Below are 56,017 nucleotides of genomic sequence, written 5' to 3'. Positions count from 1 at the left end.
TTAAAGTTGGATGTTGAAATGGTAGAACTTGAATATGGAATGGAGTTCGAATATTTGTTCGAGTCCCGGATGAGATCCCGGACATCACGAGGAGTTCCGGAATGGTCCGGAGAATAAGATTCATATATAGGAAGTCATATTCCAAGTTTGGAAATGATCCGGTGCATTTATGGCAGGTTCTAGAAGGTTCTAGAAAAGTCCGGAAGAAACGCACTATGGAAGGTGGAGTCCCGGAAGGACTCCACAAGCTTGGCCAGCCAAACCCTAAAGGAGGAGTCCCCGGTGGGCTCCACCTAGAGGTGGCCGGCCACCCCACCTAAGGAAAAGGTGGGAGTCCCACCTTGGGTAGGACTCCTCCTTGAGTAGGTTTCCCACCTTTGGGAAGTTTTGGTGTTGGGGTCTTATTCGAAGACTTGGACTACAACTCTTGGGGATTCCACCTATATAATGAGGGGCATAGGAGAGGGGGCTGACCACCACAAGCCCATAGCTTGGCCGCACCCATAGGTGGCCGGCCACCTCCTCTCCCAACCCTAGCCGCCCCCTCTCTCCTCCTCTTCTCCCGCACGCTTAGCGAAGCTCCGCCGGAGATCTCCATCGCCACCGCCACCACGCCGCCGTGCTGCCGGATTCAAGGAGGAGCTACTACTTCCGCTGCCCGGCCGGAACGGGGAGAAGGACGTCGTCTTCATCAACAACCGAACGTGTGACCGAGTACGGAGGTGCTGCCTGTTCGTGGCGCCGGAACCGATCGTGATCAAGATCTTCTACGCGCTTTTGCAAGCGGCAAGTGAACGTCTGCCGCAGCAACAAGAGCCTCATCTTGTAGGCTTTGGAATCTCTTCAAGGGTGAGACTCGATACCCCCTCGTTGCTACCGTCTTCTAGATTGCATCTTGGCTTGGATTGCGTGTTCGCGGTAGGAAATTTTTTGTTTTCTATGCAACGTTATCCTACGGTGGTATCGAGCCGTGTCTATGCATAGATGGTTGCACGAGTAGAACACAATGGTTTTGTGGGCGTTGATGCTCTTGTTATCTTTAGTTTGAGTACTTTGCATCTTTGTGGCATAGTGGGATGAAGCGGCCCGGACTAACTTTACATGACCGCGTTCATGAGACTTGTTCCTCGTTCGACATGCAACTTGTATTGCATAAGAGGCTTTGCGGGTGTCTGTCTCTCCTACTATAGTAAAGATTCAATTTACTCTTCTATTGACAACATTAGTATCAACGTTGTGGTTCATGTTCGTAGGTAGATTAGATCTATATCGAAAACCCTAAACCACGTAAAATATGCAAACCAAATTAGAGAGCGTCTAACTTGTTTTTGCAGGGTTTGGTGATGTGATATGGCCATAATGTGATGATGAATATGTATGAGATGATCATTATTGTATTGTGGCAACCGGCAGGAGCCTTATGGTTGTCTTTAAATTTCATGTTGAGTAGTATTTCAAAGTGGTTGTAATAGTTGCTACATGAGGTGAACAACCATGAAGATGGCGCCATGAACCTTGACGCTACGCCGACGATGATGGAGATCATGCCCGTTGATGATGGAGATCATGTCCGTGCTTTGGAGATGAAGATCGAAGGCGCAAAGACTAAAGGGCCATATCATATCACATATGAATTGCATGTGATGTTAATCCTTTATGCATCTTATTTTGCTTAGATCGCGACGGTAGCATTATAAGATGATCCCTCACATTAATATCAAGATAATAAAGTGTTCTTCCCTCGTATGCACCGTTGCATTGTTCGACGTTTTGAAGCATCTCGTGATGATCGGGTGTGATAAACTCGACATACAACGGATGTAAGCCATGTTGCACACGCGGAATACTTGGGTTTGCTTGACGAGCCTAGCATGTACAGACATGGCCTCGGGACAACGGAAACCGAAAGGTTGAACACGAGTCATATGGATGATATGATCAACATGTTGATGTTCACCATTGAAGCTACATCATCTCACGTGATGATCGGTTTTGGTGTAGTGGATTTGGATCGTGTACCACTTAACAACTATGAGGGATGTTGTATTAAGTGGGAGTTCATTAGTAATTAGATTAAAACATGAACTAATTATCATAAACATAGTCCGAGTAGTATTTTGAATTAATTTTGTAGTATTGGCATCCGTTTTCTACCATGCGCTAGTCTTGTAATTGAGATAGAAATACTGTTAAAATCTGACAAGAAACTTTACGGATTGGTACCGTATTGTTAAAGAATCAAGAATTGATTAAGTCCTATTGCAAACTTTTAGTAAACCTCACATTGTTGATTCAAAGAGCTATGGTTTCAATTAGTACCTAAAGTTATCTTGTCTCCGTAAAACTTGAAGTTCAAATTTGTTTGAAAAGTAAGGAGCTGAAAATTTAGTTTTCAGAAATAATCAAGGTATGAGATATATGTGATATCTAAGACCTTATTGCAAGATGATATAATATAATTTGGTGAGACTACATAAACTCATAAGTTTTATGGGAATGTATGAAGGTTGAAGACGCCAGACGTCACAATCCTCCAACTATTGGGGCACTAATGATATACGCATATCCATGAAGTTATCATCCTTAGTATGCACCGTTGCTAAGACTCGTCGTTTCGAAGCATCACGTGATGATCGGGTGTTATAGATTCTACGTGTGCTTACAACGGGTGCAAACCAGATTTGCACATGCAAATACTAAGGTTAAACTTTATGAGCCTAGCATGTACAGACATGGTCTCAAAAAGTTGTCATGAATTGATGGATAAAATTATGAGTGAAATTGTTCATCATAGTTACTAATAAGTGAAATCTAGAACACTTGTCATATGATGATCAACTTCAAAGTAAGAACCTCAAGGTTATTGGTATTTGACCAACAAACCTAGAAGTTATTGATGTTGAAGTGTTTTTCTGAATAATGAGGAAAGCTAAAAGAGAAACTGCAAAAGATATTCTGGCAGAAAGAAAGAAAAGACTAGAAAGTCTAGCTCAGGTGTATATAAATGATATACATGTTATGGATGTATTCCTAGTTTAGTCACGCAATGAAATTCTTGGGTATTAGTACTATATTGGTTGGTATGAAGTGTCATACAAAACAACACAATACAAGAATACAATGGCCTAAGTGACTGACAAGGAATATGATAGGAATACACGTCTGGAACAAAATAAAGTGTTATTATGTTCGTCGTTGGCATTCTATCTAAGCCCTTAGAATTTATAATAAAGAACTTAATAATTGTTATTTTGCTCTGGTCAAATGAAAACAATGAGTTGTTCAAATTATGACATTACTCCATGAACGATGGATAAGTTATTATAAATCTTAATGGTGAAACACACATACATAACACTGACGCTAAAATGCCATAAGGCAAATGATTTGAATTCCACTTATTTGTGGAACCGCCATTTAGGTCATGTTAGAAAGGAATGCATGAAGGAACTCCATGCAAATGGATTTTTGGAGTCATTTGAGTTTTGAATCATTTGGTGCTTGCAAATCTTTTCTAAAAAGAATGACTAAAATACCGTTCATAGGCCAAGAGTTGAACGGGCAACTAACTTAGTGGAAACATACATGCTGATGTATGTGGTTCACTGGGCATAGTTGTGTGCGGGAGATTCTTCTACTTCATAAAAACTTCCAACAATGAATTGAGTATATATATGGATATATTCAATAAGGAAGAAGTTTGAAACATTTGAATGGATTCAAATAAATTTCAGTATGAAGTGGAAATCATCGTAATAGAAATCAAATATCTATGATTGGATCATGGTGGAAATATTTGAATTACGAGTTTTAGCGAACATCTAAGAGAGTTATGAAATTGTTCTACAACTTACGTTTCTTGGAGTATCATAGTGATGATGAAGTATCCAAGAGATATATCCAAACTTTGTTGGATCAATGATGAGATAAAATATTGATGCCATTATATTTTTGTGGATTATGCTTTAGTGACTACCGCTTTTACACTCGAATAGAGCATCATCATGATCCGTTGAAATGACACCATACAAGTTATGGCATGGGTATAAACCCTAATAGTCAACCAAAATCGGATGAATGTCTTTGTTGGTTATCCCGGAGATTTAATTGGGAATTCTTCCCACGAGACAAAGACAAAAGTGTTTGTCAATGTTTCTTATTTCCGAGAAATTGTTTCGAGTGAAGTATTTGAGTGGGAGGACAATATAATTTGATAAGGTTTATGAACCCGAGCATAATGATCGAGTAGCGCAACATCGGAATTGGTTTCGGAAGCGGCCACGACGTATCATGGCTCTCATGACTACAAAGTGTTTTAGCCATGGAGATCGAAGTACATATTGAACCTTGTAGGTATGGTTTACTTTGTGATCAAATAAATGATTTGTGGACAAAGGATTGATTTTGAACAATGATAAACCAACTACAAAACAAAGAAGTTATGATGGGCCCCGACTCCATTAAAATGGCCATGCGCCATGAAATCCAAGATAGATGAATACTTTATGAAAGTAAATGGATCTATGAAATTGATAGACTTGGATGAAATATCCTTGAAGAAAGCTTGACTTATCGAAAAATTGTTTACGACAAAGTTCAAAGAGTTGAATACGATAAGATAAGATCTTCCGTAGCAATGCTTATAGTCTATGTGGATTATTCTAGTAATCACTACATATTTCTTTTATGAGATATGCTATGATGGCAAAATACATTACTTATCAGAATTATGTATTAAAGGTGTATACAAGATACAACCAAGAGTTTTGCTGGTCCGTGGAATACTAGATAGGTATACGAACTTCAATTGGATGAAGTAAGTATTGCGGAGTTGGAATCTTCACCAGATGAAATAGTCAAAGAGTTTTTGATTTCATCGGAGACGATGAAGAGGCTTGCATTTGCAAGAAATTAAGTGGGAGCGCTAAGACACATTTATAATACTTTATGTAGGTGACATATAGTTGGTTATAAATGATGTAATTATATACTTGATTAAAAAGGTTTCATTGAGAATTAACTTCAATGAAAGGATGTGGACTGAAACAAATTTAGTGTCAAGATCTATGAAGATAGATTGAAACACATAAATAAGTTTAAGTCAAAGTACATATGATGGATATTGAAGTAGTTCAATATAGAAATATTAAGAAAATATTCTTGTCATGTGAAGGTTTAACAAGACTTGAGTGTATCTGACACTCAATGAGTAAAAACACATGAGTGATTATAGATCACGAATAATATGTACACAATCAGATATCATGTGCTATAAAGTGTTATGAGCATATACCAGAATGATTCATATGATGATCATTGGACGACAAGTAAGAATATCCTTGAGTACTTTAGAAGAACTAAGGATATATATATATATTTTTGTATGAAGAAATGACAAACAAATCGCTGTAAGGTGTTACACCGATATTGGTTTTGTCACATATAAAATATAATTTCAATCTCAAATTAGACTAAGTGTTGTTTAAAAGGTAGCACAATGAGCTAGAAGTTGTCTATGCTAGATTTAGAAGAGTTCTAAATATTATGACGGATTCTACAAAAGAAGGCAGAGTATGTCATTATTTTGACAATGACAAAGGATGTTAAGTCAAGAGGTTCTTTGAGAACTTGGTGCAGTTCCGACAGAGTCAGAACTTTGAAGCTATATTGTGTGTGACAATATTAGTGACATATTTCGAGACAATGGAATTAAGGTTCCACCAGAAGATCAAACATATTTAATGCCGACTCATTTGGAAATGAGTGATGCGTTGAGACGCAGATGAATTACAAAATACATACGTTTCTGAGCGTGTCAGATCCGTTGACTAAAAACCTCTCCCGTGAGCAATACATGATAAAGCACCATAAGGCCAAGGTGTTATATCTTTACAAATGTAAACTAGATTATTGACTCTAGTGCAAGTGGGAGACTGAAGGAGATATGCCCTAGAGGCAATAATAAAGTGGTTATTATTTATATCTTTATGTTTATGATAAATGTTTATATATCATGCTATAATTGTATTAACCGAAACATTAGTACATGTGTGATATGTAGACAAACAAAGAGTCCCTAGTATGCCTCTTAACTAGCTTGTTGATTAATGGATGATTAGTTTCATAATCATGAACATTGGATGTTATTAATAACAAGGTTATATCATTGTATGAATGATGTAATGGACACACCCAATTAAGCGTAGCATAAGATCTCGTCATTAAGTTATTTGCTATAAAGCTTTCGATACATAGTTACCTAGTCCTTATGACCATGAGATCATGTAAATCACTTATACCGGAAAGGTACTTTGATTACATCAAACGCCACAGCGTAAATGGGTGGTTATAAAGGTGGGATTAAGTATCCGGAAAGTATGAGTTGAGGCATATGGATCAACGAGTGGGATTTGTCCATCCCAATGACGGATAGATATACTCGGGCCCTCTCGGTGGAATGTCGTCTAATGTCTTGCAAGCATATGAATGAGTTCATAAGAGACCACATACCACGGTACGAGTAAAGAGTACTTGTCGGAGACGAGGTTGAACAAGGTATAGAGTGATACCGAAGATCAAACCTCGGACAAGTAAAATATCGCGTGATAAAGGGAATTGGTATCGTATGTGAATGGTTCATTCGATCACTAAAGTCATCGTTGAATATGTGGGAGCCATTATGGATCTCCAGATCCCGCTATTGGTTATTGGTCGGAGTGAGTACTCAACCATGTCCACATAGTTCACGAACCGTAGGGTGACACACTTAAAGTTGGATGTTGAAATGGTAGAACTTGAATATGGAATGGAGTTCGAATATTTGTTCGGAGTCCCGGATGAGATCCCGGACATCACGAGGAGTTCCGGAATGGTCCGGAGAATAAGATTCATATATAGGAAGTCATATTCCAAGTTTGGAAATGATCCGGTGCATTTATGGCAGGTTCTAGAAGGTTCTAGAAAAGTCCGGAAGAAACGCACTATGGAAGGTGGAGTCCCGGAAGGACTCCACAAGCTTGGCCAGCCAAACCCTAAAGGAGGAGTCCCCGGTGGGCTCCACCTAGAGGTGGCCGGCCACCCCACCTAAGGAAAAGGTGGGAGTCCCACCTTGGGTAGGACTCCCTCCTTGAGTAGGTTTCCCACCTTTGGGAAGTTTTGGTGTTGGGGTCTTATTCGAAGACTTGGACTACAACTCTTGGGGATTCCACCTATATAATGAGGGGCATAGGAGAGGGGCTGACCACCACAAGCCCATAGCTTGGCCGCACCCATAGGTGGCCGGCCACCTCCTCTCCCAACCCTAGCCGCCCCTCTCTCCTCCTCTTCTCCCGCACGCTTAGCGAAGCTCCGCCGGAGATCTCCATCGCCACCGCCACCACGCCGTCGTGCTGCCGGATTCAAGGAGGAGCTACTACTTCCGCTGCCCGCTGGAACGGGGAGAAGGACGTCGTCTTCATCAACAACCGAATGTGTGACCGAGTACGGAGGTGCTGCCTGTTCGTGGCGCCGGAACCGATCGTGATCAAGATCTTCTACGCGCTTTTGCAAGCGGCAAGTGAACGTCTACCGCAGCAACAAGAGCCTCATCTTGTAGGCTTTGGAATCTCTTCAAGGGTGAGACTCGATACCCCTCGTTGCTACCGTCTTCTAGATTGCATCTTGGCTTGGATTGCGTGTTCGCGGTAGGAAAATTTTTGTTTTCTATGCAACGTTATCCTACAAGCAGAATTCTTTGAAATTAAACCATACTGAATCTTGTTATGCGAGAGCAATTTTCTGGTGTTAGTTCTGATGATGCTGTTGCCCATCTTAATAATTTTGTTGAATTGTGTGAAATGCAAAAGTATAAAGATGTAGATGGTGACATTATAAAATTAAAATTGTTTCCTTTCTCATTAAGAGGAAGAGCTAAATATTGGTTGCTATCTCTGCCTAAGAATAGTATTGATTCATGGACTAAATGCAAGGATGCTTTTATTGGTAGATATTATCCCCCTGCTAAAATTATATCTTTGAGGAGTAGAATAATGAATTTTAAACAATTACATAATGAGCATGTTGCACAAGCTTGGGAAAGAATGAAATCTTTGGTTAAAAATTGCCCAACCCATGGACTGACTACTTGGATGATCATCCAAACCTTTTATGCAGGACCGAACTTTTCTTCGCGGAACCTATTGGATTCAGCTGCTGGAGGTACCTTTATGTCCATCACTCTTGGTGAAGCAACAAAGCTTCTTGATAATATGATGATTAATTACTCCGAATGGCACACGGAAAGAGCTCCACAAGGTAAGAAGGTAAATTCCGTCGAAGAAACCTCTTCCTTGAGTGATAAGATTGATGCTATTATGTCTATGCTTGTGAATGATAGGACTAATGTTGATCCTAATAACGTTCCGTTAGCTTCATTGGTTGCCCAAGAAGAACATGTTGATGTGAACTTCATTAAAAATAATAATTTCAACAACAATGCTTATCGGAACAATTCTAGTAACAACTATAGGCCATATCCTTATAATAATGGTAATAGTTATGGTAATTCTTATGGGAATTCTTACAAAAATAATAGGAACACACCCCCTGGACTTGAAGCTATGCTTAAATAATTTATTAGTACACAAACTGCTTTTAACAAATCTGTTGAGGAAAAGCTCAATAAAATTGATATTCTCGCTTCTAAGGTTGATAGTCTTGCCTCTCGATGTTGATCTTTTGAAATCGAAAGTTATGCCTAATAAGGATATTGAAAATAAAATTGTTACTACAGAAAATGCCATCCAAGTTAGAATTAATGAGAATATAAGATTGATGGCCGAATTGCATGCTAGGTGGGAAAGAGAAGAAAATGAAAAACTAGCTAAAGAGAATAATGTAGCTAAAGTTTGGACTATTACCACCACTAGTAATGTTAATGATTCACATGTTGCTGCACCTCCTACTATCAATGGTAAAATAATTGGTGTTGGCAATGTTTCCACTTCTAATGCAAAGCCCGCAAAACTGCCGAAAACTGCTAAAACTGCTGAAACTGCCTGTGATAAAACTGCTGAAATTTTTTCCAACATTGGGGATGATGATCCCATTGCTTTAGATTATAATGGTTTGGATTTTTATGATTGCCACATCTCTGAAGTTATAAAGTTCTTACAAAAACTTGCTAAGAGTCCTAATGCTAGTGCTATAAACTTGGCTTTCACAAAACATATTACAAATGCTCTCATAAAAGCTAGAGAAGAGAAACTAGAACGTGAAGCTTCTATTCCTAGGAAGCTAGAGGATGGTTGGGAGCCCATCATTAAGATGAAGGTCAATGACTTTGATTGTAATACTTTATGTGATCTTGGTGCAAGTATTTCCGTTATGCCTAAGAAAATTTATAATATGCTTGACTTGCCACCATTGAAAAATTGTTATTTGGATGTTAATCTTGTTGATAATGCTATAAAGAAACCTTTGGGGAGAGTTGATAATGTTCGCATTACCGTTAGCAATGTCCCCGTTGATTTTGTTGTCTTGGATATTGAATGCAATGCATCTTGTCCCATTATATTGGGAAGACCTTTTCTTCGAACTGTTGGAGCTATCATTGATATGAAGGAAGGTAATATTAAATATCAATTTCCTCTCAAGAAAGGTATGGAACACTTCCCTAGAAAGAGAATGAAGTTACCTTTTGAATCTATTATTAGAACAAGTTATGATGTTGATACTTCGTCTCTTGACAATACTTGATACACACTTTCTGCGCCTAGCTAAAAGGCGTTAAAGAAAAGCGCTTATGGGAGACAACCCATGTTTTTACCACGAGTAATTTTATTTTATATTTGAGTCTTGGAAGTTGTTTACTACTGTAGCAACCTCTCCTTATCTTAGTTTTGTGCATTGTTGTGCCAAGTAAAGTCGTTGATAGTAAGGTTCATACTAGATTTGGATTACTGCGTGTAGAACAGCATTTCTTTGTTGTCACAAATTTCGACCTGCCTCTCTGTAGGTAGCTCGGAAAAATATGCCAATTTACTTGCGTGATCCTCGGATATGTACGCAACTTTCATTAAATTTGAGCATTTTCATTTGAGCAAGTCCGGTGCCTCGATAAAACCCATCTTTACGGATCGTTCTGTTTTGACAGATTCTGCCTTTTATTTCGCATTGCCTCTTTTGCTATGATGGATGAATTTCTTTGTTCCATTAATGTCCAAGTAGCTTTATGCAATGTCCGAAGTGTTAAGAATGCTTGTGTCACCTCTGAACATGTGAATTTTTATTATGCACTAACCCTCTAATGAGTTGTTTCGAGTTTGGTGTGGAGGAAGTTTTCAAGGATCAAGAGAGGGAGATGATACAATATGATCAAGGAGAGTGAAACCTCTAAGCTTGGGGATGCCCCGGTGGTTCACCCCTGCATATTTTAAGAAGACTCAAGCGTCTAAGCTTGGGGATGCCCAAGGCATCCCCTTCTTCATCGACAACATTATCAGGTTCCTCCCCTGAAACTATATTTTTATTCCATCACATCTTATGTGCTTTGCTTGGAGCGTCGGTTTGTTTTTTTTTTGTTTTTGTTTGAATAAAATGGATCCTAGCATTCATTGTGTGGGAGAGAGACACGCTCCACTGTTGCATATGGACAAATATGTCCTTAGGCTTTACTCATAGTATTCATGGCGAAGGTTGAATCTTCTTCGTTAAATTGTTATATGGTTGGAATCGGGAAATGCTACATGTAGTAATTCTAAAATGTCTTGAATAATTTGATACTTGGTAATTGTTGTGCTCATGTTTAAGCTCTTGCATCATATACTTTGCACCCATTAATGAAGAAATACCTAGAGCTTGCTAAAATTTGGTTTGCATATTTGGTCTCTCTAAAGTCTAGATAATTTCTAGTATTGAGTCTCGAACAACAAGGAAGACGGTGTAGAGTCTTATAATGTTTACAATATGTCTTTTATGTGAGTTTTGCTGCACCGGTTCATCCTTGTGTTTGTTTCAAATAACCTTGCTAGCCTAAACCTTGTATCGAGAGGGAATACTTCCCATGCATCCAAAATCCTTGAGCCAACCACTATGTTATTTGTGTCCACCATACCTACCTACTACATGGTATTTCTCCGCCATTCCAAAGTAAATTGCTTGAGTGCTACCTTTAAAATTTCCATTCTTTACCTTTGCAAGATATAGCTCATGGGACAAATAGCTTAAAAACTATTGTGGTATTGAATATGTACTTATGCACTTTATCTCTTATTAAGTTGCTTGTTGTGCGATAACCATGTTCCTGGGGACGCCATCAACTACTCTTTGTTGAATATCATGTGAGTTGCTATGCATGTCCGTCTTGTCTGAAGGGATATTTACCACTCATTTAATGGTTAGAGCATGCATATTGTTAGAGAAGAACATTGGGCCGCTAACTAAAGCCATGAATCATGGTGGAAGTTTCAGTTTTGGACATATATCCTCAATCTCATATGAGAACATTAATTGTTGCTACATGCTTATGCATTAAAGAGGAGTCCATTATCTCGTTGTCTATGTTGTCCCGGTATGGATGTCTAAGTTGAGAATAATCAAAAGCGAGAAATCCAAAATGCGAGCTTTCTCCTTAGACCTTTGTACAGGCGGCATAGAGGTACCCCTTTGTGACACTTGGTTAAAACATGTGTATTGCGATAATCCCGGTATTCCGAGCTAATTAGGACAAGGTGCGGGCACTATTAGTATACTATGCATGAGGCTTGCGACTTGTAAGATATAATTTACATGATACATATGCTTTATTACTACCGTTGACAAAATTGTTTCTTGTTTTCAAAACCAAAGCTCTAGCACAAATATAGCAATCAATGCTTCCCTCTCGCGAAGGGTCTTTCTTTTACTTTTATGTTGAGTCAGTTCACCTATTTCTCTCCACCTCAAGAAGCAAACACTTGTGTGAATCGTGCATTGATTCCTACATACTTGCATATTGCACTTGTTATATTACTCTATGTTGACAATTATCCATGAGATATACATGTTATAAGTTGAAAGCAACCGCTGAAACTTAATCTTCCTTTGTGTTGCTTCAATACCTTTACTTCGATTATTGCTTTATGAGTTAACTCTTATGCAAGACTTATTGATGCTTGTCTTGAAGTGCTATTCATGAAAAGTCTTTGCTTTATGATTCATTTGTTTACTCATGTCATTATCATTGTTTTGATCGCTGCATTCATTACATATGCTTACAATAGTATGATCAAGGTTATGATGGCATGTCACTCCGAAATTATCTTTGTTATCGTTTACCTGCTCGGGACGAGCAAGAACTAAGCTTGGGGATGCTGATACGTCTCCGACGTATCGATAATTTCTTATGTTCCATGCCACATTATTGATGATATCTACATGTTTTATACACATTATATGTCGTATTTATGCATTTTCCGGCACTAACCTATTAACGAGATGCCGAAGAGCCGATTCTTCGTTTTCTCGCTGTTTTTGGTTTCAGAAATCCTAGTAAGGAAATATTCTCGGAATTGGACGAAATCAACGCCCGTGGTCCTATTTTTGCACGAAGCTTCCGGAAGACCGAGGGATAGACGAAGTGGGGCCACGAGGTGGCGACACACCAGGGCGGCGCGGCCCAAGCCCTGGCCGCGCCGGCCTGTTGTGTGGGCCCCTCGTGAAGCCCCTTTACCTGCCCTTCCGCCTACATATAGCCTTCATCGCGAAACCCCCAGTACCGAGAACCACGATACGGAAAACCTTACTGAGACGCCGCCGCCGCCAATCCCATCTCGGGGGATTCTGGAGATCGCCTCCGGCACCCTGCCGGAGAGGGGAATCATCTCCCGGAGGACTCTTCACCGCCATGGTCGCCTCCGGAGTGATGAGTGAGTAGTTCACCCCTGGACTATGGGTCCATAGCAGTAGCTAGATGGTCGTCTTCTCCTCATGTGCTTCATTGTCGGATCTTGTGAGCTGCCTAACATGATCAAGATCATCTATCCGTAATTCTATATGTTGTGTTTGTCGGGATCCGATGGATAGAGAATACTATGTTATGTTGATTATCAATCTATTACCTATGTGTTGTTTATGATCTTGCATGCTCTCCGTTATTAGTAGAGGCTCGGCCAAGTTTTTACTCTTAATTCCAAGAGGGAGTATTTATGCTCGATAGTGGGTTCATGCCTCCATTAAATGCGGGACGGTGACGAAGAAAGTTCTAAGGTTGTGGATGTGTTGTTGCCACTAGAGATAAAACATTGATGCTATGTCCAAGGATGTAGTTATTGATTACATTACGCACCATACTTAATGCAATTGTCTGTTGTTTGCAACTTAATACTGGAAGGGGTTCGAATGATAACTCGATGGTGGACTTTTTAGGCATAGATGCATCGTTGGATAGCGGTCTATGTACTTTGTCGTAATGCCCAATTAAATCTCACAATACTCATCATATCATGTATGTGCATGGTCATGCCCTCTCTATTTGTCAATTGCCCGACTGTAATTTGTTCACCCAACATGCTATTTATCTTATGGGAGAGACACCTCTAGTGAGCTGTGGACCCCGGTCCTATTCTTTACATCTGAAATACAAATCTGCTGCTATTGTTCTTTACTTGTTCTTTGCAAACAATCATCATCCACACTATACATCTAATCCTTTGTTACAGCAAGCCGGTGAGATTGACAACCTCACCTGTTACGTTGGGGCAAAGTGCTTTGGTTGTGTTGTGCGGGTTCCACGTTGGCGCCGGAATCCCGGTGTTGCGCCGCACTACATCTCGCCGCCATCAACCTTCAACGTGCTTCTTGGCTCCTCCTGGTTCGATAAACCTTGGTTTTTTTCTGAGGGAAAACTTGCCGCTGTACGCATCACACCTTCCTCTTGGGGTTCCCAACGGACGCGTGCTGTACGCGCATCAATGCCTCCGGCGATGATTTCCCCCTCCGGCAGGGTGCCGGGAAGAGCTTCAGAACCCCCGAGATGGGTTTGGCGATGGCGGCCGCGACGGAACTTTTTGTGGATGGAGGCTCGGGTATCCAGGGTTTTCCCGAGAAGATGTATAAATAGGCGGAGGATTCAGGTCGGTGGGGCGCCTGTGGGACCCACACCTACCCTAGGCGCGGGCCATCCCTAGGCCACGCCTAGGGGTGGTGTGGGCGCCCTGGTGCGCCTCTTCGTCCCCCCTCTGGACTTTGTCTTCGTTTCGGTAAAATATTGACTTCGGCTTTTCTATCGTCCAATTCTGAGAATATTTTCTGTACAACTTTTCTGAAATACAAAAACAACAGAAAACAAGGAACTGACACTGTGGCATCTTGTTAATTGGTTAGTGCCGAAATTATGTAAAAGTGCAACGAAGTGTAAACAAAACACATATGAATTGGTGTAAAACAAGCATGGAGCATCAAAAATTATAGATACGTTTGAGACGTATCAAGCATCCCCAAGCTTAACTCCTGCTCGTCCTCGAGTAGGTAAGTGATAACAAAATAATTTTTGAGGTGACATGAAGCCAACACAATCTTGATCAAGCATGTAAAGCATTGTGAGCTGGGATCTAAGTACTCTAACATAGGCATGATGGATATAATTCAATTAAACTTAGCAACTATGTTATAACATGAAGAGTAACTGAAACAAAAGATCATGAATAATAGTGCATTAAAAGCAATTGTGTGTTTATGATCATAGAGTAAACATAATAAAGTAGTACTCAACATTTGCTTATGGAATAGCAAAACGTAAATGCAAGGACGCCTTCAAAGTTCAAAGGGTGACTAGATACAAATAATTTGAGAGCAAGCAATAGCACAATCATGAATCAATCGATAATAAGTCTAGGACTATGCACATTGCACTAAGAATTACAACTATGCTCTCTTAATTGGTGCATAAAGTAGAAGGTGGAGACTCAACATAAATGTAAAAGAAAGGCCATTCGCAGAGGGAAGCAGGGATTACCCATGTGCTAGAGCTTTTTATTTTAAAAGCAATAGGAGTGTTGAAAATATTTATTTTGAGAGTTGCTACTTATGTCAACGGTAGTAATAAATAGTATGCCTTATGCATAATTACTTCCTATAAGTTTGCTTGCATCATGCATAATATACTAATAGTGCTCACATCTTGTCCTAATTAGTTTGGACTTCCACGGATTTTCATCACATACATATGTTTTAACCAATTGTCACAAGGGGGTACATCCTTGCCTCCTGTACAAAGGTCCTAGGAGATGAATCTCATTTGATTTCTCAATTTTGATGTATCTCAATTTTTTGTACACATCCATACCGGGAAAACAAGGACAACAGATATTTGGACTTTTGCCCAGCTGAAACTTCCACCATGTGAACACAATGTTCCTCTCTAACAATATGCATACTCAAACCTTTGCAACTCATGGTAAATCTCCCTTACTTCAAACAAGATGAGCATGCATAGTAATTCACATGATATTCAACAAAAGAATATTCATGGTGTTCCCCATGAAAGCATGGTTATCACACAACAAGCAACTTATAAGAACTAAAAATGCATAGGACATAATACTTGCCACAATAGTTTTTAGACTACTTTTGAAAGTGCATAGAGCCCCCATGTGTGGTTTTGGTAATTAATGACAATCCCTATGGACTAATGGTTGCATTGAGTTATATGTGTAGGAGTTGTCCATAAGGCAATGCTTGAACGATTAGTTGGTGTCAAGGTTGCAATACGAACAAATGAGGTGCAAGTTCAAGATGATTCAACTCGAAAAGCTCACATGCTTGAAGCTTGCCATTCATATGTGCTCATGGATATGTGAAGATGCACCGAAGAAGAAGCTCTCCTATAGTGTATTATGGGGGAGCAATCCGCAAGACATCAAGCAAGCACAATCAAGAACGGCGTTCCATCCTTGTTGCGGTCAAGATCTTGATCATCGAGCTCAAGTGAAATGCGCAAGGTTATGGTTTGCTCTTGATAGGGTTTCTTTCTTACTGGTCTCGTGGTTTAGTTGGGAGACCGATTTATAGGATAATGGTCGTACTATCAAGGGACTCTCGAGTGAGTAACTCGGTCGTATCGCTCGGAGTACGGTCAAACCTTTGCATCCTTGCATCATCCTTCTTGGTTGTTATTTGGATCTTATCCATGTGGTGTTTTCGAGCTTGTGGTTATTTCCATGACAAGCTCTAGTTCATCGAAAACGAATTTTGCATAGATCACTTGTTACGTTTTCGAGTTTGGTGATTTTATTGATTTCTCGTATTGAGGTGTTGCACCTCTAAAATTAATAGAAAATCAACCCCCACTAGTTTCCATATTTTCCAAGCTCGCCGTACGTAGACACGCTGTTGGGGAACCCCAAGAGGAAGGTGTGATGAGCACAGCAGCAAGTTTTCCCTCAGTAAGAAACCAAGATTTAATCGACCAGTAGAAGAAAGGCGTGACTTCTGAAGGTGTTGCTGACTGACTAGTGGCAGGACGCACTACAGGCGTCAGCAACAAAGTGGAACCTGCACACAACACAATCCAAATACTTTGCCCCAACTTACAGTGAGGTTGTCAATCTCACCGGTTTGCTGAACACAAAGGATTATACGTATCGAATGGAAGGAGATGTTTGCAGAAAGTAAACAAAACATGATTGCAGTAGAATTTATCAGTAAAGGAAATAGGACTGGGGTCCACAGTTCACTAGAGGTGTCTCGCCATAAAGAAATAGCATGTTGGGTAAACAAATTACGGCTGGGCAAACACAGAATATCGATTGATACATGACAAGATGATTACTATGATAATTTGGTATTGGGCATTATGATGACCCACAAGTATATGGGGTGTATCGTAGTACTTTCGATAAATAAGAGTGTCAAACCCAATGATGGCGCGTAGTTGACACGTCCGTTGGGAACCCCAAGAGGAAGGTGTGATGCGCACAGTAGTAAGTTTCCCTCAGTAAGAAACCAAGGTTATCGAACCAGTAGGAGTCAAGGAACACGTGAAGGTTGTTGGTGGCGGAGTGTAGTGCGGCGCAACACCAGGGATTCCGGCGCCAACGTGGAACCTGCACAACACAATCAAAGTACTTTGCCCCAACGTAACGGTGAGGTTGTCAATCTCACCGGCTTGCTCGTAAACAAAGGATTAGATGTATAGTGTGGATGATGATGTTTGTTTGCGAAGAACGAGTAAAGAACAATTGCGATAGATTGTATTTCAGATGTAAAGAATTGGACCGGGGTCCACAGTTCACTAGTGGTGTCTCTCCCATAAGATAAATAGATGTTGGGTGAACAAATTACAGTTGGGCAATTGACAAATAAAGAAGGCATAACAATGCACATACATATATCATGATGAGTACTATGAGATTTAATCGGGGCATTACGACAAAGTACATAGACCGCTATCCGAGCATGCATCTATGCCTAAAAAGTCCACCTTCGAGGTTATCATCCGAACCCCTTCCAGTATTAACTTGCAAACAACGAGACAATTGCATTAAGTATGGTGCGTAATGTAATCAACACAAATATCCTTAGACAAAGCATCGATGTTTTGTCCCTAGTGGCCACAGCACATCCACAACCTCTGTCCTAGATTCAATGGAGGCATGAACCCACTATCGAGCATAAATACTCCCTCTTGGAGTCACAAGTATCAACTTGGCCAGAGCCTCTACTAGCAACGGAGAGCATGCAAGAACATAAACAACATATATGATAGATTGATAATCAACTTGACATAGTATTCAATATTCATCGGATCCCAACAAACACAACATGTAGGATTACAGATAGATGATCTTGATCATGATAGGCAGCTCATAAGATCTACTGCTATGGACCCATAGTTCAGGGGTGAACTACTCACACATCGATCCGGAGGCGATCATGGCGATGAAGAGCCCTCCGGGAGATGATTCCCCTCTCCGGCAGGGTGCCGGAGGCGATCTCCTGAATCCCCCGAGATGGGATTGGCGGCGGCGTCTCTGGAAGGTTTTCCGTATCGTGGCTCTCGGTACTGGGGTATTCGCGACGAAGGCTTTATGTAGGCGGAAGGTCGGAGTCGGAGGAGGCACGGGGGCCCCACACGCCAGGGCCGCGCGGGCCCAGGCCTGGCCACGCCGCCCTAGTGTGTCGGCGCCCCGTGGCCCCACTTCGTTTCTCCCTCGGTCTTCTGGAAGCTTCGTGGAAAAATAAGACATTGGGCGTTGATTTCGTCCAATTCCGAGAATATTTCCTTTGTAGGATTTCTGAAACCAAAAACAGCAGAAAACAGCAACTGGCTCTTCGGCATCTCGTCAATAGGTTAGTGCCGGAAAATGCATAATAATGACATATAATGTGTATAAAACAGGTGAGTATCATCATAAAAGTAGCATTGAACATAATAAATTATAGATACGTTTGGGACATATCACCCAACGTGGAGCAGAAGGTGTTGACAAGCAGTTTCGATGAAGGATTCACTGTAAATGCTCACAGACAAGTATTCAGGGGGTTTTGATATAGCAGAATAATAAAATACAAGTAAGTAAAATGCGAGAGTAATAATTGCAGCGAGTGGCCCAATCCTTTTTAGCACAAAGGACAAGCCGGTTTGTTTACTTATGATGACCAAACGTTCTTGAGGACACACGGGAATTTATTCTAGTGCTTTCGCTTCATATAGTTGATTAATCTTCATTGTTTTGATAAGTGTTGTGTGGGTGAACCTATGCTAATGCACCGCCCTTCCTAGGACTAATACATACTTGTGATTAAACCCCTTGCAAGCATCCGCAAATACAAGAAAGTAATTAAGATAAATCTAACCACAACCTTAAAATCTGAGATCCTGCTATCCCTCATGCATCGATATACCAACGGGGGTTCAGGTTCCTGTCACTCCGGCAACCCCACAATTAGCAAACGAATACAAGATGTATTCCCCTAGGCCCATAAAGGTGAAGTATCATGTAGTCGAAGTTCACATGACACCACTAGAAGAATAACACCACAACTTAAATATCAAACCATTAAATATTACTCAACATAGTTCACTACTAACATTTAGACTTCACCCATGTCCTCAAGAACTAAACAAACTACTCACAAGACATCATATGGAACATGATCAGAGGTGATATGATGATGAATAAAAATCTGAACATAAACCTTGGTTCAATGGTTTCACTCAATAGCATCAATAACAAGGAGTAATCAATACCGGGAGAGTTTTCCCTATGAAATAATCAAGATTCAACCCTAGATGTTACAGCGGAGACGAGGTGCAGCGGTGGAGATGATGGTGTCGGCGGTGGAGATGATGGTGTCGGCGGTGGAGATGATGGTGATGATGATCCCAATGAAGTCCAGCTCGATGGCGGTGACGATGGCGACGATTTCCCCCTCCGGGAGGGAATTTCCCCGGCAGATTTCAGCCTGCCGGAGAGCTCTTTTCTCTCTGGTGTTTTCCGCCCCGCAGAGGCGGCTGTGACTATCCTCGATGTTCCCCCGCACCTTAGGGTTTCTCGTAGATGAAGTACGCGAAAGGGAGATGGCCGAGGGGGGTCGTGGGCCCCCTCCCCACAAGGCTGCGCGCCAGGCCTGGTGGCCGCGCCGGCCTATGGGGGGGGGCATGGTGGCCCTCCTCGGCCTCCCCTTTTGGCTGGCTCCGTCATCTGGAAAAATAGGAGCTTCGGTATATTTTCCGCCAATTGTTGATCTTCAGAAATATTGCATCCTGATGTGCTTTTTCCAGCAGAATTCTGACTCCGGTGAGTAATTCTCCAATAATCATGAAACATGCAAAATAGGTGAAATAACATAAGTTTCGTCTCTAAATATGAAATATATCAATGAATAACAGTAAATTATGATATAAAATAATGATGCAAAATGAACGTATCACATTACAACATAATACATAGACCGTAATCCAACTGCATCTATGACTAATAAGTAATAACCCACCTTCAGGTTAGTATCCGCACCCCTTCCAGTATAAATTTGCAAGCAACAAACTATCGCATTAAGCAATGTGTGTAAAGTAAACAATAGAATTACCCTTGGATAAAACGTTGTTGTTTTCTCCCTAGTAGCAACAACACATCTACAACCTTAGAAGTTATAAATTCACTCTCCCAGGAAACTAGAAGCATGAACCTACTATCGAGCATAAATACCTCCTCTTGGAGTCACAAGTGTCCACTTGACCAGAGTTTCTACTAGCAACAGAGAGCATGCAAGATCACGAATAACATATGACATGAATATATAATAAATCTTAACCTAGTACACAATATTCATCAGATCCCAGCAAACCAAACATAGAGCATTACATAAAGATGATCTTGATCATGTAGGGCAGCTCAGCTCACAAGATCGATACATGAAGTACAAAGTGGAGAAGACAACCATCTAGCTACTTCTATGGACCCATAGTCCAGGGATGAACTACTCACGCATCACTTCGGAGGCGGGCATCGCGATGTAGATGCCTCCGGCGATGATTTCCCCCTCCGGCAGGGTGCTGGGAAGAGCTTCAGAACCCCCCGAGATGGGTTCGGCGATGGCGGCCGCGACGGAACTTTTCGTAGATGGAGGCTTGAGTATCTAGGGTTTTCCCGAGAAGATGTATAAATAGACGGAGGATTCAGGTCGGTGGGGCATCTGTGGGCCCCACACCTACCCTAGGCGCGGGCCAGCCCTAGGCCGCGCCTAGGGGTGGTGTGGGCGCCCTGATGCGCCTCTTTGTCCCCCCTCCAGACTTCGTCTTCGTTTCGGTAAAATATTGACTTCGGCTTTTGTTTCGTCCAATTTCGAGAATATTTCCTGTACAACTTTTCTGAAATACAAAAACAGCAGAAAACAGGGAACTGACACTTTGGCATCTTGTTAATAGGTTAGTGCCGGAAATCATGTAAAAGTGCAACGAAGTTTAAACAAAACACATATGAATTGGTGTAAAACAAGCATGAAGCATCAAAAATTATAGATACGTTTGAGACGTATCACTACCGTTTGTGAATTGTTATTGCAGCTAGGGCAGAAGAGCAGACTTAGAGCTAGATGACCCAAATTTCCTTCTCATAAAGTGGTGAAAGGATAGAGATGATAACCTAGAGGGGGTGAATACATTCTACAAAATTTCCTTAAATCTTTTACAATTTTAGGCTTGTGTGCCTAATGCAAACTAGGTGAGGCAATACCTAGATAATGATACAAGGTACTTCAAGCACGAAAGCTATCACAAAGTTAAATAATACAAGTAAAGAGATCGGTTAGGAAGACGTATTTTTGTGTTCCCTTCCTTGGGAGGATGGTACTTTGCGCCTGAGAGATGTGGGATCCCACGAAGGATTTTCCAACGCCACGAAGGATCACCTTCTTCTTCGGAGCCTATCCCACGAAGAAATAGCTCGCTCACATGTGGTAGACTTTAAGGTAGTCTCCAAACTCTCACAAACTTCTTCTTAGAGCAAATTCACAACCCGGATGCTTCCGAGTGACGCTAGACTCACAAACCCAAGAGTAACAAGTTTGCTCGATGAACTCAAGGGGGAATGATGGTTGGCTTCGTGGGATCATAGATCGGGACCTCCTCTTGCCTTCTACCAAAAGGATTTGGCTTTAAGTGGGTAAAATGGGAGATCTAAGCTATTTGGTGTTTCACTAATGGAGTGAGAGAGCTCAAGGATATGATAGAAATAGTTGACCTAACATTATCAAGCTGGAAGAAAGGGTATTTATAGGTTGGAGGAGAAACTAGTTGTTTTGAAAAAGTTACAATGGGTTAGTCCGGCGGAAAGTCGGCACTGCCGGAGCTCTTGCTGGACCAACCGACGCCTAGACTGGTGGGCCAGTCCTATCGACGAAATGGCTAGAAGACGCGCTAGGCAGGCCGCTGAACCAGACCAGCGACACGGCCAAGAAGCCAACTCCTGAGCTGAACCATTCCTGTGGGCCGGGCCTACGCCGACACCTGCGCCGGAACAACCGGCTGGATATGGACCTCATCCGGGAGGTCAATCAGTATATCGTTTCGGCCCGCACCGGTTTGGCTCCCGACATCCAGCCGGTCATTCTGGCGGTGAGTCCGGCGTTGCCGGTTTGGCCGCTGGATTTTGCTGAAAACCTTCAAAACGGTTCATTCTCCTCCGAACTATGTCTCCTCTCTTTTGTGTGATGGTATTTGGGTGGTAGGCTGCTGACAACATCCCCGATAAGCACATCAAGACTGCCTCTCTTAATAGTACGGTGTTTACAATAACTTAAACATAAATCAAGAGAAAAACAAGCCAAAACAGTGACACTTCTCTTGAATAGCAATCGGAGGGTCTCTAACCATCATTCGTCATCACTTGTGAACTAAAACCTGTAGTATCATTTAGAGGTAACATTAGTTCACACATTAGCTAGAATATCATCATTAACCAAAATAGTAAAATATCCTCCAAGTGGCTAGTGGGTCATGCAATGGTGTCATTTCCAGATTATTGTTGTTGAGAGTGAGTTGCAAGGGTTACCATCAAAATGTCTCATCAAGCACACAGAGTGAAGGAAACTAAGCTAAATGAAAGTTAGGCAACCTAAGATAAAATAATTTCTCTCCTACTAACTGCAATGGCTCCATGTTAAAAGTCCTAGCTGGCAATGACTTGTAGCGTGCTCTTTTTAGATGTGGCAAGGGATATTTTTCTGAGCCTATACACATGCCTACTGGCTGAAAATAGCAGCCACCGTGGTTTCCTAGAAGCAGGCCCTGGTCCATGGACCCGGCGCACGCTCCGGTGAAGCTTCCCTGGCCTCGGGGTCTGCGCATGGATAACTCGTGGGTGGGCCCGCCCGCCCGTCCCCTCACCACGCAGATTTTTGTACCCGCCCGCGTAAGGAACCCCACCAAACGGATTAGCCCAACCCACCCCGGCAACCAGCAGCAGAGGAGCTGAAAAAGACAGCTAGGACAGCGGCGGCCAGCCCAACCACCGGTCGGAGCGGCGGCGAGGGGGGATCCGCCATGGTCGGCCTCGTAGGTGGCGCCGCGCGGGGCTGGAGGCTCAGCGACGAGGCGGCCGGTGCTGGAGGAGCGGCGGCGGAGGCGGAGCACATGCGGCGGCTGCACGGCCACGCGCCCGCCGAGAACCAGTGCACCTCGGCCCTCGTCAAGCACATCAAGGCCCCCGTGCACCTCGTGAGACGCCCACCCTGTCCCCTTCCCCCTTCCTTCCGATGCTGTTCCTTTCACTGTTGCGTGGGTTCGTCGATTCCCTTGCCGTGCTCGCCTCGGTTGGTGGTGGGTGCTGTCTTTTCCTGGATCTGGAGCTCTCCTCTCGCTGCGCTTGGTTTCTCGATCTTGTTCGGATGCTTCCCTGTCTGTTGATACCATTGGTGTGGTGTAGCGGAGTTCAATGTGCCGATTCCTCTCTCTTTTCCTGGCGGGCGGATGGATATCTGTTTCGTGGCGCGGACTTGTTTTGATTGATGTGGTGCCGGGTTTGCAGGTTTGGTCGCTGGTGCGGAGCTTCGACCAGCCGCAGCGATACAAGCCGTTCGTCAGCCGCTGCGTGCTGCGGGGCGGCGACCTCGAGATCGGCAGCGTGCGGGAGGTCAACGTCAAGACCGGCCTGCCGGCCACCACTAGCACCGAGAGGCTCGAGCAGCTGGACGACGACGAGCACATCCTCAGTGTCAAGTTTGTTGGCGGCGACCACAGGCTCAGGGTACGTGCTAGCCATTTCGTGCTATACTTCTTACAGTACTTGCCAAATGTTTCAGTTCAAGTCTGATGCTAAAATGGCCATAGATGTTAGCTTGAGGATATAACATTGAAGCTTTGTCTGGCAGATCAGAAAGCTTGTTTTCATTTATGTGTCGTCACAAATATATATAGCATTTCACTCACTGCATCTCTCCTTTGTAACTACGCATCTAGCTTCTGAAGATATCACCCGAGTGTTTATCTGTCAGAAAGCTTGTTTTTTATTTCAGTGTTGTGACAAATATATACTCCGTAGCATTTTACTCTCTCATTTGTGTAACTACTAATCAGAAATAAAGCATTTAGCTTCTAAAGGAGATCACCGAGTGTTTATTGGTCAGTCTTACTAGAAAATCACTTATTTGACCTACTAAGCAAGGAACATGATCATCATACCTTGCAGTGTGAAATTTGCATGCTTTGTCTGCCTTCTCTAGAAGGAAATCATGTGTATGAATCTGGTTGATCTGCATGTGGCTTTCCTGTTTCTCGAACCTCGCAAGTAGAAGATTTTGACCACAGTTGCTACTATTGTAAAGCAAAGTTTTTTGATTGGACATGCCTACGCTGATGATCTTTACTACTTCTTTAAGCGTCTGTTTGATCCATGCTAATCTTCTGTGTTGCCACTTCTTCAGAACTACTCATCCATCATAACTGTCCACCCAGAGAGCATTGATGGGAGGCCAGGGACGCTTGTAATAGAGTCCTTCGTGGTTGATGTGCCTGACGGCAACACAAAGGATGAAACCTGCTATTTCGTTGAGGCCGTGATCAAGTGCAACCTCACATCTCTCGCTGAGGTATCGGAACGGCTAGCGGTTCAGTCACCTACATCGCCGCTTGAGCAATAGCATCCACCCCGGCACGTACGTGTGAATCAGCATGAATAAGAAGATTCAAAGGCCAGCCAGAAATTTCCATCTTTTTCAGAATGGTAGATTCTCCATTTTGTTTTCACATGTCTTTTGTAAGGATTAGTATGTAGGCTATGTATTTGTAGTAGGTAGCTAGTGATGCTTTAGGTCTTAGCAACTGCACCTAAGCTACCTCACGGTTATGTATGCATACGCAGTATGTATATGTAACAGAGAAGCATATGGAGTAGTTTTTGCCATCTTTGGTGCATTTGAAACAACCTAGTGTTTTCTTTTTCTGCATTTGCGATGCCTATTGTACTATATTTTCGGATGACTTTCCACTAACACTTGGGATTGGGGATTTTGACTTGTAGATTTTGGGAATGCGCTGTAATATATACATTGGTGGAAGAGTTCTCATTCGCTGCTACTGAAATGGAAGTAAATGGATATTTTTCTTTGCAATTTTAAGCACTTGGTGGAAGAGTACTCCTCTCAAAGTTAAATGATAGTATATCTGTGTCAACAATTCTTAGACGAGGTCATGAGTTCTTGTGATTGTAAGAGACAGAATTGATGAGGAAAATGTCTAAATTTTCCTGTGTGCAGTCAGCCATTTCCTGTGTGAGGTCAGCCCCTCCTCCGAGAGTTCCAATAGCTAATGGGGGACGTTCAGCGCGCTATGAGATGGATGAAGCTGAGCTAGTAGGCATATCTTTAGAATATTTTTTTCGAAAAATGGCGCTTTATTACTTCAGAGTTTGACGTAATACACCCGGTCTCCGCATATCTTTAGAATATGGAAGATAAACACATGTAGTTGCTCAATTCTTTGCCGGCTACTTTGTACTGTCTGAACTTTGTCAAAATCTGGATGTATCTAGATGTTATTTATTGTCTAGATACATCTAAATTTTGAGAAATCTCATATAATCTTCCTTAGATAGAGGGGTATATCTTTTTCAACAATTTTTACACAAGATCACGAGTTCTTGGTATTGTAAGAGACGGAACTGGTGAGGAAAATGTCTAAATTTTCCAGTGTGGAGTTAGCTTACCAGCCCTTTTAAGTGTAGGAGTCACGACGAAGAGGATAGAAAATCATCCTTCTATCGAAAATGCCTTCGCGCAGCTGATCTGGGGCGTTGTTGATATCAGCCTCCGTCCGTGCCGCTGTAAGATTCGGGTGCCGGGCCCACGTGCTGCAAGGTTTGACCGGCATTTTCCTCCAATACGCGATGGACGCAGTACGATACGGCGGGGGGGGCCGTGTACGATATACGGTCGGGGCCCGCAGACGACGTGTGGTATCGTTCAGAACGTGGGCTTGGCCAGTTCGAATCGAATCCCACTCGCCTCCTCTCTGGGCTGTAGCACACACGCGACAACCGCCGTCTCCGTCTAGATCCCGACGGGTGGCGGCGATGGAGGTCCATGGCAGCCCCCAAGGGTTCACCCAACTTCTCCTAAGGTCGATCTCAGAGTCTCGTTTCCTCTTTCAAGTTCGGTTTTCTCGCCGGCGGCAGTCTGACTCAGTTGCTCTCGTCGGCTCCAGCATGGGAGTTCCAGGCCTAGATTGGCCGGGGCTAGATCGGGAGGACGCAATCCAGAAGGAAGACGAGTGCAGCAGCCCAAGCTGGAGCGTCGAGTCTGGGAGATCTGGTAGCAGCGGCGGATTTCACGGAGTGCTCGGCGCCGTTCCCTCTGTTAACTCTTCCGATTTGCCTCCATCCGCGCATACATGGGAGAAGAGGTTCGTTGCCTTTTTCTGAGATCTTAGGATGGTCACTGTTTGTTGGTATACACCTGCAAGATTTTACAATTGGTTTGGTCATTTGGGCCGTAATGTGGGTTTTGAAGTAACAAATGAATTTTGGTTCACATTGAGAGATACAGAGTTCGCATCGTATGATATTGTGTGCAGATGACCGAGAAACAAAACATTTCGTAGTGTACTAGCATAAGTTAGGCGTATTTGACTGGTATGCTCTGTATTTGAATGTATATTCCTTGAGACTTGCAAGCCACCTATTTTCAAGTTATTGGCCGTGTACAGCCGTGTTGTCTGGTTTAGTCTGACTCATATCTTTATTTTATTTTTGTCTAATTAACACGGCTGACAGGGGAATCCCAGCATATACTTTGTTTGGATATGATAGTTTTGCTAATGTTAAAATGCCAGTTGACAATGACTGACTCAGTTCAACTGGCTGTTAGATAATTAGCTATAAAGATAGTTTAGAGATGCATGTGGTACAAAGGGTGTTTAGTTCTTCGCTGTTGTAATATGAAATATTGTGGGGAATCCTTTAGTTCAACATGAAATATTAGGCTCATTCCAAATTACTATATTTTCTCTGTATCACCCATTAGTTTTCCCACATGTTTTTCATCTGTTTTCTTGGTCTGACATTTTGTTCCTGTTTGAGTCAGCGTACCCATATTTATGATTTCTGGTGCAGCAGAAAAAATGATTGCCTTTACCAATGCCGTGCCAGAATGGCTATGCAAGCCACGCCAAGAAAAGGTCATTCTCTTCTCACTATGCTAGTGTTGACATATGAATTTAGCATGGTCTTACTGGAACATTGTTTATCCTATTGTTCAAAAAATCGGCCGAGATACCGATTTATCGGCCGATTTATCGTAAATCGGGTGGTAACCGATAAGATTTTAGCATCTCGGCTAATTTATCGCTACATCGATATTTTGGCCGATTTTCAGTCCGATGACCGATATTTTGGTCGATTTTCAATGAAATTTCGCTGATATTCGGTGTGCCAGTCGTTATTTTTGTTTTATTGTCTTGTAGAACTATACATTAGCTCAAAATTTTCATTTTTGTTGATTCAAATGCAAGAAATCAAGGTAATACTTCTGTTCAATGCTTCAATATTATCTATGCATAGCATATTATATAAAATTTAGTGCTGAAAATTAGAATTTACAAAAAATTAAGCCGATAAATGGCCGACCAATAAAATCGATTAATCGTCCGATAAGCGATTAATCTCCATTTTAAGGCTGACCGATAAGTTAGCGATTCAGGATTTCTTGAACATTGGTTTATCCTGCAGCTATTCTCTTGGGAGGCATTATTTGGCCATGTGGAGCTTTTGAAGGAAGACAAACTATCTATGTTACCTCATCTATACTCAAAGGCCCTGCTGTAAGAAGTTTATCAAAAATTTATTGGTTATTACTACTATATGAAGTAAGCTTAATAGACAACCTTAAGATTGTTTAGCTTAGGATCACAAATTGTGACATGTTTGTCTCTTCTACTACTACTCTCCTTATAGAAGTTTGGTACTGGCTGTTTCTTATTTTGGTTGTATGCTAATTCTACACAGGTCAAGTAATATTTGGTTGCTATGTTTAGCATAATTAATTGACCATCAACTGTTTTGTATTCATATGAGTTCACTTGGACAGTTGGGCTTCAGTTACTTTTAATCTGTTGTCCCATTCTTTTCTTCCGTGTAACAACATTTGAATCCTGTCAGGGCAGCATGGAAGGAGCCTTGCATTGTATTTTGTCCAGACAGGAGCCTTAGGCATAGCACAGTTGTCCATTTGATTCGTCGGTGGCATGCAGATAAATGAAATCTTCTTGTTTTAGAGGTAAGAAAGTGTCTAATCTTTGTACCGAACCTAGCAAAATCTTGGCTGCTATTGTAATGCTAATTACATAATTATTTTATCTGCAGCAAGGAGTTGATGCTAAGTTGGCTCTTAAGCCTTTCATGCCTGCGGCAATCCAAGTTCTTGAGTGTTCTTTCCTTTCTGGAATAAAGTATGTTCCAACATCGAACCTTATGTTATTCTACTTCATTACTAGCAACGCAGAATATATGCAGATTAAAAGCTCGACTTTCTTGTCGACAGGGCTGGGAAAATAAACCCATTGCTGGCAGTTCTCAAACCGAAGCTCGTGCTGGTATGAAGCGGCATATTTTCTCGCATCCATCAGTGGAGCTACTTTCCTACAAGCCAATTATTATTTAACATATGCTGCACTTCACCGTGGAGTTTCCTGAAGAAATGAAGTCACGGTGCCCACTGAAGGAGGATGCTCCATGGTCGTTGCTGTATTACTCCAAGGGCACGACCATCGAAGTCCCGAATACACGGGAAGAATTTGAGGTGCGACTTGCAGCCAATGTCGCCCTTGGGTTGCAGCCTAGGCAGTTGGACGGGACCATCGCTGTCGCGAGGTTGAGAGCAAAGCTCCATCTCAGCAATGGACAGTATATGATGGTCGCTCCAAAGGATCGGCCTGATGGTCAGTCAAAGCAGCAGTTGCTACACTAGGGAGCTGCCGATGCAGGCCGGTTGTTGTCAGCGTTGCAAGATAAGGGGATGTCATGTTCTTTTTCTGTAGATGATGGTGGGTTGGTTGTGGTTACTAGTCCGGGAGACGCTCTGGTGAAGATTATGTCTGAAAGAACTGTGATTTACTGTGATGATGAGGATGTAACCAAGAAATTTTATGATGCTATCAGTAGTGTTTGTAATGTAATCTAAGTTCTTGCTACATGAGCATGAAAGGATGGATGTGGAATGATGTGAGTACCGGTTCATTAGGTCTCCATGTACTTTATAAAACTTTAACCATTAATTTTATCAACAAAATATGAGATGTATGCCACAAATTTTATACTATTAGATTTATATTCTAAATAAGTTTGATGCTACCCCTCAGTATCGGCTGCTTGAGCAAAAATTTATATGCTAGCGAAAACTTCTGTCAGGTTGTTTCAAATGGTATGGCAGATGTGTGTTAGTTGGTAGTCTTTAGTTGTAATAGGCTGTTTCATACGTTCTTGATCAAGATCTCGTACAAGCTGGCATCTTGTTACGTTATAAGATGCCAGCTTGTGTTTCAGGCCATGAGTCGGAAAGATTCCTGGTTTCTGAACAGCAAAGGGTAGAAGGAAAAGCACTTTGGAATAAAGCAAAGAGCAACACAGTGCAGGAAATTCATTGCGGATGTGCGATATGTTTTGTTATCGAAAAATTCTATTAGTCTATTTATCAACAAATTCGTTTAGTGTGAATTCATGCTCCTTAATGCTGAATGATGATTTCTCTATTTCATCCACAACAGGGGTCCCCGCGGCACGAGAAGACAAAGTCAGTGGGTGTTTTTTTGAGGGCTGCATGCTGATATCTTCTTGATTAATCTCACCTGGAGGTATCTGCAAGGCTAGAATAGATACAACCATGTAATTCCTAAGAATTTTTTTGTTTTGACTTGTCTCCTCTACAAGATACAACAATGTACAATTTAGGGGTTTTATTTATTTGAGGGTTGCATGCCAATATATTTTTGATTAATGTCGTCCTATATTTGACATAAAGGACTCTATTATATCACACTGTGAACGATATGGAGATTTTTTATAAGTACTGCTTGGGCTATACAAACTCAAATTGACAAGGCGACGATATCGCACCCAGGAGGTATGTTAACGATATGGAGATTTTTGATAAGTACCGCTTGGACTATACAAAGTCAAATTGACAAGCACTCTATGATATTACGCTATGTACACTATGGAGATTTTAACAAGGACTATATGATATTACCTGGTGTACGATATAACTATTTTGTTGAGGACCGCATGGCTATACTAGACGACGCCCCAGATAGAGATTTCTGTCCAGCTGCAGTTGCAGTTGCAGCAGTCGTCATCGTAGTCGCAGCAGTCCCGCTGCCCCATGGCTGTTGTGTGTGTTCGCCCTCTGAGTCTAAACTTGGGACGGTGGATGGGTAACTTTATGATAACCCATATCGGTACTAGAAAGGATATTTTCATGCTGGACTGACCTACCATGAAATAGATGTATACAAGCATATTCCATCGATGTCTCAAAAACCCATATCGGTACGAGCTAGGCTAAAAAGTGAGTGAAAGCGTAATTCGTAAGACTTTTCTTGTGGGACCTGTCACCTTTTTTGAGTTGCAGGTGTTTTAATTTCGTGGAGGGTTAAAGAGTTTTTGGCCACAAATACCAAGTACTTTATGATAAACCTAGAGTACAATATGGATGGCGCGCTAAGGACCGCATAGGGATAAACGAAATGTCGACACCCGAAGGTATCTAGGTGCGCCAAGCGATTCGATTGTTACTTGTTCTTATGCTAAGAACAAAGGGAAATTTTGTGCTGGACTTACCTAATCGCATTGTTTCTTTTGCGCATTGTAGTATGACGTGTACCACATGTATATTCTTAAATGTAGTATGATGTGTACCACATGTATCACTCTTAGTTATAGTATCACTCTGAATTTTCGCGAATCTTAGACACGGCTATGTCGCACCCAAAGGTTATTTCTTACAATGAGAATTAAGGAAAATTTCATGCTGGACTTAGCTATCGTGAAATAAATGTATACAAGCATAATCCATCGATGACTCAAAACCGATGATCAGAATATATCATAAGAACTTTATGATAACCCATATCGGTATGATCGAGGTTAAAATATGTGCGAAAGTGTAATTCGTAAGTTTTTTTTTGTGTGTGTATTGTCTCCTCTTTTAGTTGCAACTCGAATCCCTAAGCGACATCAACTCGAATCCCTATACAAACTCAAATTTACAAGGTGACGATATCGCACCCAGGAGGTATGTTAAAGATATGGAGATTTTTGATAAGTATCGCTTGGACTATACAAAGTCAAATTGACAAGCACTCTATGATATTACGCTATGTACACTATGGAGATTTTAACAAGGACTATATGATATTACCTGGTGTACGATATAACTATTTTGTTGAGGACCGCATGGCTATATTAGATCATCTAATAATACGATGGGATCACACTCAGAGGTATAAGCAGGGCTATAACAGATGTAATTATGTAATTTTTAAGATTTTTGTTTTTGTATTTTACTTGTCTCCTATGATATGCAACAATGTACTATGCGAGCGTTTTATTTATTTGAGGGGCCAATGCCAATATCTTCTCGATTAATGTTGCTTCTATTTGACGACACATCAAGGACTCTATGATATTTACACTATGAACGATATGAAGATTTTGATAAGGACCGCATGGACTATACAATTTTTAAGGTTTCACCGGTGCAATTTTTAAAAAATTTGTGTCTTTACTTGTCACCTATATGAGATGCAACAATTTACCATGTGGGTAATTATTTTTTCTTTTATTGAGGGCCGCATGATAATTGATCCTCTCAATTATCGGAGACAGGCCGATGCATAGAGGATACATAAAGACTTTATGATATTACCTAGTGTACGATATGTTTTTTTTGTTAAGAACTGCATGCCTATACTAGGTCACACCATAATACGACGGTATCACACCCGGAGTTTTAGCAGGGATAAAATAGATGCTATTATGTAATTCTTAATGAATTTTTGTTATGAATTGTCTCCTTTATGAGACGCAACAATGTACAATGCATGTTTTTTTTTATTTGAGGACATCATGCCAATATCCTCTAAATTTCCTTAAATGACCTCGGTCGAGAGGACTATATCTTCTCGATTAATGCCGCATGTATTTGATATAAGGACCTAGCGTTCGGTATGGCTGGTGTGATAAGGACCACATAGCCATTTTTAGTCCCCGTCTTCTCCCTTCTTGGGAGAGGAGGATGGTTAGTCTATTGGAAGGCGGTGGCGGCGACGTTCGGGTCGATGAGCTGCAACTTGAGCGGGCAGATGACAGCGACGGGGCACTTCTCGCTACGACCCTTGTACTGCATTACGCCGCGCTTCGATCTGGAACTGCCCTGCCTCCTTTTCTTTGGTGAACGCCGCCGACAGCTTGGGCAGGGCCTTAGCGACTCCCCCACCTTTACACGCACGGCGGTGGTCTTCTTTGCGCCCTGGTCGAAGGTACCTCATGGAGGGTTTCTTAAGGACCTAGTGTTGCACAATTACGGGGTACCAATGGTAGTCGGTTGAGGTATGTATCATTATACTCTCAGGGGAAGGATGTTCAGCTCCGTCCATTCGACCATCTTGTCTCAGCTTCAAGCAGGTGCTTTGGTTCGTACAGTAACTCATAATCATGTATCGTTTTGTGATTTTGTCAGACTGAGACGAGTTCAACAAAGATTGTTAACAAAGATTGTTAGCAGGTAGTTGTGCTACACATTGTATTATCCCTCCGTCTATGATGTCCGGGGTGACGTTGGCGGCTGCGGGCATGGTCGAGTATCAGCGAATGCAAGTAATGTTGATGTCCGGATGTGTAATTCGTAAACTTTTTTTGTAGGTTGGCTCGTCTCCTCCTCGTGTTCCATAAAGCACATCACGATTGACCTAGCGTATGGTATGAATGGCGTGATAAGGACCGCATATCAATGTCTCGACCGCAAACCTCTGTATGGTAGATATGAAGGTACCCCATGGAGAGTTTCTTAAGGACCGAGTGTTGCACATTTACGGGGTACCGTATCCTTATAGTGGTGCACAATAATGTTACTGCTAGTGTGCTTTGTCTCCCATACAACACCCAAAAAGGACTATGGTGAGGACGACCAAAAAGGACTATGGTGAGGTATCTATCCATTGCGGCCCCAAGATGGGTTGGATGAGGACTTCATAGGATTTCGAACGTACCGGACGGCTAATATAGAAAGCACTGCATATGGTATGAGATGGGTACCGTATAGTTGGTTTCATATGCGGAATCAAATCGTAGGCGGGACTATGGACCCCGCGAAGGTATCTATGTGCCCCAAGGGATCCGATTTTCTTTACTTTTTAATGGAATAAAAATAAATCCCAAGTATGCATGCATAATAATTCGACGACACAACCCCGGTGACATCAGGGGTGTCACAAGGGTGGTGATCCGCCGTTGCAACAAAAGCCATGCCGGTAAGCGAGATGCATGGTATCTTTTCTTGTAGTTTGGCTTGTATCCTTATTGTGTTTCGCAAAGCACCTTACAATTGACTTAGCGTACGGTATGAATGGCGTGGCGAGGACCGCATATCAATGTCTCGACCCTAAACCTTTGTATGGTAGACATGAAGGTACCTCATGGAGAGTTTCTTAAGGACCGAGTGTTGCACAATTACGGGGTACCGCATCCTTGTAGTGGTGCACGATAATGTTACTGCTGGTGTGATTTGTCTCCCATACAACACCCAAATAGTGTAATACGCGGGTGTATATACAACACCCAAATAGTGTAATACAGGGTGTACGATGTAAACAAAATTTATGTTTGTCTTGCATCGGGATGTGTTATACGTATGCCACACTTTGTTTAATGGTGTCAGGTTGTATAACATATAGTATTTTTAAGAACGAGATATCACATGTATCATTATAATTTCGAGGACGACCAAAAAGGACTATGGTGAGATATGTATCCACTGCGGCCCCATGGCGGGACTTTATAGGATTTCAAACGTACCGTGCGGCTAAAATATAAAGCACTGCATAGGGTATGAGTAGGTACCATATAGTCGGTTTCGTATACGGATTCAAATTAGACTATGAAAACGGTCGTAATGGGACTCAAGTGTTTAAACCCATCAGGGACGCCTATATAAGAGAGGCTGGGGCGAGCTGATTAGGGTTGAACCACTCCACCTAGCCGCCACTCCTCTCACGCCTTAGTTGCATGTGCTAACCTAGCAGTCCGACGTGTGATGCTTCCACTTCGTAGGTGTGTATACTTTGGAGGCGCTGCATCTGTAGCACTTAGACGAGCCGCACATGAGGGAGCTTCTCAAGGGACCTCCGACATGCTTCATCGAGTTTATGCGGTAGAAAATTTTGTTTACGCGGTAATCCCACGATCTATGACTACATCAATCCTAGCTTACGCGGCAGAAGCCCTAAGTGAAAGGTACCTAGGCCTACCAACAGTGGTGGGCAAGTCAAAAGATGGGTGTTTCCAATACATTACAGATAGATCGGGGCGAAGGTATCTGGTGGAAGGGTCAGGGGCTGTCAAAGAAAGGCAAGGAAATACTTGTGAACTAGTACTACAGGCTACCCTTACCTACCCAATGAGTTGCTTCAAGTTTAATAAACGGCAATGCAAGAAGTTAAGCTCAATAGCCTCGGATTTCTGGTGGGGTGATGCGGATGGCTCTCGACGAGTTCACTGGATCTCGTGGGACAAAATGTGCCAACCTAAAAAGTCGGGAGGCATGGGCTTCCGAAACTTTGAGGTTTTTAACCATGCACTCTTGGTGAAGCAGGCGTGGAGGTTGCTTAGTGTGCCAAATTCGATGTGTGCAAAGGTGCTCAAAGCCCGCTATTTCAAGCACTCGGGCATTTTCCGTGCTAGCTGCCCTGGTGGGGGATCGTTCTCATGGCGGAGCATTCTTCACGGAAGGGATCTGCTGAAAAATGGCCTTATTTGGAGAGTGGGAAATGGCCATAGTATTGATGCCTGCAAGAACAATTGGATCCCTAGAACTGGGTTGCAACGACCACTGGGTCGTATGCCAGAGGCGCCGGGGGAGGGGGTAAGAAATGTGGCTGACTTTCTAACTGAAGATGGTTTGGCTTGGAATGAGGCGAAGCTGCGGCAGTACTCTTTTGGTTTCAATGTGCAGGATATTTAGAAGGTCGCCATTGGAGGGCCTGATATGGAAGACTGTCCAGCTTGGAACTATACGAAGAACGGTGTCTTCTCTGTCCGGTCCGCGTACCACTTTCAAATGAAGCAGAGAAGGATTAAGGCGGGAAGGAGTGAGTCCTCATCTTCGGTTGACGAACACAAAGGATGGCTGGCTCCGTGGGGGGCCAACATACCAGGGAAGGTCAAGGTGCATATATGGCGATTAATCCGCAATGGGCTGGCGGTTGGGTCAGAGCTGCAAAGGCGACGAATTAAGGCAGGGATTTTCTATGTTGCATGTGGGAGGGAGGAGACAATTCTGCACAGGTTCTGGCTGTGCCCTCATGCCCAACAGGGTTGGCTCCAAGTCAATAAGCAGGTCACCTGCGGATTGCCGCCCCCGGAGGAAGTGCGTAATCAGAGTTCGCTAGCTAGCTGGATGTTGGAATGGTTAGCTTCTGTACGAGAATCGGAGTTGGACATTACCTTGATGACACTCTACCAAATTTGGCTAGCAAGAAATGATGCACGGGAGAACAAGGCTGTCGAGTGCCCTGAAGCTATCGGACGGCGCGCTGTGGCTCTGGTTGAGGAGTGGTAGGAGGTTCATGCACAAGTTCGTCATGCGATACCAAAACCGAAGGAGCGATGGCGTCCACCAATGTCGGGCTGGGTAAAGGTCAACACGGACGGAGCTGTGGTGAAATCAGCGGATACGGGTGGCGGAGGTGTGGTCGTTCGGGACCACGATGGAAGGTTCTTAGCGGGATCATGCCATTTTTTCCCTTCGCTGTCAGGTCCAGAGGAAGCCGAGTTGCGGGCGTGTGAGCGGGGAATGGAGCTGATCAAGCGTCTCAAGCTGAAGAATATGGTGCTGGAGCTCGACTCTGCTGCGGCGGTAGCGGAGCTGAATAGCGTGGAGGTGGACAGATCATCTGAGGGCCTGCTGATCGAGAAACTGAAGAGAGCGCTCAGAGAAGTGAATGGACATGTGATCAAGTGGGCAAGGCGTACGGCGAACACGGTGGCTCACATGTTAGCTAAAGAGGGTTGCGGCATAGAATGTAGTAAAACATGGTTTTTATTTCCTCCTAGTTGTATTAAGGATGCTCTGGACATGGACCTGTCGTTTGATTAATAATAAGCGCAACCCTTCTCTCAAAAAAAACCTTGTCCGCCTCAGCCATCAACTTCTCTCCTTTGTAGTCAGCTGACTACACAGTTTTTGATGTATACAAGCAGAAATAAGACAGAAATTAATGAAAATTTCATAGAAATGCATGTATTTGACTACATTACTTTGAAGTGACTACACAAGTTTAAAGTTCTGGCTCCGCCACTGCTTGAGAGCGGTGCTCCGATCGTCTGCAAGCCGGAGAGTCTCCCACTTAAGTTCATGTTTGGGTTCACTTAAGTTCATGTTTGGGTTCACTCCTGCCAACTATCACGCATCTATTGAGGTTTCGAAAACAAATTCCGAGCACCCGATTAAAATATCTGGGCCAGCATTTATCCAGGATGTGTTCAGATCATTTTTTGTGCATCAACTCGGACATTCAGGTACGATTTTATGAGCACCGTTGCAAGCCAGACTGTACCAGTAGGAAAATATTCAGTTTGTCCGTGAAAATTGCATCCAACTATTTGTAAATCAGAGCCATATGAAATTATTCATTTTTTCAAAATCGGACTGCATAGAAAAATATTCAGTTGCTTCCACTTGTTGGGAAAAAGAATCACAATTTTTTTTTCTAATCTGATAGTACGATGACGCTGCCCATACTGCTGGAGAGCGACCATCGGTGATTGGACGGTTGTACTAGCCTGCATCGACTACACGGAGCGGCAGCGGGACCGTATAGGATTCCAATCAATGCTCGGGTGGCCATGCGGCCCATGCAGCGAAGCTGAAAATCCCAACGTTCCTACATGTGTGCTTTATCTGATCGATGTACTATATGAATCCGCAAGAGGCACCGAATGGTCGGTGTATGAAGGACTTCATACGATAGAGTAGTACATCCAATCCAGAAATCTCAATGCGTCTGGTGCTTTTGAGCATATAGTTAGATCATTCAGCATATTTTTAAAGGCATAGCACCCTCAAGGAACTCCTGGAAGGCTAGAGTAATAGGGGATCTAACACTTCTTCGGTTCAGGGTCAACCAAAACCTGGAACACACAATCTCTTTTTTTATAGATAGACTTTGAACTTTGTTTGTGAGACCTTATGTAACGCGGGTGTATGCACCTAGCAATGATGTAAATATTGTGGCATTTTAATATAGTACCACAGTAGGAAGAGGCTCCTACTGTTTTTGGTTAAAAAAACGAAATGTCGACACCCGAAGGTATCTGGGTGCGCCAAGTGATTCGATTGTTATTTGTTCTTACACTAAGAACAAAGGGAAATTTCATGCTAGACTTACCTAATCGCAATGTTTCTTTTGCAAATTGTAGTATGACGTGTACCATACGGATATTCTTAATTTTAGTATGATGTGTACCACATGTATCACTCTTAATTGTAGTACCACTCTGAATTTTCCCGAATCGTAGACATGGCTATGTCGCACCCGAAGGCTATTTCTTAAAATGAGAATTAAGGAAAATTTCATGCTGGACTTGGCTATCGTGACTCAAAACCGGTGGTCTCATAAGGACTTTATGATAACCCATATCGGTATGATCGAGGTTAAAATGTGTGCGGAAGTGTAATTCATAAGTTTTTTGTGTCTTGTCTCCTGTTTTAGTTGCAACAAGGTTCTATGCAGGTGTTTTATTTTCCTACAGGATTACGGACTTTTTTGGCCACAAATATCATAGAGGATATCTCAAGTACTTTATGGTTACCTTAGCATACGATATGGATGGTGTGTTAAGGACCGTATAGTATTTGGTGAGGAACCGCATCCTCTATACAGGCCACGTACTGTCGACACGGGTATAGAAGGCTAGTATTTTCTATGGTTATTTTGAGATTGCCCTTGTGAGCCACATTCTTACGATGCTCCATACGGCCCAGATTAAACTACATCGTCAAACAGTATCCTCTATAATTCTATATAAAAAAAAACAGAACAGTAGCATCTATAGTGCGGGAAGTTGCTACAGAGTAATTTGCATGAAACGTCCAGACATGAATTTGCATGCATCTGCAAAATGCGTTCCGTAAGCCAGAGGCTAGTATTTTTCCTATGGTTATATTGAAATTGCCACTGATCTACATTCTTACAATAATGCTCCGTACGGCCCAGATTAAAATACATCGTCAGAACCAAATCCTCTAAAATTGTAAACATAAAAAAGATCAGTAACATCTATTGTGCGGGAAGCTGCTACACAGGGTACTGCAATCTTCCTGAATGAGTACAGCAAAGAACAGAACATTTTACCACACATATTATTATTTTCTCCTGTAACAGCACATCCGTTCTAGGAGACAAAGGCTGCATTTTCTATGATTCATTTTGCGAACCACTGTGTCCACCACATTGTTGTATCACTCTGGACACGGAGCAGTTCTTAAATTCGACGTCTCAAAGAACCTCTATACAGTCCCAGAAGTTGCTACATAGAGTACTGACACAGCAACGTATGTGGTACCGGAGTGTAGCTGCATAGAGTACTGCATCCGTCAAGCATGAGTACATCATAATTTTTTACAAAAGTCATTTCAGGTTACAGTGGATCATAGATGGAATCATGGTGCATATAAAAAAACTTTTGCAGGAGTTAGTGTATTACAGGTATCAGTTTAACAGAGATGGAAAAATAGCGTAACACCCGAAGCTCCAACAGACACTTAAGTTATGAAGCTGATAACATGTTCACCGGGAAATAAGTAAAGGAAGGATGCGGGATTGCATGCGGGTTTGCGAAATCTAAAGGATACAATATATCTCACGGCCTATTTCAGGAACACAACCACAAGTAGAGCAAACATAGTAACAGCTACATTGACGGCAGATATGCACACGTTGGCATAGATGTTCAAGCTGCGAGAGGCTTTCTCGCTGTTGTGCCGGATCATTTCTTTAAGCTTGAACTCTCTTGTCTTCAACTCGTGCTCCATTTGTTCAAATGCGACCTGGAGGTTGTTTTTCTCAGTCCAAAGCGCTATGTATGCTTGATCAATGGGAGACTCCGATTCACCTGACGTGGTACCCTCTCTGGAGTGTAAACCAACCAAGCTCCAGAAGTGAATCAAGGACCTAGTTAATACAGGATTCCAAGGTTCATCGACCCATATCATGTTAATAAGCAAGCAAACAATTCTGATGCAATCCATCCGAAATGGTGATCGGCTTGTGCGTCTGCTGTATTGGATATCGACATATATACCAAACATAGATCATCTAAACAAATCAATGCTTAAGCAAACTTTCAGAAGAAAGCTGTTTTATTGTGTTATTTTATTTACATCACGGGAGGTCATTAAAATTAATGGTATACATGAGTAGCTTCGCAAACACCTAACCGCACCGAATCAACCGCGATTACGGCTGTGTGGCATCTGCATTGGTGTTAAAGTTAGATAGATCTTTGTGCCCTCTGATCCCCTTCAGACACCTAAGGTTAGGAGGAGGATAACTACCATTGTTGACTGGTTCATGTTGACACCGAACAAAAAAATCCCTTTTACTGCTAACAGCCCCATAATGGTATAGGTTTATTAGTTAATATCAAGTGTCCTTCACCCCATGAAGGGAATCTCAAATCCCAGTTCACTGTTATCTAATATCTAAGAATGAATTAGCGATGATGAACTCCACGCACATCATTAGCGATTAAAAAAAGTAACCATCTACTTATATGGTAAAGGCAACATTTCCTCGAAATAGGCTTTTCGCCCCGCTTTATAAATAAAGCCGCAACGGCCGAACCGATACAAGGTGGAGAGGAGAACCTCTTACAAAGCAGATCAAAGATAAAACAAAAGAAGAACACAGAAAACCTAAACTTGCCACTGGAGACAGATGCACGAAACCAAGTCGAGTCGGGACTCCACAACGACGCCCCCAAGAGGGTAACGACGCAACGCGCCGCCGCCGACGAGACCGCGAGGTCTAAGGTTTTCACCCGGAGCCAAACCACGGGGCGGATACCCACAACGACGCCCCCAAGAGGGTAACGATACCCGCAGGCATCGCCGCCGTTGGCGCCGAGGCGCTGAGTTTTCACCCGGAACCATCCGCACACCGCACCCGAAACTAAGCCGCCCTAGTCCCCAAGCTAGGCTTCCGAAACAAGATCTGGGAGTTGCCAAAGCCGAAGCGCCGCCAACACCAGGATCCCCCATCGTCTGCTCCTCGCCATCCCCATGACCGAAGGAAGAGACCACCACCACCGCCACGTTGCCCGCCGTAGAGCCACCCGCGCAGTCCACCTTCCGAGGCCGCCGCCCGGCATCCCCACGAGCTCGAGCCCATGGCATGATCAGCACACCACAACACGAACGGCGGTGGTATGACGACACCATCGCATGCAACCGTCAAAGCAAGTGGCATCCTAGGGGAGGGATCCACCCACCGCCACCGAGAGGAGCACGCCGTCCCGGACGCGAGTAGCATGGCCGAGGAGGCCTAGATTAGGCCCGGCCGCCTGCCGGGCCACGATCAAGCCCCTTAGCCAAGCCGCCGCGGCTGCTGCGCCTAGGCTGCCGCCGCCATCCGGCTGCGGCTTCATGCCGGACCTACCCAAGCCACCACCGAGCCGCCATGTGCTAGCCTAATGCCATGGACGGCGCCGCCGCAACCTCACTCCTCGCAAGATAGCCCGGCCGAGACCGCGCACCACCGCAAAGGAGCACCCTCGCCACGACGCCCGGGGACATAGCCGCGCCGTTACTGACGCCACCACGCCGCCGGTCAAGCCGGTCAATTTGTCGGCAACCCCAAACTCGCCACCGAACAGCAGCCAAAGCACCGCCTCCACCTTCTCGGACGTAGGGGGAACCTCGCGGTTCGCGCTGCCAAGGGCCGCCGGAGCCAGGCCCACCTGGCCCAGATCCGGACCAGCAATGGTGCAGCATGGGGGGGCTCCGCCGGCGTTGGCCAAATCCAGACCCACCTGGTCCAGGACGAGGCCCGTCCGGCCCAGATCGGGGCCCGCCTGGCCCCAATCCGAGCGGCGCCGCCGCCAGCAACTTCCTCCGCCGCTGCCTTCCGTCGCTGTCCTCCGCCGCACGCCGCGTCCGCCCACACCTCCGCCACGAGCCGCCGTCGACCTGCCGGGCTGCCGCCGCCGGACCGAGCTCGGAGAGCCCCTAGGAGCACCGCCGCTGTCCGCTACTGCCCCGCGCAGAGTCGCACCGCGAGCGGGTAAGGGAGGTCCCGCCGCCGCCGGCACCGCGCGGGCTTTGCCCGGCGGCCCTCGCCGGCGGCGGCGGAGGAGGAGGGAGGAGAGGGAGTGGAGGCGAGGGGGCTAGGGTTTCGCCCGGTCGTCGCCCGCGGGGGACGACCCGAGCGAAGCGAAGCCGTAAGTTGCCGTAAAGGCAACATTTTGCTAACCTGCCGAGGGCATCCAAGAAATCTTCTCCCTGTAACAGCCATGTCGAGCGCTACCTTCCTCTGAGGGTCCTCTCCATGACGGCACCTTTGATGCATGTTGAGATCCGGCCCGGCGATGCACGGATCAAGGATCTCTCGAGGCAGGTCCAAGAAGGACGTCGTGGTCGGCGTAGCTCTGGTGGGGAAACGGAATTGATAGAATAAATTAAACCGACGAGAATGTTTTTAGCAACGGGCTGGTAGTTATGGAGCAGCTGTGTGAAGATTACCGAATCTCCGGCGAGATCATCTTTGCAGAGACGAATCTGGATTGCCTTCTCCTTTGAATCCAGACCACGGCGACATAGCGATGTAGATCTTGCAGACAGTTCAAGATCTCGCAAATTAACTGGGATCTACATATCTGGACAGAGGAGACGCGCGACGGTTGAAACTTTGGATGCTTCCGGTAATGGCGCCGGCGCGGCTACAGTCGTGTGGAGAAGAAAGGGAAGACCGGAGTGGGCTCGGAGGGGTGTGGGGGGGGGGGGCGAGGCGTACACGGAGAGGAGGATGGGCCCACCAAATAGAATCTTTCGCTCCAATACAGTACTGCGCAAAATTGTACTATACACCAGATACGGAGCTATACATGCGTACGTCCCCTGCCTGGTCAACGGAAGGCTCGAATCCATAGGTAACTGTAGCGGCCTGGATTTCGACTTCGCCCGAGAACAGCTGCAAAATCTGCGCGTCGTCCTTCTATGCTTCTCTGCGTAGGTTCAGTTCACCTTAATTTGAAGTCAATTAAGTCTAAACTCTTGTTACAAGTACCTTTCTAAGCATGTGTAGATAAACCAAGACATCACTTTCAACGCTAGAAGCTCCCAAAATGGTTTCTAGAAAAAAGTGAAAAAAGTCGATGCTGAACCAAACAATGCGGGGACTGTTTGCATTTGCTTGTAATTTTGCATGCCCGACGGAGACGTTGACAGTGACTTGCTCCTACCCGACGCATGCCAGTTTTGCAGTAAAAAGATCTTCACGAAAACGGTGTTGGAGACAGGACTCCCTTTTCTTGTAGTTGTTCGGTTTTTTTCCACCACGGCTGTACTGATTGTTTTCTCTCAGAATAGTAGTGGCTTGGGCGGATGATTAGCTTCGTAGACTGATTTGATGAGAGTTGGAGTACACCTGGGCATTTCTCGGGCCGGGCCGGGCCCGAAAAAGCCCGAACTGAAATTCCCAGGCCCGAGCCCGGCCCGGCCCGAGCCCGGCCCGGCCCGACCTTCGGGCTTACAAATTAGGCCCGAACCTGGCCCGAACTGCGAAAAGCCCGGCCCGGCCCGACAAGCCCGGCCCGAACTAGGCTTAAACTGTGTTTTATGCAAGCCCGAGCCCGGCCTGACGTTCGGGCTCGAAAATCAGGCCCGAACCCGGCCCGATGTGCAAGCCCGACCCGGCTCGGCCCAGAATTTTCGGGCTGGGTCGGGCCGGGTCGGGCCAGGCCGTCCGGGCCGGGCTGCCCATGCCCAGCTGTAAGTTGGAGTACCCACGGTGCTCCATGTTCATGTTGTGCTTTAAAATTTGACCCACGAGGATCTACCAAAATTTTGAGAGTTGCAAAAAGGGGAGCCAACTACTTCAATGGCCAATAAGAGATTTTCCTGGGGTATGAGTGCAAGTGCAACAACGGTTTTGGCTGCAACACTAAAATCGTGCAAAACATTGGCTTTATCTCCAACGACCAGGTTTTCAAAATCTGAATTTCTCTTTTAACATGGTCTCTAGAAAAGAGAGGAACAGACCGAATCCCCTCCCTGGCAATCGCTCGCTCGAGCGATCGATTTCTGTGGCGCGGAGCGCTCGCGCGAAAGCGCGACTCAATTCCCTTTGTATAACGTAGTGTTTTAATTGCGTTCACACGTGTTCACACTAACAGCTTGTATTACTACTTTGCAAGTTGCATTAGCGTTCACACTGCATGCATGCACATGCACATGAGCCAACTTTTCAGTACTTTTTCATAAGTTGTTGCATGCATACACATAGCATGTCACTCTTTTTCTTCAGCACGAGGCAGACTCTCAATTCACTTTTTGCAATTCCCTTTTGTGTTTTTTTCGTACGGTAATTCATATTTAATGGGGTCCTTTTGCAATTCCCTTTTTCGGGCCAGTGGTTTTTTAAGGGGGGAAATAACGGGTGGGAAAATCCACTTGCAACTCAAATGAACTACCACTTGCTACTCAAATTAAGTACTGTTTTAAGTTATAATCTAACAAAAGTTGCTAAAAAAATTCTTAATGAAAATTACTTTTTAGGGTTGCTAGGTATTTATATTTACCGTTGATAAATAACGGGGCACCGGATTGATAACTTGTAAACAAAAAAAGAGTCGCTACATTTTTTTAATTAAATTAAATTTTTAGGGTTGATATTTATTTATATTTACCATTGATAAATAGCGGGTCACCGGGTTGATAGCTTCTAAACTAAAAGAGAGTGGCTAAAATAATCTAAATGAAATACTTTTTAGGGTTATATTTTTTTATATTTATCGTTGATAAATAACGAGGCACCGGGTTGATAGCTTGTAAAATAAAAAAAATGTTCGCTAAAATATTCTAAATGGAATACTTTTTAGGGTTGGTAGTTATTTATAATTACCATTGATAAATAACGGGGCATCGGGTTGATAACTTGTAAACTAAAAAGAGTCGCCAAAATATTCAAAATAAAATTAGATTTTTAGGGTTAGTAGTTATTTATATTTACTGTTGATAAATAACAGGACACCGGGTTGATAGCTTCTAAACTACAAAAATCGCTAAACTGTTTTCAAATAAAATTAACTTTGGGGTTGATAATTTTATATATTTACCGTTGATCACTCAAATACGGAGGGGTTGATTATTCAGATAGAGAGGGTTGATAACTTTTAGCCCGAAAAAAGTGTCTTGAAACATATCAACATGGGTGCTAATTTTGAAGATCTCGTCGAGACGGATTTATTGGTGAAAGCGAATCTTAATTTGGAGTTGTCGTTTGAAAGTTAAAACGTTTTGAATTTACAAATTTGGAAAATATTCCGCTGACATCAGCATATTCGTCTATTTGTGCATGCATGGAGAACTTTCCCTCAATAGCCTACACCAGGTTGATAATTTTATACATTCACCGTTGATCACTCAAGTACGGAGAGGTTGATTATTCAGATAGAGAGGGTTGATAACTTTTAGCCCGAAAAAAAGTTTCTCAAAACATATCAACATGGGTGCTAGTTTTGAAGATCTCGTCGAGACAAAAAATTTGGTGAAAGCGGATCTTAATTTGGAGTTATCGTTTGAAAGTTAAAACGTTTTGAATTTTCAAATTTGGAAATGATTCCGCTGACATCAGCGGATTCGTCTTTTTGTGCATGCATGCAGAACTTTCCCTCAATAGCCTGCACCAGGTTGATAATTTTATACATTCACCTTTGATCACTCAAGTACGGAGGGGTTGATTATTCATATTAAGAGGGTTGATAACTTTTAGCCCGAAAAAAGTTTTCTCGAAACATATCAACATGGGTGCTAGTTTTGAAGATCTCGTCGAGACGGATTTTTTGGTGAAAGCAGATCTTAATTTGGAGTTATCGTTTGAAAGTTAAAACGTTTTGAATTTTCAAATTTGGAAAAGATTCCGCTGACATCATCGAATCTGTCATCTAGCGCTTGCATGCTGAACTTTCCCTATATAGTATATTTCGTCAGAACTTTTTTTGCCAAAAAAGGAATTTTTCCATAAATAGTAATTTCGAATGTTACTAAAAATAGAAATTTCTGGTCAAATGTGACCGCTCGAGCGACCGAGCGCCAGCTAGGGGAGCCCGGAACAGACACTCCCAAGAACTTGGAAATAACATAATGTGTTTACTTGCGCTATTATTGCTAGATCATCTGAACCCCCGTGACATGTGTTGGCACCTGAACCCCCGTGACATGTGTCGGCAGCGGCATTGCAACACCGGTAGTGATTTTATCTGTCATTCTGTCTCCTATGTCCTATGTCACTCTGCACACGAAGAAACTAAGAGTCGTCTTTGTTTGGGCTGTGAACTCAGCGTGTCTTGTTGGGCCATAATTTGGATTTAGTGAGATTTGGTCCTGGGAAGGGAAGTGATGTTTTGGCACATGGGAGCATATGCTCACTTTTTTAAAAAGACATGGAAAAAATCGGTTTGTCGTGTAGTGTGTATAAAAAAGACAAAATTTAATGCTAAAAATAAGGCTTTTAAGAAGATTTTTTTCTCTTTTTTACACAGACAACAAAATTATTGGTTTCTCGCGACACTTGACGAACACATGTATATTATGGAGATGTACATGTAGATTTTTTTATTAAAATTTTTCGACATCTCTAAATATAATTTTTTTGGTAGAGGGAGCATATGCACCCGGAAGCCGATTGAATTTCTGCCTAGAAAGATGTTATACACGGCGAACATTCATGTGTTAGGGCGCTTTTCATGGATATTGTCACCTTGGGGGTGTGGAATATCTGGAAACAACGTAACCAAACATATTTTTATGTCATTCTCCCAAGTCTTTCATACTGGCTCCGTTGACAGTTCTACAATGTAGAGTGTGGTCAGTGCATTGCCAATTCCTATTCACCTTTCTAAAAAATTTACTCTTGTAATTCTTAGTTCATCCCTACTTTGTTTTAACATATAGCAGTATAAACCTCTCGAGCATTAAGTTCTCAAAAATAAAATAAAAATAAAAGTGTACATTCTTGATAACTAATAGTTAGATAAGGTGCTAGCAAGTATTAAATGGGGACACTTGCGTGGGTACAATCCTGTGACTTCCTTTACTATTGATGGCAACTACTTGTGCTCGACTTGAAAATATTCATTCTCTTTGGCAAATGATGGTGGTCATAACTTACTTGTGTAATAGGCTCGTATGCTAAGTTATATAGCTTATTGGTTGTCTTCATCACAAGTTTTTATGGACTAACACTTAACGAGTTTAGCACTTGCATATACAATTTCTTAACTAGAATTTTAAATAGCCGCAAGTGGTGGGCGATCTTAGCAAGCAAGCCAAAGTGAACTTGAACCTCTAATATCATGATTAAACTTTCCTCATCGTTGGTTTTTGCACAAGAAATGAGGTTTAAGCTTTGGGAGCTTGATAAACGAAATCTTGTCCTTCTTAATATCTTGAGTTTAATCTTGACATTCTTGACCTTCATCTCAGTTATCCTGATGACTTTTACTTTTTAGTTCCTTTTGTTAGTTTTGTTTTTGTCATGTGTGGGTTTTAGTTAAATTTCACCTACCATGTATTATGACAATGGTTGAAGCAAACTTGATGCAAATTTAGATGGAAGGCAGTTGGAATGTTGTATATATGAAGTCCCCACATCATTCTTAAAGTAAGATTCAACACAGAATGTGGAGCTTGTGGAAACGAATCCAACGACTCCCAAATAAGACTTGATGACCAAACTACAAACATTCCGAAGAACAGAACAAAATCCGACCACCCATATGATCACAGACGGTCATGTCGTACCACACGAAATGGGTCAAGATTCAGCCAGACATTTTCCGTTTCAACTCTCAGTTTGATGTTGGTTGTTTCCTTGGATCGGTGAGAAGTTATGAAACCTTCCTATAGCCATTATATCGAAGTAGATGTGAGTATCAATGATGGACAAGGATGCGGCTTGTTCTATATAGCCTTCATCCAAGCGGATAGTCGGCCCAAAGTTGTCAACTACTTCCCCTCTCATCTATAGGGTAGCAACTCCATCAAGAACGTCCACATACTTATCCTCGACAATTGAACCACATGATTGAAGCAAGAGGAATAAGGAGGTGCCACACCTCCTCCGAGAGCCAACCATTTAGAGTGCACAGTGGCCACCACCGCCATGTTCCTCGTTGCCTACATCTTGTCCGAGTTTTGGTAAGATTAAAAACATGGTGATGAATTTAGTGGAACAATCCACCACGGTTTGTTGTCTTTATGCCTTGTTCCGGTGGACCTTTAATCTTTTGTGGCTGCATGTGCCATTAGTTGCGAGAAGGGGACATTGTGGCCTTTGCCAGTGGAAATTGGGAGGTAGTAATGTTTTGGGCTATTTTTTTTGGTCAAATATAGTAGTGAGAAAATGCACAACCGGTCCTTTGGGATAATTTTGTTTCGACAAAGCAAATATAAATATCAAAGATACCAATTACACTTATCCTCTACACTAACATAATACCAATAACTAGTCGAGACATGAAGGATGCACACATGCAAAAAGATAAAAGAAGTAGAAAGGAAAAAGACCACAATATATATAGTGATCAGTCACTTGCATCAGATGGAGCGAAACAAGCACCAAAGGCAACGCCTCAAACAAGGGAAAAATGCACACACATCATCATCGCTCCATCAATAAATGCTAGGTTTTCACCTTGAAGAAAGTTCGACATGTTCAGAAAATGCCTTCAACAAGAAAGCGATCGCCACAGACAGTTGCAACCAATGAATGTCATACCTTCGGTTTTCACCCTGAAGATCGAGACTCGGTACTCGAGGAGCACCACCAAAAGTAAATTCCTCCAGCTAGTGTTGTCCCCCAATTTGCTGAAACCGCTACTGCAAGTCACCAATCACCACACTCACACACATTAGGTGTAGTCTGTACAGGAACATCGCCCTGCAACCATGTCCGCATTGTTAGAAATAGGCTATATGTCCAACCAACGTAAGGATGCTTGTGTCTGTATAGTCGCGCCCTTTCGCCCGTATGGATGTGCCCCTTCGCTTGTGCGCCGCCTCTTCCCTGTGTAGGTGACTCTTAGAGGCACCCCAAACTCTTGTATAAATACCTGATTGATCAATAAAAAAAGACACGGTTGATTCATTTATATTAATTCTTCTTTTGTCTCTTGATTACTCTCATGTTATCAGTCACTTTCTCTCTACATCAGAGAAATAGGGCAAATAATGAGATCAAATACAGAGATATTCATCAACAAGAGAAGGTAGAAGATGAATCTTCATGAACATATGTGAAAAGAAAAGGAGAGTCGCATGTATCCATTAGAAACACATAGTGCTAATGGTAATATATATAATAGAGATAAGGTTTCAACTAAGAAAGGTAACCAATGGCTGGAAAAGAGTTTGATGCACTCGATCTCACTGGCCACAACTAGCCTACCCGACCCGGGCCATGTGCATCAAGATCGCTCTTGCACCCCATGGATTAGTGCGTGCAATCCTAAGAAAATCCCCTCCCGACTGGAGTCACGCTACTGAGAGATGAGATAAAAATATCCCGGTACGAGTATTTAGAGAAGGTATCCCCATTTACTTTGTTTCTTGACATCAAGACGAGGTATGAACAGAAGAAGGAAGTTGTCCTACCTAATGCACTCCATGGTTGGGCACATCTACGATTCTAGAACTTCGGGTCTATTGGGGAGTACAATCGCGAGGTTCATTACATAAGTTCCAAACTACGCTTTTGCGGGAAGGAACCTAAATATACGAAGAAGATAGAGAAAACTCTCTATACTATGCGCCCACATGAAAGGCTTCTCTAGTAGCAATACCGTGCTCACGCCTACTAAGTTTATTCCGACCTCATTAATATCTTACTTTAGGCTAAAAAGCATGACGCGATAATCGCTAAGAATGGCTATCAACGCCTAGTTGGACCTCAACCTGAAGTTCATATGAATTTAGCAAAAGAATATATGTTTGATTGTGCCTTCAAAGACAAACCGCCTAACTTCAATGGTAAGCGAAAGCACATCAGGAACAAAACGCTATGAAACTCAGACTGTGGGAAAGGCATCACACAGAATAAGTTTGAAGAAACTAAGATTCGAGACAAGTGTGGATGCTATAATGAAAGGACACTGATGTCGCCTAGAGGGGGGGTGAATAGGCGGTTTAAAACTTTTACAAGATGGACTTAATAACTGCGGAATAAAACTAGTGTTTACTTTGTCAAGCCCAAAGCCTATATACTATGATTCACCTATGTGTACCAACAACTTATTCTAAGCAATACAAGCAACTATGTGATAGCAAGATATATAACTTCAATCACAATGGCTATCATAAAGTGAAGTGCATAAGTAAAGAGCTCGAGTATAGAGATAACCGAGGCATGCGGGAGATGATGGTTTATCCCGAAGTTCACACTCTTGCGAGTGCTAATCTTCGTTGGAGAGGTGCGATGGCTTAGTGCTCCCGAACGCCACAAGAGGCCTCACCTTGAGGTGTGGTTGCTTGATGCACACCAACGCCACAAAGGCCTCACCCCAAGGGCGGTAGTCACACCACACACCGAGCGCCACGAAGGTGCCACACCTTATTCTCCGGTGACCCTCGCAACAAAGGCCACCACAAAGATGCTCAAGTCCTTCTCTCTCAAATTCTAACAAAGCTACAAAAGCTATTGGGGGAATAAGAGAGGAAGAACAAATAAGAGGAGGAACACCAAATTTCTCCAAGATCTAGATCTAGTGGATTCCCCTCACAAAGAGAGGGATTTGACTGGTCAAGATGTAGATCTAGATCTCCTCTCTCTCTCTATCTCTTTTCCCTCAAATGGGGGCAAGAATCATGGAGGGATTGAGACATATTGCAAGATTCTCAAGGTCAACAATGGAGGAGAGAGAGAGTGTGAGAGAAGCTACCAGCCCAAGGAGGAAGAAGGGGGTCTTATATACCCCCTCACAATGGAATATGACCGGCTAAGGACTTAAGGGAACTGTCCACAATAAGGGGGGCGGATATTTGGCCGGATATTTTGAATCCGGGCCGGATTATCCACCCCCCGAAAACTGCAGAAACACCAAAATGAGAATGATCATAACTTGATGATCTTGGGCTCGTTTCGAAGCTAGTAACAAGCTCTACAAGATAATGCAGGGAACCATCATAGTCTAGCAAGGTAGGATAGAAACAAATGAGGAAAGGTTTGACCTATCTAAAAAGGACATACCGGTAAAACCTCGAACCTTGAAAATGCAACAAGTTGCGCGTGCAAAAACCATTCTCGATGAACTAGACCTTGCCATGAGAATAAGCACAAGCTATAAAGCATCACATGGATAAGATCCAAATAACAACCAAGAAAGATGATGCAAGGATGCAAAGGTTTGAGCTCTCCGAAGGATAGGATCGAGTACTCACTCGAGAGCCCTCTTGATAGTACGGCAACTAAACTATAAATCGGTCTCCAACTACACCATGAGACCGGTAAGAAAGGAACCCTATCAAGAGCAAACCTTAACCTTGAGCGTTCCTCTTGATCTCGATGATGACGATCTTGACCACAACAAGATGAAACTTTTTTCTTGATTGTGCTTGCTTGACGAAGTCTTGTGGATTGCTCCCCCATATTCCACCATGGGAGAGCTTCTTCTTCGGTGCATCTTTACATATCCATGATCACCATATGGATGGCAAGCTTGAAACAAATAATCTCTTCGAGATGGCTCATCTTGAACTTGCACATAATTTCTTCATTCGTCATCATGTTGATGTCTTGAAATTAACTTTTAGGGCTCACTTCATCTTCAAGACATACTTGACAGTTGATATTCTTCATCAATTTCTTATTATTGCAACCTTGAAGCCAACATATGGTTCAAGAATTTCCTATGGACAACTCCTACAAATATAACTCAATGCAAACATTAGTCCATATGGATTGTCATTAGTTACTAAAACCACACATGGGGGGTCCATGCACTTTCATATACACATACCACAAAAGGAATGCCACATCCCACATCATCTGGTTATTTTGTCTCAGCAATCCGTAGGATGCAAATGACGTCAAGGGAAATGGTTCAAAGCTAACTTCAACCTTCATACATATGGCACTAATGGAGATGTTGCTCGCAATACATTCCTCCTGGACCTTGCAACACTATGGTCACACGTCCCTATGGGCACAAAGAACATGATGGTTGAGTATACCTTAACTGGTGTGCTTGGAGACTTCTACTAGTACCACTATCTCCTTAGTGATCCATTTGGTCATGTCCATTTATGTTGTTATATTGGCCATATATATTGTATCAACACTATGATATGAATAAGATTGTTTGTGTTCTATATATCTAGGAATATTTCCATATTAAAACTTCTTCAACTAGATAAATAGATTTCCATGGGAATCAATTCGAAGGTTGAGGAATAGGAATTTGAAAAGTTTCCCTTTCTATTTTTTAAATTGTACTACGTGTACATCGAACCCGTAGAACATGTTGCTTATAAATCAATTCCATTGGTCATGATTTGCTTGAAGCTAAGTTTCCACAATCTCGGCACGTCGTGTGCCATATGATTGCTCATTGTGAGGTCCTGGTATACCTAAAGATCAAAGTTGGATCGCTTAAGTCCCTTGATCGAATGCATTCGAGGTGAAATTTGTGGTCTCATCCAACCATTGTATGGACTAAAACAAACTATAATCAATTTGAATGGATAATACTACCGAATTCTCTCCATGTTCCTTTAACGATTATTGCATGGTTGAAGGTTGAGTTCAACACTTTGTCATATATACACAACAAGGTTTGTATGTATTTGCGATTGAGAGGATTAAGCTCATCGCTTGACCTATGTGAATGAATTAAAATTTACCAACTCCACATGTTGGAGTCATGCAGTTTACACGTTGTTGACTAACTAACTGCATATTGCAGTACTTTCCCTCTGCAATTATTTGTACGTGAAAATACTACGAGCATTTCCCATACACGATGTTCGGAAGCGCTTCACAATTACCGATCTCACCACTGCAGCGTACATTATATTTATATGCCCACAAATTAGGCATCTATGTGGTTATAGATCTCCATAGATCGATCACTAAGTACCTTGAACCCCTCCTAAGAAATCTATTCATAGCCTGCTATGGTAATTGTATATAATAAATGATAGATATCCAGGTATTAGAGGGGTAGGGTAGGATTTCAAGTACCAATTAGAATGTCATAAGATCAATTGGAACTCCACGTTCCTCCTCATATTCCACATAGCCAAAATCTGGACTCTACGTTCGAGATTCACAAATTTGCAACACATTGCAAATAACCTACCGGATTCATTTACTGATCTCCAGTGTGTTACATAAAAAAGTAGAGGTACCAACAAAAACCACTCGTCTCCCCTTTCCGCAAACAACAAAGGAAAATGTGGAGAATTCTGAAAGTGCATGGAGCCCCCATGTGTGGTTTTGGTAATTAATGATAATCCCTATGGACTAATCTTTGCATTGAGTTATATTTGTAGGTGTTTTCCATAGGCAATGCTTGAACCATTTGTTGGCTTCAAGGTTGCAATAAGAAGAAATTAATGAAGGATATCAAGTGTCAAGTATGTCTTGAAGATGAAGATGAAGTGAGCCCTCAAGTTACTTCAAGACATCAACATAATGAAGTGCAAGTTCAAGATGAGCCAACTCGAAGAGATCATAAGCTTGAAGCTTGCCATGAAGAAATGTTTGAACCATATGTTGGCTTCAAGGTTGCAAGAAGAAGAAATTGATGAAGAATATCAAGTGTCAAGTATATCTTGAAGATGAAGATGAAGTGAGCCCTCAAGTTACTTCAAGACATCAACATGATGAAGAATGAAGAAATGAAGTGCAAGTTCAAGTTCAAGATGAGCCATCTCGAAGAGATCCTTTGCTTGAGTCTTGCCATCCAAATGAAGAAGATCAAGTCTCAAGTATGTCTTGAAGATGAAGATGAAGTGAGCTCTCAAGGTTAACTTCAAGACATCAACGAAATGAAGTGAAAGTTCAAGATGAGCCATCTCGAAGAGATCCTTTGCTTGAGTCTTGCCATCCTTATGGTGATCATGGATATGTGAAGATGCGCTGAAGAAGAAGCTCTCCCATGGTGGATTATGGGGGAGCAATCCACAAGACTTCGTCAAGCAAGCACAATCAAGAAAGGCGTTCCATCTTGTTGAGGTCAATATCATCGTCATCGAGCTCAAGTGGAATGCGCAAGTATAAGGTTTGCTCTTGATAGGGTTTCTTTCTCACCGGTCTCATAGTGTAGTTGGAGACCGGTTTATAGTTTAGTTGCCGTACTATCAAGAGGGCTCTTGAGTGAGTAACTCGATCGTATCGTTTGGAGAGAGCTCAAACATTTGCATCCTTGCATCATCTTTCTTGGTTGTTATTTGTACCTTATCCATGTGATGTTTTAGAGCTTGTGCTTATTCTCATGACAAGCTCTAGTTCATCGAAAACGGATTTCGCATAGATCACTTGTTGCGTTTTCGAGTTTGGTTCATCATCTTTCTTGGTTTTATTTGGATCTTATCCATGTTATGTTTTAGATCTTGTTCTTATTCTCATGACAAGCTCTAGTTCATCAAGAATGGTTTTTGCACGGGCAACTTGTTGCATTTTTTAGATTGGAGGTTTTACCGGTATGTCTTTTTTAGATAGGTCAAACCTTTCATCATTTGTTTCTATCCTCCCTTGTTGTACTATGATGGTTTCCTGCATGATCTTGTAGAGCTTGTTCCTAGCTTCAAAACAAGCCCAAGATCATCAAAATCGGAGTCCGGATGCTAAAGTTATGCCCGTTTTAGTTTTGGTGTTTCGCAGTTTTCGGGGGGGGGGCGGATAATCCGGCCCGAATGGCCAATTCCGGGCAAATATCCGGCCAAATATCCGGCCCGAGTCCAGGGGCGATTTCGGGGGGCGGATAATCCGGCCCGGGGGCGGATTTTCCGGCCTGGGAGTGTAGGGATTCGTAGCATAGAAAACAAAAAATTTCCTACCGCGAGAACGCAATCCAAGCCAAGATGCAATCTAGAAGATGGGAGCAACGAGGGGATGAACGAGACTAACCCTTGAAGATTTCCAAAGCCTACAAGAGGAGGCTCTCGTTGCTGCGGTAGACGATCACTTGCCGCTTTCAAAGCGCGTAGAAGATCTTGATGGTGCCACAATCGGGCAGCACCTCCGTACTCGGTCACACGTTCGGTGTTGATGACGACGTCCTTCTCCCGTTCCGGCGGGCAGCGGAAGTAGTAGATCCTCCTCGGAATCCCAGCAGCACGACGGCGTGGTGGCGGTGGTGGTGGAGAACTCCGGCAGGGCTTCGCCTATGCGCCGCGGGAGTATTATGTGGAGGAGGAGAGGCTAGGGTTTGGGGAGAGGGGTGGCTAGGGCGCCGGCCATGGGCAGCCCTAGGTGGTGCGGCCAAGAGTGGCTGCCCCCTCCCTCTTCTCCTCATTATATAGGTGGAAATCCCCAAGAGTTGTAGTCCAAGTCTTCGAATAAGACCCCAACAACAAAACCTCCCATAGGTGGGAAACCTACTCAAGGGGGGAGTCCTACCCAAGGTGGGACTCCCACCTTTCCTTGAGGTGGGGCTGGCCGGCCACCAAGGTGGAGCCCACCTGGGACTCCTCCCCCTTAGGGTTTGGTCGGCCATGCTAGTGGAGTCCCTCCGGGACTCCACCTTTCCATAGTGCCTTTCTTCCGGACTTTTCTAGAACCTTCTAGAACCCGCCATAAATGCACCGGATCATTTCCAAACTTGGAATATGACTTCCTATATATGAATCTTATTCTCCGGACCATTCCGAACTCCTCGTGATGTCCTCGGATCCCATCCGAGACTCCGAACAAAACTTCGAACTCCATTCCATAATCCATATCTACTTAAACGACATCAAACCTTAAGTGTGTCACCCTACGGTTCGCGAACTATGTAGACATGGTTGAGACTTCTCTCCGACCAATAACCAATAGCGGGATCTGGAGATCCATAATGGCTCCCACATATTCAACGATGACTTAGTGATCGAATGAACCATTCACATACGATACCAATTCCCTTTGTCACGCGATATTTTACTTGTCCGAGGTTTGATCATCGGTATCACTCTATACCTTGTTCAACCTCGTCTCTCGACAAGTACTCTTTACTCGTACCGTGGTATGTGGTCTCTTATGAACTTATTCATATGCTTGCAAGACATTAGACGACATTCCACCGAGAGGGCCCAGAGTATATCTATCCGTCATCGGGATGGACAAATCCCACTCGTTGATCCATATGCCTCAACTCATACTTTCCGGATACTTAATCCCACCTTTATAACCACCCATTTACGCAGATGGCGTTTGATGTAATCAAAGTACCTTTCCGGTATAAATGATTTACATGATCTCATGGTCGAAAGGACTAGGTAACTATGTATCGAAAGCTTATAGCAAATAACTTAATGACGTGATCTTATGCTACGCTTAATTGGGTGTGTCCATTACATCATTCATATAATGACATAATCTTGT

At 43.1% G+C, this 56,017-nt stretch overlaps 1 protein-coding gene and 1 pseudogene across 2 annotated transcripts; both read left to right on the top strand.

The window, feature by feature from the left end:
* The first annotated feature begins 22,870 nt into the window (after window positions 1-22,870).
* On the top strand, window positions 22,871-25,233 carry LOC124707459 (abscisic acid receptor PYL5). 2 transcript variants are annotated; one of them, XR_007004867.1, is made up of 4 exons: window positions 22,871-23,173; window positions 23,484-23,702; window positions 24,379-24,677; window positions 24,975-25,233. XR_007004867.1 is itself a non-coding variant. In XM_047239113.1 (3 exons), the coding sequence occupies exons 1-3, from the start codon at window positions 23,000-23,002 to the stop codon at window positions 24,592-24,594; spliced, it is 609 nt and encodes a 202-aa protein (XP_047095069.1). In that variant the 5' UTR covers window positions 22,873-22,999; the 3' UTR covers window positions 24,595-25,065. The 2 variants fall into 2 exon arrangements, 1 of the variants encoding a protein (XP_047095069.1); XM_047239113.1 differs by having other exon boundaries at window positions 22,873-23,173; window positions 24,379-25,065.
* A 694-nt stretch (window positions 25,234-25,927) lies between these two features.
* Window positions 25,928-29,274, top strand: LOC124707458 (annotated as a pseudogene).
* The last annotated feature ends 26,743 nt before the right edge of the window (window positions 29,275-56,017 follow it).

The sequence above is a fragment of the Lolium rigidum genome, chromosome 4, assembly GCF_022539505.1.
Source record: "Lolium rigidum isolate FL_2022 chromosome 4, APGP_CSIRO_Lrig_0.1, whole genome shotgun sequence".
NCBI classification, from domain to species: domain Eukaryota; kingdom Viridiplantae; phylum Streptophyta; class Magnoliopsida; order Poales; family Poaceae; genus Lolium; species Lolium rigidum.
Note: the sequence above shows the minus strand (reverse complement) of the source record. Positions and strands in the feature narration are given on the sequence as shown.

What these genes read in the sequence shown, in the direction of transcription:
- LOC124707459 (XM_047239113.1), top strand. Translation starts at nt 23,000, where the DNA reads ATGGTCGGCCTCGTAGGTGGCGCCGCGCGGGGCTGGAGGCTCAGCGAC. An exon ending in TCAAGGCCCCCGTGCACCTC is followed by an intron (nt 23,174 to 23,483) that starts GTGAGACGCCCA and finishes CCGGGTTTGCAG; the next exon opens with GTTTGGTCGCTGGTGCGGAG. An exon ending in GCGGCGACCACAGGCTCAGG is followed by an intron (nt 23,703 to 24,378) that starts GTACGTGCTAGC and finishes CCACTTCTTCAG; the next exon opens with AACTACTCATCCATCATAAC.